We start from the raw sequence: 72089 nt of genomic DNA, 5'->3' as shown, positions 1-72089 counted from the left end.
TTTGACTTATGGGATCAAGCATTAAGAGCTTAATGAAGGTTTTGGCTCAATGGAGGAGTACCCTAGGCATAGAAGCCATACAGATTGTACGCGCAACGTACAACTGAGTACGCCCCGCGTACTCAGTCAGGAGAAGTTTTGCCTATTAGGCTTTGGTGTGGGCCATCTATTGGGTTTAATTATCTTGGGCCTTCTTGGGCTATCAAGTTTTGGTCTGATAGTGATTTTAGAAAGGCCCATGAAGGGGGTTTGGGCCCAATTTGGAAAATTGGGCCATGGTTTGGGCCACGAGTAGTTTTTTGGTGTTTTGCGCTTAAGTGTGTAAGTGTTAATGGGCCATCGAAATGCAAAGGGTTTTGTGCTAGATAGAATGGTTGGACCTTAAGGTAAGGCCCATGTAAGGGCTTTGGGCGTAATTTGGAAAATTAGGCCATTGGTTGATTAATTGGCCTTTAGGCCTTTCGGATTGTAGTTTGGGCCATAGATTTCGACAAGGCTAGGTTAGGGGTAAAATGGTCTTTTTACCCCAAGTGTGGATTTGTGATTAGGGTTTGGAACCTAGTTGTTAATTGGGTATTGTTTTGTTATTGGTAGTTTGAGGATCTGTTAGCCAGCAGCCAAGGGTTTTCTATATGATTCAACAGTGCGAGGTGATTCTTCTCACTATATCCATGGGTCGAAGGCACCAATGCCGGCCCATTACGTGTTATGTGGTATGCTAGTTGTCTCTGTGATACTTGCATGGAAGACGTCGGGGGGAGCCCGTGGCAATTGGATGTCAGGCCATGGGGGGAAGCCCATGGCAATCCAGGTAAAGACCATGGGAGGAGCCCATGGCATATTAGATAATGACCACGGGGGAGCCCATGGAAACTATATGTATGTTACATGATAATCTGTGTTTGTATGTTTTATGATATTTTGGGGAACTCACTAAGCTTTGTGCTTATGGTTTTCAGTTTATGTTTCAGGTACTTCAGTTTTCAATTGGAAGAGCTCTCGATGATTACAGAGCACACACCACATGTTTTCGTATTTTACGAACTACACTGATTTGATGATGTTATGTTAAAGTTTTGTTACCTTGGTTTTTGGGAAGAACATGTATTAACTATTGATAAATCTAAAAACAAAATATTTTATGGCAAGAATTTTAGTTCGTTACAAGTTGGTATCAGATCCTTGGTTTGAGGGATTTGAACATACTCTCGAGTGTGTCTAAACTCCAACTGAGGATTGGTAATGTTTTTAAAAAGAAAAGTATTCTCAAGAAAAGAGTTTTCTAAGACAAGAGAAGGGTGTGGTACATGCAATTAGCTAAGGTCAAGTAAGTTTTCCCAAAATACCCATACATGTTATCTGTTATGATCTGATTTATGAATTTATGAATTGCATGCTAGTTAGGACTAAGGATTTGCTCACTTCTTGCATGATAGAATGCTAGGAGCGATGCCTTTGTATGTATATTGTATGAGTTGGTAGGCTTGCGTGCTGACGCCGATTAGTTAGTGGTAGTTTGGACTATTATGTGATACCTTGTTGCATTGGATGAATTGGATGTTATGCTGAGATGGGAATATCTATTGGAATCAGTAATTGCTAAGTGTATGCTTTAAAAATTGTATACGGTTAGGATCTTATAGCCTTAGAATAATTGATTGGCCTTATTTCCTGTTCCTTGTCTGGTTGTGGTTATAGGGTCAAGTCTGTTATTCAACAGTCTATTTGATCTTGTTCTGTGTATAATTTGCATGCATACGACAACCAACAGTAAGGGTGAAATTTCTAGCATAAGTGGTGGTGTGTGGGTTGAATGTTATATGATAGTTCTATGGATTGGAGTGTTACTACATGAATGCTGCTTACTTTGTGCTTTGTGGAACTCTTAGGTGATGGGAGTCACCTACTAAATGAATATGATGGTATTCATGAGGTGGATGACTGGCATTATGGGAGTTCCTCAGCAGATGGTGGCAGGGTGAGATCGGGAACCTAATAGAGCCTAAGGATTGCTTAAGTAGATTTTGTTGCGCTGTTTAGTGAGTTTTTGGGGGCATATGATTGAGAAGGTGACTTAGAGAATTCGGGATGATTCTTGAGGATAGTATGGACAGGTGTGGAAGGTAGTATTGGGCCTGTACTACTGAAAGCATAGGATCCAAACTCGAATCTAGGAGATTCTTCGAGAATCTAAGAAGCTTGTGGGAAGTGTATTCTTGAGTATGTTATGATCTTTTGCATGCTGAATACCAGTTTGGTGATAAGTCCCTAGAAAGGAGGTTCATGTTCTGGTTCCGGCTCAGGAGAAGGTACTGAGTCGATTAGGGAGTAGATGTGGGAATTCATCTCGTCAGAGATTACCCACGGTATTTGGAGCAGACTTCTGTGATCTTTGGTTTAGTTAAGGAAGGTATTATGGAGATCTTGGATGAGCGCTTGGGCGCGATCCACGCTAAGGTTTTGGCTATCGTCAGAGCTTGCAGTTTATCTTTTGTGAGCGGGAGATTCATTTGGAACACCTGGGAAGAGGGGATCAGATCAGGTGCAGGCATGGGAGGGTCCCGGGAAGAGACCAAAGACTCCGGATCAACGACTAAGGGGCTGACAAGGCCGGGGTCAGTGCAGCACGTGTGGGAAACTGCACAATGGAGTTTGTTGTTATAGGGTTATGGTTTGCTACAAGTGTACCAAGATTGATCATGCCAGCAGGGATTGTCCTTAGGGGAAAGCATGTTATGTTTTCTCTGTGACCAAGTGGGCCATAAGAGGGTTGTATGTCCGAGGAGAAGGGGGAGGAGTAGTGAGTGCACCTACTCCGACTATTTTGCAGATCTATGATAGTCGTGACGGTAGGGGAAAAGCCCCAGCAGAGAGGAGCCGGTCATTGCAGTGTCAAACAGGTGAGTTCCATGCTCCGTCAGGTGATCTTGCAGGCATGTTATTTTTTGCTTTCTTTCTGTTGTTATCAATATTCATGTTGCTTGGGATTTGATGTTGATTTGGGTAAGAGTTATCTTAGGTTTATTGGTCTGTTATCGTTGGGATATATTTTCGAGAATTGATTTATATCTTTTGCATGCCATGAATTATCAGTGGGTTATTGATGGGTTGTATCTTGTGTAGCGGGTTCCAATGTGTTCGGTTGATATTTTCGGTTTGGTCGAGATTGGTTCAAGGGAATTATGTGGAAGGTAAATGGTTAGGATTCAAAGAGTTATTTCTTTAGTAATTTTCAGGGTTCAGTGGTTACAGTATTCGTTTTGGTAGGAGCGGAGTTGCTTATGGAAGAACTTTTGGGTTCAAGCATTGTTGTTGCTAAGAGGGGAGTGGTGGCAGGAAGATGTTAGTGTCAGCTGCATGGGTTGTTTGGTCATTGGAAGTGGCAGAGGAACTTTATATTCGCATGTAATTCTTTGAAATTGGAAGTGGGATATAGATCGGTCGATTTAGGGCAAGGGTATCCATCAGGGTTTCAGGAATTAGGTGATCAATGAGTTTGGTAGCAATGGAACGCTAGTATTGTTCAGCGCAGGGTATGGGTGGTTCATGCTATTTAAGAGAGATAGATCGGGAATCATAAGGATTAAAGGTGAGAGACCTTCTTCGAATCCAATTAGGGGAGAGTTAAGTGGTTGTTCAGATTGAGGCTGTGTTGGTGGGGGTTCAGGAAACTCTTGAGTGCAGGTCGAAATCTCCATTGTTATTCATAGTAGGCCATAGGATTTGAATGCATGACCCAAACTCCTGATTGGTTGCAAGATTCGGATCATGATGCATGGTATTGTGTTGTTTGAGTATGGTAAGGCCATAGGTGGTAACCATGGTTGGTTGAAGGTGTTGTAAGACTGCGATGCGATCGTAGCAATCACTACTTCGAGGTAAACTATTATTAGAAATGGTCGAGTGTGATGGGGAATTAGTTTATACCTTGGGCACATCGATCATGGTTGTTGAGGAGTATTCTCTGTTTTGGGTTGAGGACTGCTGCGGCCCTGGTCGGAGTCGCGCCAGTATACCGTTAGATGAGTAGGGGATGTGCGATTATGGTAGATTGGTCAGGTCCTGGTAGAGAGCGTTGGGTCATAGTATTGGATCTTGCTGTTTGGACTCTTGGGAATCTGGTGGTTTGACCAGGTGCGAGACTGGTAGTCTCATAGATGTTTTGGGAGTAAATATTTATCGGTCAGGGAGGGGTCGATGGGAATCGAAAGGTTGTGGTGTGAAATGCATGTGCAGATTCGTGAATCTTGGGTTGTGAGTGGAGTATTGAATGGGTTTTGGGTATGATATCGAGTCGGGTATCATGTATGTTTTGTGCAGGATTTTGTTTCAGTGGAATAAGAATTAGGGTATCTATATGCCAAGGGCATCAATCGCAAGGTTCAAGGGTAATGAATGGGCTTAGTTTTTATAGAAATCGAGCCGTTGTGTTGTGTCTTGGGTTGGTTCTGTCTGCGAGAGGGCCACTTCGTGTTTGGAATCAGGAGAAGGTAGGTCGTTGGAGACCGGGTATGATATGAGATTGCAGTTGGTCTCGTGGAATTTGTTTAGTAGTAGGTTTGGTGTCGAGGTGGTTTGGGGTATTATTGCCATATAAGGTTGCTCTTGGAAGTCGCGTGGGGCTACTGGGTGTTTGTGTGACTTTTGGCTCAGCAATCGGGTAGGAGTCTGGTGATTCAGATAGTTGGCAGACAAGTTGGGATCGGGGAGGTCTCGGTTGCCTTTGGGAAACAACTAGGTGGCAAGAAGACGAATCAGACTGGTTTCAGTGATTTGAGCTTCATGTGAGGAGTTGCTTGTATTTTGGGGTATATGTAAAGTCGCTTGTAGCAGGATTACATAATCTCAGAGTTGCTGATTGGACCCTGTTGCGCAGCTCTCGTATGAGTCTAACCGTTGCAGGGAGGAATCTTCTACTCGAAGGATTATCTGAGCCTTCTATCAAGTGTAAGTATTCTGCAAATGTATATGATCAATGGTTTTGTTCCAATAGAAGCATCATGATAATCAGGGTTGGAAGTATTTTGTTTAGTCTGGTATTCATGAGGAAATGGTTTGATAGTGGTTCTGTGTGGGCGGTTTGTCGGGAAGTCAGATCAATTTGATGTTTCGGGTTTCAGGTAAGATAGAGGTGGTTTTCTGCAAGGGGTTTAAGGTTCGTTCTTTTTCACGTTTGGTAAGTTCTACTAGGGTTGGTTTCGGTTGTCTTGCGAAGGTTGTAGTATTCTCGGGTTGTGGTTGTACTGTTTAGATTGTATGACGTGTTGGGACAGGTAAGGATGGATTTCGAGGACGAAATCTAGTTTAAGTGAGGGAGAGTTGTAATGCCTTGTTTCGAATTGTTCCCATGTTGGGAATGGTGATTAGGGATTGGGTATTATCAGGCTTCAGACCCTTGGGTAATTGATATTTGGACTCAGTTGGGGTTGGATAAGGTTTTTCGGATGGTTCGGGTATTCGGTTAGTGTTTTGGAATCAAAGGGCATTTTGGTAATTTGTCAGCTCGGGCTTTTATGGAAAGTTGATTCTCATTTGGGATATCTTATGGTGAATATGAATTGATAATAGTGTTGAGCGTCTTGATACCTTTTCATGGATATAAAGACGGTCGGATGCAGAATTGTATTGAGAAAGTTATTGTCTTCGCATGAATTAGGGTTTGTGGGAAAAACCTAGTATGCGGGGAGTACCAAGGTGGTACGTAGGGCGTACCGAGGCAAATGGAGTTATGCGAGGCGTAGCTGGAGGAACATGCAGCATAGGTGCGAGGTTGGGTTGGGGTGCGAGACCTCGTATGCTGGGCGTACGAGGTGGTACGTTGGGCGTACGTGGGAAAAGTTGAAAACCCAAATCTTAGGGTAGTACCCTATATAAGCATAATGTTAGCCTCTTTCTTCATTTTCTAAGTCGGCCCCCACCCTCTAAAACCCTATAAATCGTCCTTAAGCCTTCATGGTGGCTTTTTAAGCTTACGATATCCATTTTTGCGTGTTTGGTCCATTTCTAAAAAGATGGAGTTTAGAGCAAGGACGAGAATCAAGGAAGAGCTTATGGATCTTGCTTAAGTGTCTCATTTCTAGCACGTAGGAGCTAAAAAGCTTTGAACTTGATCATTGATGTCTTAGATCTATCGTTTATGAATTTTGGTTCATTTTGGTCGCAAGAATGAGATCTAGTGGTCTTGATTCCACATCAGGAGCTTTGAGTTGCCCCTCTTAGTGTTTCTAAGGTTCAAGGTCCATAAAGTTGGCACCTTTAGAGTTTAAAACCATGCATGTTTGGTTTTAGGTCCTTTTCATTAAAGTAGGATGCTACTCTTTGAGATTGGGTCTTTTTAGGGCATGCAAAGTCACCAAGTCAGTGACTTTATGGTTCTAGACGTTTTTTTAGAAGTGGATTTGTGGTTTGGACTTATGGGATCAAGCATTAAGAGCTTAATGAAGGTTTTGGCTCAATGGAGGAGTACGCTAGGTGTACAAGTCTGTACGCCCAGCTTACAAGCCAAACAGTCTGTATAATTAGTGTACAGCTAAGTACGTCCTGCGTATTCAGTTAGGAGAACTTTTGCCTATTAGGCTTCGGTGTGCGCCATCTGATGGGATTAATTGTCTTGGTCCCTTTCGGGCCATCAGGTTTTGTTTTGATAGTAATTTTGGAAAGGCCCACGAAGGGGGTTTGGGCCCAATTAGGAAAATTAGGTCATGGTTTGGGCCACAAGTAGTTTTTGGTGTTTTGGGCTTAAGTGCTTAAGTGTTAATGGGCCATCATAATGCAAAGTGTTTTGGACTAGAAATAATGGTTGGACCTTAAGGTAAGGCCCATGTAAGGGGTTTGGGCCCAATTTGGAAAACTGAGCCCTTGGTTGATTAATTGGCCTTTGGTCCTTTCAGATTGTAGTTTGGGCCATAGATTTGGACAAGTCTAGGGTAGGGGTAAAATGGTATTTTTACCCCAGGTATGGATTTGTGATTAGGGTTTGGAACACAATTGTTAATTGGGTATTATTTTGTTATTAGTAGTTTGAGGATATGTCAGCTAGTAGCCAAGGGTTTTCTGTATGATTCAGCAGTATGTGGTATGCTAGTTATCTCTATTATACTTGCATGGAAGACCTTGGGGGGAGCCCGTGGCAATTGGATGTCAGACCATGGGGGAAGCCCATGGTATTCCAAGTAAAGACCATGGGAGGAGCCCATGTCATATTAGATAAAGACCAAGGGGGAGCCCATGGCAAATATATGTGTGTTGCATGATAATCGATGTTTGTATGTTGTATGGTATTTTGGGGAACTCACTAAGCTTTGGGCTTACGGTTTTCAGTTTACGTTTCAAGTACTTCGGTTTTCAATTGGAAGAGCTCTGGATGATTGCAGAGCACACACCACATGCTTTTATATTTTGCGAGCTATTTTGATTTGATGATGTTATGTTAAATTTTTGTTACCTTGGTTTTTGGGAAGAACCTCAATTAACGATTTATAAATCTAAAAACAAAAATTTTTATGGCGTGTTTTTTGGGTCGTTACAGCTTGGGTACTAGTAGAAAGGCTTTTAACAATGTCTTTTAGAGACATACTGGATCTGCTAGCTTGTTGATGAAAATTGGGCTGATGTTGATTTTGCTGAAAGCCGGGTGGGTGTTGGTACTGATTTCTCTGCTGAAAGTTTTGTTGTGGTCTTGGATGGAAATTGTTCTGGAATCCTCCACAAGCTTGATTATTACGCAGTTGGTCAAACTGTTTCTGTTGTTCTTCATAACCTCCCATGACCTTGACAGCTTCTATGTCTTCCAATAATATTGGGCACATGTCTGTTGGGTGCCCAGTCTTCACGCATATCCCACAAGATCTGACCTTTGGTTCAACACAATTTTCTTTTGTCAGTAAGAGAACAACCTTTGTCAATTCTGAAATATGAGACTCAAGGTGGGCATTACTGATTTCTTTTACTCCTCGCGACTGATCTAGATACCATTCTCCTTCATTTGCTGAGTGTTTTGATTCGATTGATACCTTCTCTATTAATGCCCAGGTCTCAGTTGGCATCATATCTACAAGCTAACCACCACTCAAAGCGTTGATCGGTCACCTTTCCATTGGGGCTAGGCTTTCACAGAAACATTAATATAGTTGATAGTCACTGATCCCATGTTGTGGGCACCGAACCAGCAAGTTCTTGAAATGCTCCCAATAAGTGTGAAGGGCCTCTCCTTTTCCTTGCTTTATGACAAGGATTTCCCTACGGAGGTTGGACACTTTCGCTTATGGAAAGTATTTTTCAAGAAAAAGCTTAGCTAAGTCATTCCATGTAGTGATTGATCCAGAAGGGAGATCATATAACCACTCTTTTGCTGCATCTTAGATAGAAAATGGGAATTCCCTTAACTTGACCTGCTTTTCTATGAAAGATTGTGGCTTCGTCCCAGAGCATACTACGAGAATCTCATTGAGAAATTTGTGTGGATCTTCATTCTCAAGGCCTCAGAATGTCAGGAGCAGATGAATCAAACCAGACTTCAGCTCAAAGTTATGAGCTTCAAGGAAAGTGATACATAAGAGCTTTTTTGTAACATATTGTGTCGTCCACTCTCGGAGAGTCTTCTCAGGATCGTATCTGTGTTCGCTCATGGCTAGTTCTATTTTGTTATCTGAATCAGAGTGTTCAGGTGTTTCAGATTTGATGGAAGATATTGGTAGGTATTTTTTGAATGGGCTATGAATAGGAGAGGATGGGCTGCCTTTGGAAAAGATGAAAAGGTTATTTTTGGCTCGTTCCACAATGAAGTGCCTTGTGGATTTGTTTCTTTTGAAGCTAGAGAAGATGTTGATGCGAAAAAACCCTGTAACTTTTTCTGTTGAAGTGCTTCTTTTCTGAGTTTTCTTGACGTCTTCTCTATTTCCGGATCAAACTGTAGTGGCAGATATGCTCATAAAGGGATTACCTCCCTAGGTCTTTCATGAACATACTACACATTTTGGTGTGATATTTGGTTTTAGTGGGAGTTTTATGGTGCTTTATGTTTTGTTTAAGAACAATTATGTTTTTCTATACAACATTAAGAATTCGGTAACTTAATAATTATTTGCACTTATTTGAAGTTTGATATCACTTCAATCTAAAGAGGAACTTATTAGAAATCTATTTTTTATTTTGAAAACACACAATCATGTTTAATCTATGTCGTTTAGTTATATATGTATATGTGACCATTGATAGATTTAGTTACGTAAATTATAACAAATACCGCTTTGATCCTATACTATTATAATTAATGGACGGGATTGTTTAAGGGTACCGATATTATGTTATCATATATTAAAGCACTTATACGGTTGTATGCACATTTATATATCCATGGTACAGTGGGAGATTGTTAGAAAACTATGGGACCATTCTATAAACACACACACACACATACACACACACACATATATATATATATATATATATATATATATTTGTAACATCCCAAAATCCAAGACCAAAAATTTCATTTTTAGTTTAATAATTCATAAAACAGATTACTGAAAACATCATTAAGTTATCTCATATCATGAAAACCCATAAGTTATATGTCTCAAAACAAGCCATAATAATGTGAGAGTATAATCCCAAGAACATCATGGTGCGGAAAATAGTGGTGTGATGCACTGCAGTCATGTCGGCTCCTTTCCCTTCGAGGAAGATGTACCTGAAACCAAAACTGAAAACCGTAAGCACAAAGCTTAGTGAGTTCCCCCATCATACCACATATCATACAATAAACATATTTCCAGGCATATCTGGGTGCCCGACATACCCTGCTGAGCATATCTGGGTGCTCAACCTACCCTCGTCAGATATACCGGGGTGCCCGACCTACCCCTGGCAAGCATATCTGAGTGTTCGACCTACCCTACCAAGCATATCTACGTGCCCGACCTACCCTCCGGTTTATTTTAACCGGTTACGGGGACTATTTCACTCCTACCACTACCACATAATAACATAACATAGCATACTGTCAGAAAAAATCTGGGTGTCCGACCTACCCTCCAGTTTATCTCAACCGGCTACGGGATCTAGCCTACCCCTCCTACCACTATCACATAATATCATAGCATTACACATAAAGCATAACAGATAGTGGCATATCAAAAAATTATCAATAAGACAATCATCTCAACTATAATCAACTACTAGTGGGTCGGTATTGGTTCCTTCGACCCACTACTACGGGAAGGTAACACACCTCAAATGTTGTGAAGTAGCTGAACTGTCATTGGCTCTGAAATCTGCCCCACTCAAACTCCTACACATAATGATTTCCTTTAGTTACCCCTTTTCATGCTCATAAGCCCTTAAGGGTCAACTTTGGTCAAAGTCAAGGTCATTGTCAACACCCTGATCAAAGTCAACATCTGGTCAAAGTCAACGTTCTGAGTTGACTTAACTCGCCGAGTTGACCAATCAACTCGTCGAGTTCCATAAATCCAAAAACTCTGAACTCACAATCCAAATCATCGAGTTCTTTCACAACTCATCGAGTTCCTCCTGTCCATGGTATCAGGACTTTCCCATTCTACTCGTCGAGTCATCCTTGAACTCGTTGAGTTTTCCCTTTTACAGAATCGAGACATTTCAACCCAACTCGTCGATTTCCTCTATGGACTCGATGGGTTCTTCAGTCTGTTGAGCCATCTTAATAGATTAAGCTCCTATTCGTCAGATCTGGACTCCACACTTCTTCTGCACACTGAAAATGTCCTTTTAAGGGTAAAGTTTCCAACTTTACTTGTTAATAGCTTCCTTTAATGGTTTTAGCTCAAACCCTAATTCGTCAAGATCTAGATCTTGATCCAAAAACCATATATACTTTGAACTAAGGCATACAAACTGAGATCTAGACCCTAGACATCATTTTAACACGTAAAGTTTCTGCCTTTATCTCCATGTATGTCCTTTTGGGGCTTAAAAGGCCAAAATGACATCTTAGAGCTTGCATGGAGGTTCCAATAGCCATAAAGTTTGCACCTTTATGCCAAAATAGGCCTTCAAGGTCCTAAATCTGGAAGTACGCATACTTGGGACTTCCATTTCCCAAAAGCTAACATTCATGGACCAAAACCCCCCCATAAAAGTGAAATGAAGAGATCTAAGAAATCATTGAGCAAGTTTGAGACTTGCTTACCTGAAAATGCTGCAAATGGAGTGAAGTTTCTGGATCTACTCTCTTCTTCTTGAGTCCTCTGGCTTCCTCTTCTTCCACAAGCTTCAAAAGCACAAATTTTCTCTCAAAAAGGTCTCATAAGCTCACACAAGGCTCTAGGGTTTTGGGACTTGAAAGCTGTAAATGAGGCCAACCTTTAGGGTTAATGTGTTTAAATAGGGTGCAAAACCCCGAAATTAGGGTTTCACTATGCCAGCCCTACTCGTCAAGTTGGGGATCCCAACTTGTCGAGTAGGTTTCTTAACCCACGTCCCAAAAATAATTCCTACTCGACGAGTTTGGGGCCTCCAACTCGTTGAGTTCTCATATAAAAGTGAATAAATTTTATTTAAAATACATACTAGGAACCAGGCGTTATAATATTGTTATCATTTAAGTTCAGAAGTATTATGGTAAGTGTATAAGATTGTTGATTGAGCGATATTCACTTTCCATTTGTGGCTTGAGTTCTCGGTTTGACTCAAGATGCTCAAGATCCCTTCCATCTCTCACTTTAGGTTTTATCTCCATCTATAAATACATGTGATGAGGAGAAAATCAAGATACATGAAATTACTTCACAAATTCATTTTCTGACCTGTACGTGTAGATCTTGGCATAAAACGATTAGTGTTTGTCGTGTCCCCGACAACGGTGCCAATTTGTTAAAAGCTTGTTGCCACGCCTAAACAAATAATAATATAAATAAAAATTCTGCTAAAATGCACTAGGGGGTAGTTTAGGAAAGCAATGTCGAATCTACAGGTACACATCCTAAGGTCTATCCTCTCTTGCGTAAGGCATCCCCTAATTTAATGGAAATTAAAATGGGGGATTTTTTTTATTATTAAAACTAAAATGTACTAAAATTTATAAAAGACAAATGCAACTTAAATACTAGGGTAAAATTCTGAAAGTAAAAGAAATTTCAGTTTCGCGGTTACTCTCGTAATCATACAAATAACATTCAACACAATAATTGAGTTGTGTACTGTTTAAACTGGCACTGAAAATCATTAATAAGCTCTAACAATTTTATTTTACTAAGATGTTTAATCAAAACAAGCACTTTGAATTAAACCTTACCTTTTACTGAATTAATCAAATAAGCTCTTAATTAATTTAGAAAAGTAGCATTAGACACAATGTAAAATCCTAGTAAGGTTTAATACTTCTCACAAGCTCGGAAGCATAAAGACTTGTTTGATCTGTTTATATTAGAGTTAATCCTAATACAGAACCAATCTAATATTCGTTACTTTTACTAATTAATAAAGACAATTACGGATCTAAACAAATCAGATAACTGGAATGATTCATTAACAATTAAAGTGGCCAACATAAACTGAACTAAAATCAAACGTTCAATGAAACATAAAACTGATCAAACTAAACAGTAAACACAATAAAAAAATCATGTCTAATGATTACTTGCACGAAAAGTCGAGTCGTTTTCGAAACTAAAATCTAGAGTTTTTTAGCCTGACATGACTAAAAACGAATTACAAGTAGTAGAAACAAAATCTAATTGACAAATCTTACTAAATGAAAATAAAAATCGAATCGTGTTCTTCAGATTTGTGTTTGGCACTCGAAAACCTTTGAAAAATCGCCTCTCAGTCGACTGGAATCATGAAATTTTGTCACTGCGGTGTTTTTAGAAGTCAAAAAACGAGGATTTCTACGATCGCATATATGACAAATGCGATCGTATTTTTTTTGAAAACATGTACCGTAGTGACTTAATGAAATATGATGCCGTTTTGGAACTTTTCAAGAGTTCAAAGCAAATCTACGATTGCATATAAGGATCTACGATCGCATAAATGGTCTTTTTTCTCAGATTGAATTTTAGGCACATAGAATCCTCGAAGTAAGTATGCGAACATTTTATGCGGTCGCATAAATAGAAATTGTGATCACATTTCTTTATTGCTACCTCGTTTTGGTCATAATTCTTCCTTTCAAACAATTCTAGATCACTCCTCGGCCTTGTTCCTTAGTTCCATCTTCAATCAAGCTCCAATGCTTCCTAGAACGCATCCTGAGATGTCGTATGTATCAATGTACTCCAATTTTCCCTGAAAATCATAACAATGGTAAGTAGTATGGGCACTCTACAAATATAAGGAGAAACATGTAATTTATAATAACATTAGGGACATAGTTAGCTTTTCATAGAAAAATGCAGAGAAAAACGTGGTAAAAGATGCATATAAAATGCATCTAACATATATACAAAGTGAGATCACATAGACTGTCGAATAAATGATTCTACCTTAAGCCCACAACCAAAGAAGGAACAGAAAATAAGGCCAAACCAGTCATTCTAGGGTTATATGATCCTAATCGTATATAAATTTTAAAGCGTACATTTAGCAATTAACCAAGCCTATATAAATCCCAAGTAATACATAACATTCAATCTCCCTAGGTTATAAGATATCACAAAAATCAGGCAATTCTATAATTCTTGAAGGTATCCTTAGCCCTACTCTAGTATGAGATCCATACAATCATATAAAACATAACATCACATATAGTATTTTGGGAAAACTTACTTGAGCTCGGCTAATTACACGCATCACGCCCATTTTTCTTTATAAAAACCTTTTTAGAAAATCATTTTCTTTTGAAAAGATTATCAATTCCTCGATTTGAGTCTCGACACACCCGAAAGTGTGCCTGAATCCCTCAAATCAAGTCCCTGACTCCAACTTGTAACATCCCCAAAATACTAAGTAAATTAGTAAATTCAAAACATTCATTCATTCATTCATTCCAAAAACCTAATCAAAGTATAAATTGTATCGAATAACCATCAGAGTATAAAAAAATCGTAGAATGTGGAAAACTGGTGGACGTTGTGCGATCATGTCTGGCCCTTCCCTTTCGAACCAGAAGTACCTGAAAACATTAAACCACAAAAGTATAAGCACAAAGCTTTGTGATTTCCCTAAAATACCACATACAACATACATATAAGCGGGCCCCACCTAAACTATATAACGGGCCCTGACCATTGCATAACAGGCCCCACCCAAATAATCAAGCCCCACCCATATAATATACATATTTGGCCCTGCCCATGTAATCGGGCCCTGCCCATTAATCGGGCCCTACCCATATAAAACATATAAACACATACAAGAGTCACAAAGACAGCTAGCATCCTACAAACATAATCCAGTGGGCTGACATTGGTCCCTTCAACCCACGAGTATAGTGAAGAGACTCACCTCAATCGGTCAATGAATAGATCTCACACACAAGCCGCTGGTGCTGAAGTCTCTCCCACTAACATATCCAAACCAAACCCTAATTAGCAATTATGGTAAATCCCCAGCCTAGCAAATCCAAATACCAAAAATAAATCCTTATTTGGGCAAAAGGCCACTTTTCCCCTCTAAGTCCTCAACCCTCATAGTTGACCAAAGGTCAATTAGTCAACAATTCAACGGTCAACCCATCCTTTAGCTGACCCTCACGTCATGACCAGCTTACGGTCACATTGTGAAAACTGATTCCCCTCGGACTCTAACTCAGTCATGAGTCAAATTAGCTCGGATTCAACCCTATACGATTCAAACCCCTACCATGTCATGAGGATCAACTCCTCACATTGTTACAACGTTAGGACAAAATAATTGAGAACTTCCTTCCTCATGTCGTGACCTCTAAATGGTCACATTGTGAGTTAAGTAAAGTGGACATCTTAATGCATTCAACCGTAATCCTTTTGCTCATGTATTCCAACTTTCTAGAAGGCCATATAACTCCAAAATCAACTTAAAAATTGGTACTTAATGGACATGTATGTCTAATACATGTCTAGATCCCATATTGGGTCAAAATGTAGAAAATATCACTAAAGTTTTCATTCAAGGATTCAAAACTCAACCATTTACTAGATCTGAACTTTATATTACACTAGTGACCTATAGAACCATAAATTTGCCAACTTTATGGTTTCCTTTCATCCAAGCTTGCTCAAACATAGAGAAAATGGGACAAAACCTAGATATAGCAATATACAACAATAAAGGTTAAAGTTTTGACACTTACAAGGGTTCAAAATAAGCACAATATGATGACGACGACGTTCCCTTGTTGGATGTACAATAAGGGTGTTCATGGATGGTTAACCGAACCGAAAACATATTTAAGAAGGTTAACTGAGACTATTGGTCCGTTCATTTCGTGAACCTAAACCTAAACTGAAAAATCAGGTTAACTGGTATTCGTTTAACCGAATATCTCGGTTCGGTTATCCGGTTAACCAGTTAACCATTACTGATTAATAAAAATATGTTAATGTTACCGAACCTCATAAGAAATTTTCTAAGAAAGAATGAATTGCAATGAATAATGCATATAATTTGTTTAATTCTATTGTTGCTTCTATCAATAATGAAATTTGGATAAATTATCAAATATCCATGAAATATGAAAAGTAATATCGACTAATACAAAAATGTATTTTTTTTAAATTTATAGATAAAAGATAGTTAAATATTTAGTTATTTGTGTGAAATAATGATGAAATGAAAATGACAATTTTAATATATATCAACCTATGTATATTTATAACAAATGTTAATGTTGACATTATTGGTTTAAAATGGAAAATGTAAATAATATAACAACTATTGTAATTGGAAATTTCTAACAATAATTTTCTATGAACTTAAATGTCTAAATATAAATAATATTTTATAAAATAGAAAATAAATTTTCAGTTTTTCGGTTAACTGTCCGTAGCAAAAAAGCATGAACTGTAACTGAACCGAAAAACCGAAGATTTTACTGGTTTGGTCCAAACCGAAAAAGTCAAAAATATCGCTTCGGTTAACCTGAAAATCAGTACATTTTTACGTTTTTAGGTTCGGTGTTTCGGTTTTAGGATATTTTGAACATTCCTATGTATAACTAGAATACCTTCTTCTTCTCTTTAAACTACCAAAAACACCAAAGTGAGCTCTAAAATAGAGTAGAGGAATTAGGGTTTCTCTTTTTTCGGTTTAGAGGTGATGGGGGGTGAGGGTGAAGGAAATACTAGCTCCTCACTTCCCTTATATATGTCTAAAGCCCGAAATTAGGGTTTCATTAAATCAGGTCTCACATTGTGACACCTATAGTGTCACATCGTGACACCTTATAGATACAACCCGCGCATTATGGCCATACCACGACGTGAGGGTGCTACCTTCACGTCGTGACTAGTCTTAAATCCGAAAATTCAATGTTTTAAAACCCGGGTCGACCCGGCCAGTTCAACCGGTTGGACTGTGACCCGGGGTAGAAGACGGGTCAATTGAGAATGATTTTTTTGTAAAAATATGGATCGGATCGAACCGGCCGGGTTTCCCCTAAACCGCGATTCGACCGCTTATGTTGAACCGATTAAAACCGGATTGCCCATTTTAATAGGGTTTGGATAGTTTGATACAAGTAGCGAACGTCAAAACAACGAGACGTTTGTGGTTTCTTCAATGTTTAAAGTTTGTGGACATCAAATTATTGGTTTTATATGTTTATGCATTATGCAGAAAAATAAAAATATATAAAAATAGAAAAAAAAATCATAAACTGGTTTACGGGTCAACCGGTTCAACCGGTTGAACCGTTTGACCCGTGAACCAGTCATCACACCGGGTCAACTAAAAACTTGGGTTTTAAAACATTACAAAAATTGCATAATTTTTCATACCTCAAGGATCTGGATGTTACGATATACTTCCTCCGTCCCAATATTATTGTCCACAGACAAAAAACACACAAATTAAGAAAAGTATTAATTACCACTAACTTTATACAAGAAAATGACAGTTTTGTCCTTACTTTGCATTTAATGTTTCATTAAATGCTTAGTTGGTTAAGTAATAATGAGGGGGTATTTTGGTAAAAATGTTATTTATTTTTAGAAGTGGACGATTATTTTGGGACAAACCAAAAAGAAAAGATGGACTATAATTTTGGGACGGAGGGAGTATATATATATATATATATATATATATATATATATATATATATATATATATATATATATATATATATATATATATATATATATATATATATATAGACACACACGTACACACACGAACACACAGAAAAACTGATAGTTAGGGTCTCAATGGTTTTGTATTCTACAATAATATCATGTTCAAGATTGTGAATAAAAATACTCCGTCATACCCATGGATTTAGGTCACATTAACCGAACCACGTAAAAACTATGTTTTTGCAATGTGTATGATTATTCTTGTTATGGATTGGGAACCACGTAAATACTATGTATTCTTGGTAGAAATTATGCATGTTATAGATTGGGAATTACAATGATTTTGCATCTATAACGATATATTATTATGATGACAAGAAAGTTACATTGTTGTCTAGAAGAATTCTTAATCAAGGCAGTAACAAAATCATGATGCACAGAGTGATGCCTAATTGAAAGATTTCTAACGCAAATATGCTTAAAGATAACGCTATAAATGTTAATGAAAATCAGCTAAAGTTGGATGAAAAGATGGTATTTTTTTGCAATGGAAGATCTACATGTCACTCAAGATTCATCGTGTGTTATTCTTAGAAATGTAAGAGACACTCTCGATATCACAAATCTTTAGAAATTTCTTAAGGTAGAGAGATTCATTGAACTGGATATTAAGTATATTGTTAGGGCTTAGGTGTGGCTAAAATTTCAAACAAGTGAAGTGTGTATTAAATTTATACATCATGTCGGTATCAAACTGACGTTTAAAGTGTTGATGCATTTAACAAAGAAGTTTAGGATGAAAGGGAGAATGGTTTGGAGAGAGATGGGTTGTAGATATATATGTGTAATGATAAGGTCCTTAAAAGATTGTCACTATAGAGTAGCTTATGTTTGTAATGATGATCATTAGGAGAATGTGGGATGCGGTAGGGTTTTATTTAGTACCTTGTTGTAGTCACCAATATCAAAAAGGTGTCTATGGTTATAGAAGGTTTTAATTATAATGTTTTTGTTCATGAATTCTTCGGATGGATCCTGAATTATCAAAGAAATCGACATTTTAGAAAATTTTTCTAATTAAATGAAGAAGGATATGATGAATCAGAGGAAGAATTGGATGATAGTTAAGCACCTAGAGATGAAGATAATTTCTAGAATGGTGTCCTGTGTACATATGAAGAGGACAACATTGATGATTCATAAGATTGAAACATGTTGATGGTGAAGTCGGTAATGAAATAAAACACATTCCAACCGTAATAATGAATAGTAATAATGAAAGGTATAAACAATTGTATGGGGTAAACATTGATGGTAAAGTGGAAGAGATTTCTAGCGAGGAAGATTATAGGAAGAAAGGTGAGTTGAGGAAGATTGCACGAGGGCTGTTTTGGCGTCACCAAAAAAATTAACAAATTCCTAATGTTATGGTTGATGTTTGGTACTTGGTGGAAGGTACAAAGTCCAAAAAAACATATTTTTGAGAAGTGCTCAATATATTTTCAAACTTTCGATGTTTGACGACCTTAAATTTCACTCACTACAAGTCTCAGGTAATGGTGGATGTGAGCCCTCTATTATTTCACCTCGAATATCTTTAGGGCTAAGGAGGGTTGAGGAAGAAAGGAACAATCAAAGTGGACACCAAAATGTTTCAAGTAATTTGATGTTATCTAAAAGAGGTAACACAAAAGCAGGTAAAAGGAAATATGAGTAAAAATGATGGTTCTTTAATGATTGAGATGCTTTGGTATATTAAGAATGGAAAAGTGTTGGTTTACGAAAAAGAAGGGTGTAAGTAGGACTTATACAAGTTAATAAATCTAATTGGTGTTCAATAAGGTTTAAAAGAATACAATGTCTCTAGATATGTGTGTGTTGTGTCGATGAAAATACATACTTACAAGTATATAAGGTCGTACAAGTAATACGGTCGTAGGACCAGATATCGTATCCACATCGACTGCTTTATCTTAAAGGAAGATTTATCAATTAATTGTTGGTAAAAGTGAACTGGTTTGATTAAACTAAAGAAACTAAATTTTAACACGAATATAAAATAAACTTAGCAAAGAAACTATTTTTTTTAAAACAAACTCAAAGAAAATTTAATAAGACAATACTAAAACCAAAGTGAATTAAGAAGCAAACAACACAATTTGTGATTTAGCATATAAGAGAAAAATAAGATTTAGTTGACTTTCGAGGTTAAGTAATTCATCTTATGTAATTGATCAATTAACACAGATATGGTGGTTAACACCAACTAAATTACCAATTACCCAATATGATTATGTTTAAAATCAATCAACCTTATCTCTATGCAGTGCATAGAATTAAGAATAATTTTGAATGAAATAGCGAACCCATTCATGTTTGTCATCCAAAACTTCTCTACAAGAAATTTTAATAAACCTTAAATGGCGGTTGTTAGCAGAAAAACAAGCATTCACTTAATTTAACAAATTTCATCAAGTGATATTAAAATAAGTTGCAACTAAACATCATACCATACCATCCATTGCGTCGATCAATTTTACAAGCATTAAAATTATAATTTAACCTACGTCATAACCTCTATAGAAATTAATCCATGATAACTAATTGAACAAAAATAATCCTAATATAATCGATGGTTAACATATTTTATTCAAACGATAGGAATAATTCAAGTGAACTAAAAAAAACAAAAACATTAGGGATGATTTTTTAGCGTTTATTGGTCAAAACCATACCATAAATTCAATTATTAAATTTTAGAAAATCAAATAGTGCTGTTAATTTATGGTTATACGGTTTGGTTTCATGGAGTTGCGATTTTTATCCATGTGGGTTTGGTGGAGTTTTTTTGTGTGTTTTTAACCATGTGGATCTGATATTTTCTTACGGTTATATAAACTAGGTATGTGAAACCCGTGTATTACACGGCTTGATTAAAAAAAATATATCAAAGTTTAAATATTAAGAATTTTTTTAAAAAAAATTCAAAATAAATAGACATTCTAATGAATAAATAGAATCACTATTAAAAAGATCATCTATAATATCAATGATTATTTTATCATATTCATTAAATTTATTATCATATTCAATGTATTTTAATATATATATATATATATATATATATATATATATATATATATATATATATATATTTTAAAATTCTTTGCATTTATTATCACATTAAATATATTTAATACTTTACGTATATAAATTTAGTATTATGTGTCATATTAATTGATTTAATTCAAAAAAACCACAAAATGACATGTGGATTTAAATTTAATCAAAAAATTTACAAAATTACATATGATAAATTTAATGAGAAGATGACATTTGGCAAAATGATCTTCATTTATTAGGATAGATTCAAAGAATATTAGTTGTAACAATATAAAAACCAATAAGATATAGACAAAAACTTAAAACATTAACAAACTAATAAATTAAGCACTAAACAATTGACATCTTAAAAGCGTCAAATTTCATCAAATCATATTTTTTAAGAGTTCAAGATAATTTAAAACACCATTAGACCAATAACTTAAATAATAAATATTATATATAAATATTTAATATATTAGATTTATTGCGGTAAAGTTATTTGCAATTATTGGAATATCAAAAACGACACCATACAAAAAATTCATGAACTTAGAAAATTAAAAACCCTTCAGTGTTCTTCTCGGTTTCAATTTATACTATTTTATGATTATTTTTAGATGCGGTACGTGCAAAAATACTTCCATGTTGCCTACATGGGCTATGTACTTGTGTAGGCGTGTACCCCATAAAAGAAAAGCAGCCCACACTCTTCTTGGACTGTTGCTTTCAACGTTTATATCTCTGCCCCCAACAAAACAGAAATCGAGTAATCGTCCCCTTTTCTTGTTTTAAAATTCGATCGAAACCAAATATCTCAACTCCCCCCTCTCAATTTTACGCAACCACATGTCAGAATCGAAGAGCATAACCTGTTGAAATCCTAAGTCGAGTAGGAATTGGAGTCCAAGTAAACTTGGGCCTTAAACAAGTTGGTCTAAATTTCTTAATCTTATTCTACAAGTTGGTAGTCTCTCTCTCTCTCTCTCTCTCTCTCTATATATATATATATATATATATATATATATATATATATATATATATATATATATAGAGAGAGAGAGAGAGAGAGAGAGAGAGAGACCGAGACATGGACTATGGAAAAATGTTATCGAGTTTTTGAGTTATATTTTCTCAATAAAATTTTAGAGTTATCCACTTAGTTTTGTGTTTTTTGATTAGAATTGGTATCACAGCTAAGGAATCGGAGGTTGTGAGATCAATTTTCTTACCTGTTGACAAGCTAGGTCAACATGGCGAATGCAGGGGGGACGAATGAGCTGCTCCGGTGACTGTGAAAGAAACTGGATTGACCTCAGTTCAATGTACCATGCTCAATTCCACAAATTACACGGTTTGGTCCCTGTGTATCAAGGTTGTCTTAAGAATTCATAAGGCATGGAGTGTAATTGATACATGAACAGAAAAGAATGAAGAGAAAGATTACCTTGCAATAGGATTGTTGTATCAGGCAATCCGTAAGAATCTAATCATGCAAATTGGAGATGTGGAATCTGCCAAGGCATTCTGGGAAGCAATTAAGGCAAGATACATAGGCACTGATCGTGTCAAAGAAGCAAGATTACAAACCTTGATATAGGAATTCGATCGTTTGAGGATGATGGAGTTGGAGACAATCGATGCCTTCGCGGGAAAATTTCTGGGATCGCTGCTAAATTGTTGGCTTTAGGAGAATTGACTGAGGAATCGAAATTGGTGAAGCAATTCCTCAAATCATTACCTAGAAACTTCATACACATCGTCATATCTCTTGAACAGGTATTGGATTTGAAATGGGTAGGGTTTAAAGAAGTTGTGGGTCGACTGAAGACATATGAAAAAAGAATTAGGGAAGTCGATGCTGGAGAAGGACAATCAAGGGCTCTATTCGCCGTAAAATCGATCGGAGATGGAAATGGGTCGTCGACAGGTGGTGGTGACGCATCGAGGTTTCACGGAGGGACGAAGGGCAAATGGAAAGGGGCTAGTGGATCGGGTGGGTATAATCAAAACAACGGATCCGGATCTGGGTCAGCTGGATCAAATGGTTCAAATAGGCCCAAACCCAATCGCGACCCACACATAAATACATCATATAATTCAACACAAGCCCAAGGTGGGAAGCCCAATTCCAATTCTGATTCGAACCGCAAACCGGAAAAAGACCGGTCTGAAATTATTTGATACCGGTGCGATAAATTGGGCCACTTCGCGTCTCAATGTCTGGACCAAATTAAAAAATTACAAGAAAGTAATTTTGTCAAATATGACGATACCGATGAGACCGTATTTTTACACGAGACCGTATTTTTAAACGAAGAAAAGGCAATATCGTCTCGATACATGTCACAAGATAATGATGTGCAGTATTTGGATAACAGGGAAAGCAATCACATGACTGATCGGTCTATATTTATAGCACAATAAATTGTACTAAATATGTTGAATTGATGTATAATTGTCCAAGAATGACACTACTTTGATGAAATGTTGAACATAATGTGTAGGAAACTACTTAGTGATAAAGTGGGTGGAACCTACAATAAAAACGAACAAAATGAAGCTAACAAGTATGTGAGATGAATTGCAAAAAGAATGAAGAAAAATGGTGCCGAGAAATTTGACCACTCATCAATGTTTTGATCATATCTCAAGATCTATAGCTCCAATTGACATGAGTGAAGAAGTTCTAAAAACTACACAAAATTTCCTACGACTTTCATGTTTTGCATTTTTACTGATTCTACCGTTTTCATCACCAAAAAGGGGCAACAAAGATGAGGGACGTCCTAGAACGCGTCTAAGACGCCTCCTAGGACGCCTACCCATTTTAGGCCATTTTCAAGTGCAAATCAAGGACAACAGAAAGCCTTAAAATGCCATGAAGGACACTTAGACGTCCTATATGGTGTCTAAGACTCCCGCTATGATGTCGATGCGGAAAACAGCTCCAAAAGTCAGTTTTTAAGCACCTATTTAAAGGAGATTTAACCCTAATCGAAATTAGACTTCTCCCCTGTAATTTTCCCCAGTTTTGGAGGGTTCCGAACATGTTCAAAGCTTCTCCAAACACGTTTTTAATCATTAATTTTCAAAATCAAGACTACAAATCACCAAGTTCATCATCATTCAACAATTGAAGTCGTTGAACTGATGGATCGTCATCAAGTTCCACATTTGGTTACTTCTTCCGCAAGGTTTCATCGTTTCATATTTGGTTGATCATTAGACTACATTTGTTTGATGATTCTAATTTTGTTTATGGGTTTTATAAAACATCTCATTTATTTCTTTCAAGTAATTTGTTTTATGAACTCAATGGAAGGTTAAATCATTAGGGTTACTTTTCGGGATGTTTATGAATTTTGGATGAACACACTTGATTATTACTTGATTCTAGTTAATTTCAATTGTTATTTTAAGTTTCATTTGATAATCTTTTGGTAATAATGAATGAAATTGGATTGTATGAATTTGTTTGATGTCATAATTAAGATAGTCTATTGTCAATTCATCATTTGTTCCAAGTTCAACTAGTTTAGGAACAAAGGCAAGTGATTGAATCAACATATATTATTCCAACTTATGATATTGAATCTTAATGCGGTAATTGTTCCTAATCCATTTAGACATAAAGGAGTAAGACAAATAGTTAAATGAACATCTAGTGTGCCCAAAACTATGTGTTACAAGTTAATAAACCCCAATTGCATCTAAGTACCTGAATTATGATTCTAGGGAAGAAAGTGTGTGAATCTAAACTGTCCATAACTGAACCGGGAGTACTCTATTTTTCTCATTGAGATTTTCGTTTTAATTAATAAATTTCTAATCTTTTTTTTTTATCTTTGTTTAAATCTTTTTTGTGACCATTACTAGGAATACATTTTTTTGTTGATTATTTTGACACAGAGTTTAACCACGAAGTCCTCGTGGATTCGACCCGACTTACCCTATCCAATTAGGTTAGTTGGTTTATTTTTTACCGACATAACGACCTTGATCAAAATTTGGCGCCGTTGTCGGGGAGATTGTGCGCTTGAACTATTGTGTTTAAGTAGTCATAGTCTTTTATTTTCAGTTTTAGTTCCTGTTTGCAGTTCACTTTTGTTTTATTTGTGTTGTGCAAGTACATCGGTGCATGCATACAATACATAGCGGACGCTCTTCACCGCTTGAATTTGATCCGAAAATCGAACGAACAGATCGCTCAAATCGGGTCGCCAGAAGGAACATCAACACTATGAGTGTAGATAATGTTGTCGTGGAAGATGTGGTCGAGGGGCATGAGGATGAAGTCAACAATCCTCCACCACTAATTCCACCGCCAGCTCCTCAATTCCCAAACAACATCAATGGAAACAATGGGGATATCAATAATTTCGGGGCACCAATCATCCAACCAGTACAACCACATCCGAATAGAAACCACCGTGGCCAAAACGGTGGAAACAGAGGAAATTAGGCATAAAATATGGGAGGCAATGTAGGAAACCACAACGGTGGTAATGTTAGAAATCATAACCAAAATCCTAGAAATGCGGGTCCTCAATTCAGTAATGGTGGTAATGCCAGTAACGAAGATGATTGGAATTTTGATGATGGAAGTGACAATGGAATTGGTTGGAATCAAAACCACAACGGTGGTAATAGGCGGAATCAAGGCATTCAGGGTGGAAACGAAAATTACAACAACTGGAACAACCAGAATTTCCACAATTGTGGAAATAATGACTACAATGATGGGTTCGGAAATCAAGGCTTTGGGAATCAATACCGAAGGAATCCAAATGGTGGATTCAACAATGCGAATGGAGGATACTACAACGAAGGTAATCAATTCCCTCATCTTTACTTTCCGCAACCTAATAGACAATCCGTGGCGTCTCATTTTCATCTAGGAGAGTATGATGATGCTTCACCTATACTCTTCATGGAAGGAAATGAGCACCATGTGGAAGTAAGGCCACAACTAATTAGTGTCTTATTAGAGGCCATAAAACTGATGATCCATACAATCACCTCTATGAGTTCCTTGTAACAGCTAACACGAATACTCCGCGAGGAACTAATAGAGATTCCTTTAGACTTAACTTATTTCCGTTCACTATAAAAGAAAAAGCTAAGTATTGGTTTACTTCTCTTGCCCCCATAATATTACTACTTGGGAGCAATTAAAAACTATTTTTTTGCAAGAGTTTTACCCTGCTAGTACAACAACGAAAATAAGGAAAGCAGTACAATATTTTGCACAAAAACCCAATGAAGAATTTCATGATGCATTTGAACGCCTCAAGGAATTGTTGCGTTCATGTCCCCATCATGAATTTCCTCGTTGGCAACTTGTATGTTTCTTTTATGATGGAGTCGACACTGCCAACCAAACTATAATTAATGCCTCGTCTGGCGGCACTATCATGATGCAAGATAGTGAAGATGCTTAGGGATTCTTGGAGCAGTTGAATCATGGTTCAAAAACCAATTACTCAACTAAAAACGGGACACCCTAGTTTCATCTGCTGCTTCAATTGGACTAGAAAAAACTGGAAAAATGAAGTCAAATATGATATTAATTCTTTAAATAAAAAATTTGACTTACTACTCTCTAGTCTAGGCAAAGAGAAATGTGTGTTTTTTTTTGCAGGGACAGAAGATATGTGTAAGCTATGGAAATTCAGGACACATTGCAGATGAGTGCATGAGAAGTCAAGAGGAAATCAATCAAGTGCACGACTATGGTCAATTCCAAAATAGTCCACAATCATTCAATCGGAACTACAACCAAGGCGCGGGAACAACAACAACAACAATGGGAATTTCAACAACAGCCGTCAAGGGAATTACCAAAACCAAAATAAGCCAAAACAGTTCCAGCAGTCCAACATTAACCAAGGTGGAACATCAAAGAAGGAGGAAACTGATAGCAACAAGTTAGACAAAATCATGGAGCTCATTACTCAAACATACCAAAACGCCGACACTAACTCCAAGTCCATAGCTGCTATCGAGAAGCAAATTGTTCAACTTACGGAAAAAATTTGGAAAAGAGAAAATGGCAAGTTTCCAAGCACCACAATAGTCAACCCATCTCACTCCCAAAGACCTGGAAAAGAGCATCAAGTGTACGAGGTAATCACCTTGCATAGTGGAAAAAAAAAGTTAACAAGGTAAGTGCTCCTATTTTAGATAATGATAATGACACGACAGTCGTTTTTGATGAAAAAGAAGAGTTTGAGAAAGGTTTCAAATCTGAAAAACAAAAAGTAGGTAAGGGTAAAGATAACCCTAAAGTTGGGGAGCATGTTGTGGAGGTTAATATCGCACCATACCCTTCGGCTTTAGAGAAACCGGCATCCTTCCCTTTTGGGAAGCGAGGGTAAAAAATGGAAGACATGTGGGATCTATTTAGTCAAGTTAAAATAAATATCCCATTAGTCAAACTTATTAAAGAGGTGCCTTCTTATGCTAAATTTTTGAAGGATTTGTGCATTAAAAAAACGTAAACTCCAAGCACACCTCCCTAAAAAGATTGATTTAACCGAGCATGCGAGTTCCATAATATCAAATAAACTTCCACCCAAGCTTAAGGATCCTGGAGCACCTTTAATTTCTGTTACCCTAGGTAACATTAATATCAAAAAGGCGCTCCTTGATCTTGGAGCCAGTGTTAATATAATTCCGAGAAATCTTTTTGATCAACATGATTTAGGCACTTTGGAGCAAGTTGATATTATTTTACGATTGGCCAATAAGTCAACAAAAATTCCCTCAGGTATATTATCTGATGTCATCATTAAGGTGGATGATTTCTATTACCCAATTGATTTTCTTGTGCTTGACACCGAGAGCACCTATAAAGAAAATCAACCTTCTATTATTTTGGGTCGCCCGTTTTTGGAAACAATAAATGCACAAATTAATTGTAGAACGGGTGCCATGTATATCTCTTTTGGAAAAAGAAAACTTAGAATTAATGTGTTTAATATGTTTTCTAACTCACCATCGGATTATGAATGTTATCGGGTGGATGTGGTTGATGACTTAGTGCACCAATTCACTCCCAAAATCTTACACCTCGATCCGTTGGAGCTTTTTCTTTCTAATGACAGGGACAGAATGTTAGACTTGGAAGACATCAAGATGGTTGAGGAAGCATTTAAAAATGCTATTAAGCAAGGAAGGACACCATGGAGTCAACAAGTTGAAAAATTGCCAACAAGTTTTTCGGACCCACTTAAGCCATCTTTGGAGGAGCCACCCACTCTTGAACTTAAAACTCTTCCTTCACACCTTAAATACTCTTTTTTATGATCCAACGAGAACTTACCAATTATCATATCTTCTGATTTGACAGGTCCACGGGAGGAAGCATTACTGAAGGTGCTTTCCAAGTACAAGGGAGCAATTGGATGGACCGTAGCAAACTTGAAAAGGATTCGTCCAACCACATGTATGCATCGAATCATCACTGAAGCCAGAGCAAAATCAACCCAAGATGCACAACAAAGGCTCAATCCGAATCTGCGAGAAGTTGTTAAAAAGGAAGTGTTGAAATGGCTTGATGCGAGTATTATCTACCTGATATCTAATAGTGATTGGGTGAGCCCGACACAGACAGTGCCAAAGAAGTCAGACATTATAGTGGTAGATATGGAAGATGGTGAGAAGATCTCAACAAGACCGGTCACCGGATGGAGAGTTTGCATAGATTATCGCAAACTCAATGCTGCAACATCAAAGGATCATTTTCCTCCCCACTTTATTGATCAGATTATTGAAAAATTATCCGGGAAAATTTTTTATTGCTTTTTTGGATGGATACTCAGGGTATAATCAAATTGCCATCCACCCCGATGATCAATCCAAAACCACATTCACGTGTCCCTATGGCGCCTTTGCTTTCCGAAGGATGCCATTCGGCTTGTGTAATGCCCCTTCCACATTCCAAAGATGTATGATGGCTATTTTTTCAGACCTGGTGGGGGACTCGTTAGAAATTTTCATGGATGATTTTTCTATTTTTGGATCATCTTTTGATACATGCTTAAACCAATTAGAAAAAGTTTTGAAACGTTTTATTGAGTCTAATTTGGTTTTAAGTTGGGAGAAGAGTCATTTCATGGTAAAAGAGAGAATTGTACTTGGCCATGTTGTCTCTGAGCATGGTTTTGAAGTCGACCAGGCCAAAGTACAAATTATTTATACTCTTCCTCCACCCACTTTGGTAAAAGGCGTCCGTTCTTTTCTTGGGCATGCCGGCTTTTATCGAAGATTTATCAAGGATTTTAGTGCAATCTTAAAACCTCTTTGTAATCTAATTTTAAAAGATGCACCATTTCCCTTTGATAAAGAATGTCTTGAAGCCTTTACCACATAAAAATTAAACTTGTTCAAGCCCCTATCTTGCAATCACCCGATTGGACTTTACCTTTCGAAATTGTGTGATGCAAGTGATTATGCGGTAGGAACAGTTTTTGAGACAACGAGTGAATAAAAAACCCGTTGTAATTTGCTATGCGAGCAAAACTTTTTCGGATGCAGAATTGAATTACACCACTACCGAAAAAGAGTTTCTTGCGGTCATGTTTGCACTCGACAAATTTAGATCCTACATTTGGAGGTCTAAAGTTGTAATTTTCACCAACCATAGTGCGATTCGCCACCTCTTGTAAAAGAAGGATGCCAAACCACGTCTCATTAGATGGATCCTTCTTCTTCAAGAATTTTATCTTGAAATTCGGGACAAAAAGGGTTCCAAAAATGTTGTGGCAGATCATTTATCTAGAATAATTAATAATGACAACTCAACGGAAGTTATTCAAGAAAACTTGTCGGATTAGCATATTCTTGCTGTCAAAACTATACATGGTTTGCTAATTTAGTGAATTACTTTGTGACAGGGGAAACTCCATCATATTGGACTTCTCAACAAAGGAGGTTCTTCCACTCTCAAACAAAATACTACATATAGGAGGACCTAGATCTTTTCAAAATTGGAGCGGATCAAGTGATTAGGAGATTTTACCACATACGAAACAAGAAGACGTTCTTTGAAATTGCCATTCATATCCATGTGGAGGGCATTTTAGTTCCCAAAAGATAGGGCACCGGGTTCTACAAAGCAGTTTTTTATGGCCCTTTATTTTTAAAGATGCACATACATTCGTTAAAGCTTGTATTCGTTGCCAACAAGTTGGGGGGATCTCACGACTGGACATAATGCCAATGACCCCACTTTTAGTAGTTGAAAATTTTGATGTATGGGACATTGATTTCATGGGTCCATTCCCCACATCTTTTGGTAATCTATATGTTCTTGTAGCCGTCGATCATGTATCAAAATGGGTTGAAGCCAAGGCTACACGTACGAATGACCATAGTGTTGTTTGTAAATTTGTTAAAAATAACATCTTTTCTAGACACGGAATCCCTCGAACTATTATTAGTGACGGGGGTTTCCATTTTAAAAATTGGCATTTTGCAAAGTTACTAAAACACTATGGTGTCACACATAGGATTGCTACTCCATATCACCCACAAACAAGTAGACAAGTAGAGGTGTCAAATAGGGAAATTAAACACATCTTGGAAAAGACTGTTCATCCTGACCGAAAAGATTGGTCCCTAAGATTAGATGATGCATTATGGGCATATCGTACAACCTATAAGACGCCCATTGAACTGTCCCCGTACCGGCTTGTTTATGGAAAGCCATGCCATCTCTCGGTGGAGTTGGAACACCGTGCTATGTGGGCCATTAAAAAGGCTAAATTTGAATTAAGTGATGCAAGTATGGAAAGAAAACTCCAACTTATTAAATTAGAAGAGATTCGAAGGGAATCTTATGAAAGCTCAAGGATCTATAAAGAAAAGACGAAGGCATTTCATGACCGACATATTGTCCGAAAAAAATTCGTTGAAAGACAATTGGTGTGGCTATTTAACTCTAGTCTTAAACTCTTCCACGGAAAGCTTCGGAGTAAATGGAGTGGACCTTTTGTGGTGACAAATGTGGCGGATCATGGAGCCATTGAAATCAAGGACACGAAAGGCAGTGAACCATTCAAGGTAAACATACAAAGACTCAAACCATAAATTCGAATGGTAGATGGTGAAACGACACTCGTTGGGAAAACAACGCTCGAGGTACCACAATATTCAGAAACAACTTAGTCGAGGTAAGCCGTCCGACTGTAGATGTAAAACTTAGCGCTTTTCGGGAGGCAATCCGTGGTTTAGCATGTTTTTACTTTTATTTTTAGTTTTTTTTTTTTTTTTTTTTTTTTTTTTTTTTTTTTTGGTATCGAGGATGATCCAAGGTTTAAAGTTGGGGAAGGGTATTTAATTTTTGTTTAAACTTATTTTTTGCTTAAGATTTAAAAGAAAAAAAAAAGAATAGCATCAGGCGTCCTAGGAGACGTCTAAGACGCCGACGGGCTGTCAAGCTTTTTCCCCTCGATGAAATCCCTGCTAAAATTACGAAAACACCCTTGTTTTAGGTGACGTCCTAGGACGCGTCTAAGACGCCATCGCGTCTTTCAACTTATTTTGAGCATTTTAGAACACGTTTTCTGCACAATTGTTAGTCTCCTTCTTCTCTAAACTGCCATGGCCGAAAACCCACTTGTTCTTGCCTATTTTTTTTATTTCTCCCTCAAAACTCAACCAAAACTATTGATTTTTGTTGCAATCTTCAAGAAATCAAGTGAGAAACATCACATTGCAAGATTTTCACATTCAAATCACTTCTTTTGGCCGATTTTTAAAACCCTCAAAAACTAGGGATTTGAATTTTTGACTTATTTTCGAGTTTTTGCTTCAAGTTAGTGCTTCTTCTTCACTAGAAACATCATCTCAACAAGGTATGTGCTTCAAAACTCTATCTTTTAGACTAATTTCGAAATTTCTCTTGTATGTTCATACATGGTAGAAATTTTGAAATTTTCTTGGAAATATGACATACAATTGTATAAAATCTATAAATTGGTGTTTTTAGTTGTTAGTAGTATGTTCCAAACAAGTTGCATGTGTTGATTTGAGAATTTTATGAAAATTGAATTTTTGTTATTAATTGTTAAAAATAAAAATGCACATATAGTGTTGGAAAATCATTGTTATGTTTACACTTGTGCTTAGATTAAAATTCAAGTTTTTAGAAATTTTTAGAATGACATTGAATTTTGACATTGCATTGTTAGTTTGAATATTTACCTGTTACAGTTCTGTTATGGTTTTAGTTAGAACTTGTCAGTTGTAGTTAACCTTTGGTTTAGCTGTGTTTTTACTGATTAAATAAATTTTTGAAAAATATCTAGTTATCGAAAACATAACAAGACTTAAAACAATTATTTATTTAGATTGAATTTAATTTAACTTTGTTTGGAACAGCTTGCCAGCTGAATTATTGTTTTATTTTTGTGACATTTGATATGTTTAATGGTAAGTTTTCTTTCGTGGTTTTGTGTGTGATTGATTTTGCAGATGCCAGCAAAGAGATCAAGGGTAGCATCATCAAGTAGTGCAGCCAGGCAACCCGTGAGACAACCAGTTAGACAGTCGGAACCAAATGTACTTGTGGCTTTTAACCCATAGTATCATACATTGCACGAGCATCCATATGACATTCGCCGGACAGTTTATGAGGCGACTCATCCGATTACTAGTTATTTTGTGGAGTACATGGTGAAGCGACCGAGCTTCATTGGGTACAATATTGTGGAGAAGTTTGATCGCTATGGATGGTGTGGAGCGTTAGACTTCAATCCTACGAAGATTTGTGTTGATATAGTGCGGGAATGGATGACGACACTTCGACGTGTCGAGGTGCCTGGTAGGCCGTAGGAGTTGCAGCTGATTGGTACGGTTCGTACTCATGATATAGTGATGACTATGTAAGGTATTCGAGATATGTTTCATGTAGATATTGGATATCATCTGCATGATCTTGAGAATCAGCGACTGAGTATAGATGTATTGACACGAGGGGGGGTAACCCTGAGGTTAGCATGGCAGAAGTATACCGCACAATATATCGTAAAGGGATGAGGGTATATGACAGGTTCCGTGAATTGGTGCCTTTAGCAAAGGCATTGCATAACATTATCACGGAAAATGTGAACCCGGTGAATAGTGATCCCAGGGCGATGAGGGCACAAGACTTATATGTATTGTGTGGACTGATGACAGGATCCATCTTTATCTCTTAATCATATAATGCTATGTGCAACATATGGTCCTGTTTTGATATCCATAACAGAGTCACCACCCCCCCCCCCCCCCATGTCGCTTTGATATCGGCATATGTGACTAGGGAGCTGGGGAATAGGATCGAGGTCCCACGAGCTACATCATACCAACGTATTCTTCTCCCCACTTCTACTTCTTTTAGATACATCTCATTTCATGTTGAAAATGGGAGGCATATTCTAAGGGATTCTGCCACGAATCTGACATACAGGACACCACTCGCAGTGGGGGAGGAGGAGCCATTCGTGGGTGATTTTTAGGGTGATCAGCAGCAGCAACAGGGACAACCAGCAGGTCAGGGATGGAACATGCGGGCAACATGGGAGGAATTTGTAGGGAAGCAAACAATGCATAATCAGGAGGTACATAATTGGATAGGGAGGAAAAATCTTTGGATGGAGGGTGTCGACACGACACTAGCTAATTTTACTGAGCAGATGCGACAAGTTAGCATTACAGCTGGCAACACTTATAGTGTTTCCACTCGTCAGCTGTACCAGCAGGAGTACTGTGTAGATGCCGCCTACAGACACAGTCGTGTCCAGTATGAACTGATGGACATTGATCAGCCACAGTATCGATATCGAGCTCCAGCTCCGGTTTTCTACCACTCCAGGGATCCGAGCAACTATCCACCGCCATCCGAATATGAGCATTATCAACCACCACCAGTTATAGAAGACACTACTCGCTTTGATGATTTAGCTGGCTCGGTCTTCGGGTATCCTCCACCATACCCGCGATATCCTCCATAGCCGCCCCCACAATGAACTTTGGTGAGATCCTCTTTTGATTTTTATTTTTACGGTTGTGTGATGAAGACTTTTTCTTTTTCTTTTTATGAAGAAGCGATGAAAGAACCAGAGTGGATCAAATCCATGGATGCGGAAATTAATTTGATAAATAAGAATAATACTTGGACTCTCATGAACAAGCCTATGGGGTTTAAGCCAATTGGACTCAAGTGGGTGTTCAAATTGAAGAAAAATGCAGACGACACCATTATAAGGCAAGGTTGGTTGCTGAAGATTACGTCCAAAAACCCGATATTGATTTTCAAGAAGTATTTGCTCCGGTAGCTCGAATCGAAACAATCCAGTTTCTTATAGCCTTAGCTGCTACAAATGGGTGGGAGCTACACCACTTAGATGTTAAAACAACTTTCCTACATGGAGAATTGAATGAAATTGTTTACGTATCGTAACCGAAAGTCTATATAAAGATAGGCAACGAGCATAAAGTATATCGCCTTACAAAAGCACTATATGGTCTTAGACAAGCACCTTGAACATGGAACACGAAACTTGACGGGATTTTGAAGAGAGTGAAATTTCAAAAGTTCATGAAAGAACCATTGGTGTACCGAAAAAATGAAGGATCTAACTTGTTGATTTTGGCTATTTATGTTGATGATTTATTTGTCACATGTACAAATTTTAGTATGATCAAGAGGTTCATATTAAAGATGTCCAAGAACTTTGAGATGTCAGATCTTGAAAGCTTGACTTATTACCTTGGCATTAAAGTTAAGCAAGAGGAATCGGGGATTACTATAAACCAAGAAGCATATGTTCAACGCATTCTAAAAGAATCCGGTTTACATGATTGCAATTCGACCCACATTCCAATGGAACCGGGAAATAAATTGTCAAAGGTCAAAGATGAACCCGAAATCGACCCGTCACAATATCGAAAGGTGGTAGGATGCCTTAGATATCTCTTACAAACAAGACCTGATATGGCATATGTGGCTAGAGTTGTTAGCCGATACATGCAAAGTCCAAGAGAATCACATGGTGTTGTTGATGGGTTTTGAGTATTCTAACACTCCTATGGTGTACATGCAACCCTAGAAACCTTGGATCTATGTTTTCTCTAATATTCATGGAAATTTGATTTTTCCAAGGTTCTCATCCTAACTAGCATGGCATGAGATACTTGTAATATAAAAACTAGTAGAATGACATACCTTTCTTGTAGCTTGGATTCCTTAAGACCTTGTGAGATTAGCACCCCAAATGTGATGCCTCAAATGTTTCACACAACACCACAACTCTTGGAATAACTTGAGAGAAGAACACTTGATCACAAATCGGCTAGTCCTCACCCTTTTAGTCTTAGTGCCGATTTTACTCCATATGTGGTTCCTTATATAGTGTGACACATGTAGGGTTACACCATGTAAACCATAATGTGCATGGCTTTTCATTTCCCCCATGATCCATGGAGCACCCAATGGGTCCTAGCCCAATCTAGTGAATCATGAACCATAAGCCTACTATACAAGAATAAATGATTTATAAATCAATCTCCATATATTTAATTAGTCTCCTTTTGATCACAAAATTAATTCCAAATTAATTCTTAATCAATACTAATTAAATAATATGATTTCATATTAATATATTAGAACTTATAATATATTAACAAACCATAAGTGTCCTTTTCTCATTTTGTCTATCCAATTTTCATGATGCCATGCAACCCAAATGGACCATGCCAAATCGGTTCAAGTACATACTAAATATAGTTATGGACTTAGACACCTTATCCAACAGTTGCAATCAAGCATATCTTAAGGTACTTACGAGGAATAAAGGGATACGGAATCAAGTACGAGGGGATGGGACAAAGCCGACTCATTGGTTATAGTGATAGTAGTCATAATGTTGACCCGGATGACGAAAAAAGCACAATCGGTCACATTTTCTACTACGGGTCATCTCTAATTACACAGTGTTCACAAAAGCAAGATACCACTACTTTATCATCTTGCGAGGCGGAGTTCATGGCAGCCACGACGACCGCATGTCAAGTAATATTGCTTCAAGATTTGCTCGGAGAAATCATGAATAATTCACAAGAGAAAGTGGTTCTTAGAGTTGATAACAAGTCGGCTATCGAACTAATGAAGAATCTCGTTTTTCATGGAAGGAGTAAACAAATTCACACGGGGTTTCACTTTATTCGTCATTCTGTTGAAAACAAACAAGTGGAGGTTGAGTTCATTCATGGTGAAGAACAAAAGGCGAACATTCTTACGAAACCGGTACCTCGAACCAAGTTGAAGGAAATACGAAGCTCGATTGGGATCGAAGAAGTCTCTAAAAGGACTTAGAGATTCGGGGGTGATTGTTGGAATCCTAAGTCGAGTAGGACTTGGAGTCCAAGTAAACTTGGGGCTTAAACAAGTTGGTTTAAGTTTCCTAATCTTATTCTACAAGTTGGTAGTCTAGGAATATATATATATATATATATATATATATATATATATATATATATATATATATATATATATATATATATATATATATATATATAAGGCTAGGTTAATGTGTTTCTTACATTTATTGTGTGCTAGAATGTACCAATAGGAATTTAGTAAAATTAAATAATTATTTAATTAACTAAAAATAAATATTAAATTATTTCCATAATTGTATGTATATCAAATGATATCCATAATTACAATTCTCTTTCTATGGAAACTAATTAAATTCGTCATTAATGTTAGTAATAACATTCTTTCAGAATGAATTCGCATCTAGGTTTTTATGTATGATTTCGTTTTTTGTTTCAGGATTCATTCGCTTAAAATACAATAAAGTTGCATGAAATATGAAGGACGAGAGTGTATTCTACTAGAATACACTTTCATTCTGCTAGAATAGACTCTCATTCTTCTAGATACAAATTTATTCTGAAAGAATATTATTATTGACATTAATGAAAAATTTAATTAGATTCCATAAAAAAGAATTATAAGTATGGATATCATTTAATATACATATAATTTTTATTAAATTCTTATTGGTGTATTCTAGCACATAATAGATGTGAGAAACATTTGAACCTATCTCTTTTTTTCTCTCTCTCTCTCTCTCTCTCTATATATATATATATATATATATATATATATATATATACACACACACACACTCACCGAGACATAGACTATGCATAAAAACATTGTTGAGTTATTGAGTTATATTTTCTCAATAAAATTGGAGAGTTATTCCACTTTGTTTTGTGTTATTTGATTAGATAACCGACTTCGGCGATGATGGTGTTATGACCTGGGAGATTGATGATGTTGGGGTGAAGAGGATGGTGGGTGATTTCTATTAAGGTTTTAGTAGTGTAGAGATGGAGAAAGGGTGGTGTTAAGGTGTTGGTTCGGTGGTTCTGATTGGATGTGGTGTTTGTGGACTTGTGATGATTGTAGTGGAGGAATAAGGGTGGTCTTCGTCTCTTTGTTTGTGTTGGTAGTTATGGTGGCTGGTGTATCGCAATGTGAGGTGGTGAAGGGCTGGTAATGATGTGTGACGTTTTCCTTTCTATTTTTGACTTCGTGATTCTCCACAGCAAAAGGGATAAAATGGGACGTTTTCCTTTTGATTTTTGATTTGTGTAAGGCCTTTGACTTGTGAAGTGTGCCTGTGTGAATAATCTTTCGTTGTATCTTTTTTATCCAGTTATTGAGTGATAGTAGCCCGTTGAGTGGGTTAGGCTCCAAGAAGATACAAAGAAGAAGAAATAGGAACACAGGAAGTTTGGAACAATTTTATGCTTTATTTCTTAATCATGCAACGTTACAATTTAAAATGAAGGACTAGAGCTAACTGCTTGCTAAATTAAAGGAATGCATGCATTAAGGAAAACGTGGACTCTACTACGTGGAGCACTGGCTCACATTATTTAACCATGAGGAAGTCTTCCTCCTAAAACCATGCAATGCAGGACTCTGTCAACAGCTTTCAATCAAGGAATTGGGCGGGTACTTTCTTGGATCTCTTGGGTCGCTCCTGTGGTGGCTGACTTGGGCTCGTGGTTGCTGGATCGTGTAATGGGCATGTATCATTGAGTATATAGAAACCAAGGAAAAAGCATGATAATTAAAATTGGAATGGTCCACAAAGTTAAGAATCGGGCTAATAAAATTGGAAGTTTGTAATTGACGGGCCTTTAAAACTTCCAACTTGATGGGCTCTCAAGGTATGTATTGGAATGATTATAATTTTTTGATTGTATCTTCAACTAAACATGAATATTTTGAAAATTAAATACATCATCGACAGAGAAGGGTTTAACATAATAACTGAAAAATCGGACCTTAATCGTTATAACCGTTATAACCAAGCCATTAAAACCACACCATTAATGAAAACGACAGTGCAGTTTATGATTTTCATTAACCGAATGTTAGTGGTTCGGTTTTGGTTTTTCTGTGAAACCGAACCATATATATCTGAACCGAACCAATTACCATATAGAAATTTTAATGTATTTTATATATGTTATATAATTGGTAACTAGATTATGACCCGCGTTAAACGCGGAGAACATATAAAAAAATTTATATAAAGTTATAAAAAGTCGACACAATAAAAAAATAATATAAAGTAACATAAAAAATTGATATCATTAAACAAAATAAAACATGAGTTGACGATTAAAATATATTTCTACTTGGCATAGTCACTATCTCAAAATCTGAACAAAATGAAAATACTTCATGAGAACAATGTGCCGGAACGACATACTCAATCGTATTTTCTTTAAAAAAAATTAAGGAGATTGTTTCGATAATCCCACCATTCATGTGCATCGGCTTTGTAATTACTAACATCTATTTTAACCTACTGATTCTGAATGAAAACTCAAATACTCCACAAACGATCTCCACCTATAGAAAAATATCTCAATTTTCCATCAAACTTGATAAGCATCGATGCACATGAGTTGAAATCATTAATAATAGAAGGTGCATATATCACTAAATATTATTCTGAATATACATCGAATCACAAAATGTCATTGTTAGACAATAAGATGTAAACCACATACGATGAATGGGTGATCTTGAACATCATTACTTTTATTGTCCGAAGTGTACTCCATTATTGATTTGATGAATTGAAGTGATCTGATAAGTCGAATTGACAATTAATAAGCAAAACATGAGGTAATAGTCGTCTTTCAATGTGTGTCAAGTAAAAAAAGATATTGTATACGTAAAAATAATGAAATCACTAACCTCGTGTATTTGTCGGTATCCTGATTCCGATTTCGAGAGCTTTGATGTTCACAGTGAATAAAAGTAATCGTTAAGGAAGTCACATACTATATATATATATATATATATATATATATATATATATATATATATATACACACACACACACACAAAAGAAATTTAAGAACAATTTTCAAAATTATTACCCATAAAATTTAATTGTCAACAACCCACAACCAAATAGCATTGGCCAAACGAAGTTGGATGACGTATTGTGAAGGAAGAGGAGATATAATTCAAAAAAAAAACCCAAAAAAAAGGAAAAAAGCAAACACTTTGCAAATTCAGTAATAAACTAATTTGCAATCAAACGAAACTTTGTAAAATAGCATCACGTAAAACACACACACATACATACATGTAATTGAACAGATTAACAGACAACAAAAGAAAGTCAATAAGCGAAATTAGTTTGCTAACATTGTGTAGATGTTGGTGTTGTCGATGATGATTATGTAGAGGAAAGGATTTTAAAAACAACCAAAGTAATTCGGTAATTGATATGAATAATGAAATAAATAGGAAATTATATATATATATATATATATATATATATATATATATATATATATATATATATATATATATATATATATATTGAAATTTGAATATGGAAATGATTACAATGATTTAAGATTTAATGATAAGAGATTAAATCATATGCAAATCATATAAAAGGTGCAGAAGATACGAATTAGTAGATGGTAGGTTATGAAGTTAAGTTAATTACATATTATTAGCTGAAAAAAAGGTTATTTACTTATCGAAATTTAAATTACCTTGTTTAACATAAATCTTGTTTAAAATTTCACAAACCCAACGACTTTACAGATGCATGATTTTAAATTAAATTCAAATAATTGTCAAAAATAGATGTATTAGATGTATATTTATTGAGATTTGATTAAATGATGGTTTTAAACTTTATAAGGGTCAATGATTTTGAAAGGATTTAAAGATATTAGTTCCTTAATTAACATTTTAATCATAATTGTCGGATTAGAATATTTTAATTCATTTTGGTCAAGATAATAGCATCAAATTGATCCGAGGGTGGAAACCTATAAAGTAAACACAATCAATAACCCTAATTGTTTAAGACGATGTCATAAGGTTTCTGATTTAAGAAAAATAAACGGAAACTTTCATAAAAATCTCCTTAAATGTAGGAACTGAAAGTTGGATGGAATTGTATAGTCTTAAATCCTCAATTTTATTTTTAGTGACACATCATAATTTAACTAATCAAATCCATTCTTAAAATAAATTAGATTAAATGTCATGCATTGAGTAGCTACTTATATGTAATATCCTTCGTTTCTAGCTATACCAAATTTAGTGATTTTCCTAACAGCTCCTTCATCGAACAGGGCTTGAAATGCATTGATGATATTTTTTTATTGTTGTATGTATTTTAGTGTCTTGTATGTGATAACCAATGTTGTTTTATTGAAAAAAAATAAAATATAATTTTATTTTAATTTAGTAAAATCGCACATGTTGATCCATTAAAATCATGTCCACGCTTTTCACCATGTTTGGGTTGTTTTTGTAAGTCTGCTTTCAAACCATGACTACTTGAAAACGAATATCCTATGATTACTTCGAGGCATCTATGTAGCAAGACTATCAAAGACGACTTCATTGCCACTGCTATGTGACATTTCACCTTTTGTAAAGAGAAACACAAAACTATTAGAGATAATTATTAGACTAAGAAAAAATAGATATTATTTAAATAAAATCTTAGTTAAGTTGTTTGAATTTGCATGATGCGGATTAGCTATTTTTGCTTAATTTATATCAGGTTTGAATGATCAGAAAATTCATAGATGGATCTCACAACATAACCCATGATTATACGAATTCTAAATGTTTATAGAAATCTGAATATATTCATGTACCTATGATTTTCTATATTTCACTTATATTGGGTCTAACCCTATCTATAAGAGTCAATATAAATATGTGCAGATGTAGAAATTCGACACTTTGCTTTATATAAAGAAGATGACGTTGTTAATATTTGTATGAACTTGTAAATATTTTATGCAGGTTTCTTTGAGAACAGTTACAAATAATTAGTTAACACATATAAGAGGTACCAACAAAGGGAAACACAACACACACACATGTTAAAAAAGCACACGCAGAGAATGACATACCTTGAAGATTCGTAATAAAACTGATGTAAAGGTTGACGTATTGTTTTTTTTTCAATTTATGCAGTGCACTGATATAAGAACATACATGTGAATAAGCAAATGAGAAATGTGAGAATTATTTATAATTTTCAAAACGTGGACAATGAGAAACAAAATCGTTTAAAATCTACTTTAAATTGGAGACAATATGTTTATCTATTATTTAGTATTTTAAAGACTGGAATTAAATGATACTGGTGAAGATAATAAGGAATGAGAGCTAATTAACGATTTTCAAGAGATAATTGGAAAACAGGAGGCGTGATTTTGTATTAAATTCAAATAATTATCAAAAATAGATGAATTAGATGCATGTTTAATTGGATTTGATTAAATGATGGTTTTGTACTTTATAAGGTTCAACGATTTTGAATGATTTAAGATATTATTTCCTTAATTAACATTTTAATCATAAATGTCGGAATTCAAAAGAATAATTATTTCCTTAATCAGCATTCTGAAAGGATTTAAAAAAATTGTATTAACATTATGAAGATGACATCATCAAATTGATCCAATGGTGGAAAAACTATAAAGGAAAGTCAATCAATGGACCTGATTGTTAAAGATGATGTAATCAGATTTCTCTTTTAATATATATATAAAGAAAGATGAGAGCTGATTAACGATTTTCAAGAGATAATTGAAAAACAGGAGGTGTGATTTTATATTAAATTCAAATAGTTGTCAAAAATAGATGAATTTGATGCATATTTAATTGGATTTCAGTAAATGATGGTTTTGTGCTTTATAAGGTTCAACGATTTTGAATGATTTAAAGATATTATTTCCTTAATTAACATTTTAATCATAAATATCGGAATCCGAAAAAAAATAATTATTTCCTTAATCAACATTCTGAAAGGATTTAAAAAAATCCTATTAACATTATGAGGATGACATCATCAAATTGATCCAATGGTGGAAAATTATAAAGGAAAGCCAATCAATGGACCTGATTGTTGAAGATGATGTAATCAGGTTTCTCTTTTAATATATATAAAGATTCAAATAATTGTCAAAAATAGATGAATTAGATGCATGTTTAATTGGATTTGATTAAATGATGGTTTTGTACTTTATAAGGTTCAACGATTTTGAATGATTTAAGATATTATTTCCTTAATTAACATTTTAATCATAAATGTCGGAATTCAAAAGAATAATTATTTCCTTAATCAGCATTCTGAAAGGATTTAAAAAAATTCTATTAACATTATGAGGATGACATCATCAAATTGATCAAATGGTGGAAAAACTATAAAGGAAAGTCAATCAATGGACCTGATTGTTAAAATGATGTAATCAGATTTCTCTTTTAATATATATAAAGAAAGATGAGAGCTGATTAACGATTTTCAAGAGATAATTGAAAAACAGGAGATGTGATTTTATATTAAATTCAAATAGTTGTCAAAAATAGATGAATTTGATGCATATTTAATTGGATTTCAGTAAATGATGGTTTTGTGCTTTATAAGGTTCAACGATTTTGAATGATTTAAAGATATTATTTCCTTAATTAACATTTTAATCATAAATATCGGAATCCGAAAAAAATAATTATTTCCTTAATCAACATTCTGAAAGGATTTAAAAAAATCCTATTAACATTATGAGGATGACATCATCAAATTGATCAAATGGTGGAAAATTATAAAGGAAAGTCAATCAATGGACCTGATTGTTGAAGATGATGTAATCAGGTTTCTCTTTTAATATATATAAAGATTATGGTAATTATATAAGAAAATGAGACAATTGATGAAAATTCTTGATACTTTAATGAGATACCCATGTAATAGTGATCTCCGTTATGTTGTATTTTTATGTCTTTTAATGTATATTTTTATTTTGGCTTTGTTCTTCATTTATTTGCTCTAGATATTGATCTCATCATATATGTTCTACGTTTGTTTTTCTTTTTTGTATCAAGGCTATATAATTTAATCAAGTAGACATCTCTATTGTATGCGACGTATTCCATACGTGAAGGATGCAAAAAGAAGTTTAAGGAATGGGGTTTCATTAATTAATCATACTGGAGTTTTTTTTTTGAATTGTTTTTAGAATGGAACTTGTAAGTTTTTTAAATACTTAACAATTATAAAATTTTTATGGCAACGTATTTTTTACTTTTGCTTTTTATAGCAACGAATAATTTTACATTTATTTTTTATATTAATGTACTTTCTTTTTCACTTTCTATGTCAATGGCCTTTCAGCTTTTATGTAATTTATTATTATTATTATTTTGGTAAACCAATATTAACCATTAACCAAAACTATTCATTATTTAAAACTATTAACCACAATCGATAATAACCAATAACCAATGGCTACATAAATGCATTACCAATTGTAATGATATGGGTCGGTTTTCGCCAATAACCGAACCAAACCGCTCCATACACACCTCTACACAAATCTTGTCCACACGGGTTTATATATATATATATATATATATATATATATATATATATATATATATATATATATATATATATATATATATATATATATATATATATATATAGGAGGGTTCAATTGAGAAAAAAAAGGTTGATAATGGGGGAATCATTCTCAGCCAATCATTTATTTTTGCTGCAAAAGCTTTCAAATACCAACGGAAATGAGAAAAAAATACACATGTGTTTTCCAACAAAACATGTTTCCTTAAACTATGCTAAACATTACCTTAATATATATACAAAAACGTAGTTTTTTCGTTTTTTTTATTTTAATTTTTAAGAAGCTATTTTTATCGAAAAATGATTTTAAATATACCAAAATTTATGATTTTTTATTTTCTACAAATAGACATCCATATTGATATAGTTCTAAGATAAAATAAAAAATTTATTTTTTTTATATTTTCAGCTATCGTTATTCATAAGTGAATAAAAATGAATCAGGTTTTTACTACAGTACATTCGTTATTCACTTATGAATAAAAACTAAGATTAATTTTTTTTTACAATTTAAGTATCATTCATATATGAATATAACATATACTAAACATAATATATTCATATTTAAATATTAGACAATGCATTCACTTGTGAATATTACATAGTATAATCACTTGTGAATGTTAGATGATATATTCACTTAGATGATATTTTCATATGTGAATATTATATAGTATTACATGGTATATCACATGAGAATAGTACATAGTATATTCACTTGTGAATATTAGATTGTATATTCACTTATGAATAATAGTTAGTATATTCATATGTGAATATTGCACAGTATATTCATATATGAATATTACAAGGTGTTTTTAGAAACATATAAAATTATTATATGTTATTCACATATGAATAACATACAGACTTGCATATTTGTTTTGTGTTTTAATAATCACATATTGATTCGGGTGAGAAAACATATTCATATATGAATATAACGTGGTAATTTAGTTTATGCATTTCATCAAACAGTTAGAGTGCATACAAGTTAACTTTTTTAAAAATGTGATAAATATGATACTTTGACTATTTAAATCTTACAAAATAGTAGATTGGTAGAGAAATATATGAAATTTTTCAAACAAAAAATGATTTGATCTTTTTCTAACCTTAATTTCGATGTTTTATTTGATGATCGATGTTGAATGAATGATACGAATTGAATTTTTTGTTGATTATCAATGATGTTGATCTAATGATGTTGGAAGTATAATTAATCATAGATGTTGAAGATATGCTCGTATTCAAGCAGAATTGAAGGTTGGATTGAAAGAGCAAAAAACGAATTTTTGTTGTCAACTGTTGAATGGTGTTGATAAACGTGTTATTGACGAAGATCGATGATTGATTAACACAGGATGACGTTCATCGATGATTTAATTGAAGAAATCTGGATGATTGTTGAAGGTTGGAGGAGAAATTTGGATGATAACGATCGATTAGAATGAATTTCAACTGTTATCTAATTCTCTACACTTACGTATTTGTGATTGAAGGCTATTATATCATATTTACAAGTTTGCCACCGTGTCTTTTTATGCTTAGATTAAATGAGTGGCTGAGAATGATTCCCCCATTCTCAACCTTTTTTATTTTCTCAATTGAACCTACACACTCTCTCTCTCTCTCTCTCTATATATATATATATATATATATATATATATATATATATATATATATATATATATACACACACACTAGATGTGTGCTCGCGCAAAGTGGCGGTGATAAATAATTTTTTTAGCGAATAATTTTTTATGAGAAAATAAGTATTAGATTTTATTATTAGTTATTATGTAAAAAAAATTAGCACTTTAAATAAAATATTTTTCTTTAGATCTTATGTTTACATTACATGTTTATACAGTTAATGTAAATTAATTAATATTGGTGTCTAGTTTAAGAAATTTAAATTTATTTATCTACATTAATTTAATATTTTAAAATTATCATTTTACTTCAAATTTATTTTCTTAATAACCTTCGTTAATTCTAATCTTCAAACTTTTGGCAAGTATTAATGATAATTATGCATAATCAATTTGTACAAAAAGCTTTGTAACTTATACCTCTTAAAATTCAAGATATGACTAATATGCTTTATAATATAGTATAAGATATGTCGATTCCATGCTAAAATTATTTGGACTTCATGAAATGAAGACCAATAATACCCAACCAATCAAAGGGAGTGCGATCCTAAGAAGCTTAGCCAACTTGTATACACAGGTTAACAATAGCCAATTTCTTTAAAAACTTTGGATTTTATAAAATGAAGTCTGACGTCCACTAAAACCCGTATAATAGGCAGTTGGGAACCTTTAAAAAATAAGTTACATTTGCAATCACAAGTGAAATAAAATCTGTCAATTCATTTGTAAAGCACAAAATGTTATGTTTTGACTTTTGTAAAAAGAAACCATCGTCCGCCAAACCCATTAAATAAACAGAGGGGAAACTAAAGTACTCGAGTGACAATTGTGACTACAAGTGATGATGAAAACCATCAATTTAGAATATGTAACTTGTAACAAGCTACAACTAAATTTCGTGAGATGAAAACCAACGCCCAACAGTACTCGTTGAATAAGTCAGTATGAACTTATGAAATTTAGGTAAACATGTAAGAACAAGTTAACGAGTCATCAAATTCTTTATGATTTCATAAAAAGAAGCCCAACGTCCATCGTCATTTTGAATAAGAGATGAGGAACCCACGTAAACCAAGTCAAACCCAACTAAATGGGAACAAAAATATTGTAACACTCCAAAAATAGAAGATGTGAGGTGGAATAAAATACATAAATATTGTACTATATTTTTATTCGGGTTAATCGGGTTAACCCGAAACCCGACTTTTATGAAAAAAATCAACCCTAAACCCGACCCTAACTATAGTTCGGGTTTGTCGGGTTAACCCGAATAACCCGATTAAGAATTTTGACCCTATAAAACCCGACCCTAAATGCCATAATCGGGTTAGGGTCGGGTCGGGTTAATCAGGTTCGAGTTTTTTTGACACCCCTAGATGCGCTTGATGGCTTTCGTAACCTTGTGAGGATTACACATCCGAATGATATTGAGACTTGGCTCAAAATGCTAAGATTAAATGGGATATCGAATGGATAAAAACTCAAAATTTTATAGGGATATGATAAATAGAATGATAAGGCATATGATGATTAGAGGTACGAATGGATAAAAACTCAAAATTTTATAGGGATATGATAAATAGAATGATAAGGCATATGATGATTAGAGGTACATTGTAGAAGATAGAACAAATTATTGAAATCATCTCGGTTTGTCAAAATTTCGTGTCTGGTCCTTAACATTTTTTTTTTCATTTGGACCGTCTCTATGGTTTCGTTTTGTTGCATGGTTCGTCTTTGACATATCTGAAATAACTATACTACCCTTATAAGATTTTATATATTAATTAAAAAAAGTTAAATAATAGTATGGGACCCACTGACAAATCGTACACCTCTTGGGCTCTTTACTTCCGTTCATTTCAATGAAATATTTGAAGAAATAGTCAAATATTCAACCTCAATACCATGCCCATCCCAGATGGGCGATAGGGGTAACAGTCCAGGACTCATCTTTTAAAGGGGCCTAAAATTTTTACAGACTTTATTAATCTAATGTTAGACATGATCGATTTTGAATATATTATTAGTGATTTTGCATCTCAAAAAGCTAGTTGAAGTATTTTTCTTTAAATTTATGGGTTTTTATAATCGAAAATGTTATATTTAAAAGTTAGTATAAGTAATTTTTTTTAATTATTAAGTTAATATAAAAACAGTTGATGAAATTTGTGTATTTTAAGGACATTTTTTCCTCTTTCGTCCTCGACCCAAAATATAATATGTTTGAGACCACCCTGCTTAATACACCATCACCAGACCGCTGCCACATTGAAGCCACTACCGTCGCCTCCCCTGAAACTATCATTCTTCCTCAATCGCCTACACATCGCCATTGCTTTCCACCCACGAATACGACCGCAGTGCCCTAAATCCAACCATCACCACCGTGAAGCCACCACCGTCGCACCCCCTGAAACTACCACTCTTCCTCCATCACCTGCATACTGCTACTGAAACTCATCGGTTTGACAAGAATCGTTACCTTCCTACATTTCTAGTGACAATGTCCTCACGTTCAGCAACCGAAGACCCTCCTGTGAAACCCACGTCTTCTCTGCCTCATAACCCTAACTCTATAGATCGATGACTATTTATCAGACCAACGTTCCCACCTCTCTTTCACATACAACCCTCTAATTTTGGGTTTTAATTTCTTTGTGGAGATTTGGCTTCTGATAAATCCCAGATAGGATGTGTTTTGTGAATGCTTTTGTGTGTAAAACCTTAGTTCTACATATCGATGCTCATATATGATTTGGGTTTCATATTTTTGGTTAATTTTGACTTTTAACTTTTCATGTTTGATTTTTATGTTCTAAAATTCTCAAAAAGGACAGAGGTTCGACCATTTGAAATTCCAAAAAAAGAATATAGGTTGTGATTTGTTTGGATTTATTTTGATTTGGTATTTGGTTTATTTTTTAGCATGATTTTTCTGGGATCAGGTGTTTATTTGTTTCCGTCAAGAGGTGTAGATGGTGGTCGATGGCAGAGAGTGGGTTAGGTTTAAAGAGTGAGGGGGATAAAGGTGGGTCTCATTGATGGTGCAGGCTATAGATTTATTTTTCGGTTTCAGGTGGCGGTTGGCGTTTGGCGATAGTTGATGGTGACCGGTGATCGATGTTGGCCTGGTGGTAGGAGTAATCGGAGTGCCAGCCGGACTGGGATCATGAGTCGGAGTGCAAGTGGGTCCCACTTGCCAATTAGTTTATTTTCTTTAATTAAAAATATATTATAAATAATTAAAAAACTGAAAAAGAAAACATTAAGGGCTTTATAGTAATTTCAAGGATGTCACGGACGTAGGGGTGTCAAAAAACTCGAACCCGATTAACCCGACCCGACCCTAACCCGATTATGGCATTTAGGGTCGGGTTTTATAGGGTCAAAATTCTTAATCGGGTTATTCGGGTTAACCCGACAAACCCGAACTATAGTTAGGGTCGGGTTTAGGGTTGATTTTTTTCATAAAAGTCGGGTTTCGGGTTAACCCGATTAACCCGAATAAAAATATAGTACAATATTTATGTATTTTATTCCACCTCACATCTTCTATTTTTGTACATTATGTGGCCTAAAAAAGAGGAAAATAAGATGCAACACAACTGTAGAACAAAATATTGATTTGTACAAATGGAAATTAATATGTAGCATAGTAAAATAATATGCAATGGTAGTTTATCGTGGCCTAAAATAAAAAATACACAGTCACAAATCAAATGAATAATGCTTTTTACTTGTATAGTATAAACAAGAAAAATAAACCATATGCACTCAAAGTCATTTGGATTTAACACATCATAATTTAACCTTCTAAAAATAAACATTATCATAAATATGACACAATATTTTTGTCTTACATTGTAACCCGATTAACCCGAAACCCGAATAACCCGAACCCGGATAACCCATACCTTAATAGGGTCGGGTTCCGGGTGAAATTATTTTTATAAAAAACACGACTAACCCGACCCGTTTAACCCGATCGGGTTGACCCGATTAACAGCCCTACACGGACGAACCATGCAACAAAACGAAACCATAGTGACGGTCTGAAAGCAAAAAAAGAAAAAAAAAATGAGGGACTAAACACAAAATTTTGGCAAACCGCATGGACGATTTCAGTAATTTGTTCTAAAAGATACTTGGATATCAAAATCAAATCTTAGTCTAAGTGGAAAATATGTTTTTTCTTATAAGGAAAATGACACATTCAACCTATGACTTTCTAGGGTTTACCATTTTAGTCACATAACCTTTTTAGTGGCTTAATGAGGGAACGAATTGTGTTGCAACCTAGCAATTTAGTCCCTTTTACTTATTATACCCGGTAACCATGCCACATCGGCACATCATCGATGACATGGCGAAATTGTATTTACGTCTTGGACCCAAACGACGTTGTTTTAGAATGTGAAACATAGAGGCCACGTTCACACTGCTCACCCCACCTCCGTATAAAATGTGAAACTTGTGCCCTAAAATGGCACAATTCATAACCTGGTTACCCCAAATTCACCCTAAACTTCAATACCAATCGCATAAACGATGTCTTCACAATCATCTCCAAATCACAGTTGGTCATCCAACTATTGTCGACACATAGCTGAAAATGTCTCGAATGGAGTCACAAATGAAGACATGGCGATTAATTCTGTTGCAGACACAGTTGAAGGTGTTGCTTGTAAGGGAAGAGATTTTTCGTGAACTACGATAACATGCTGATAATAGGTTTCTTCCTAGCATCCAAAATTACACTATTAAAGCTCTCTGAAAAGCCATTCTCCACAGATTCACATGATGAATTGTGAACTCTAAAAAAAGCTAGAGACCAAGTCTTTGGATCTCTATCCATAAGATGTTTAACGGATTTAGGATTCAACTTTTCAATATCTATCATGACTGTGTTAAAATGTGCTTCAGTTTTTTCCTTGCTTGCTCTCCAAAACAAATTTTCAAACTTGGCTCCACTAAACTTCTTTCTAAAATTAGCATGTATATGCCTATCACACTGCCTATGTTCTGCTGCTGGGAATACTTCTTTGACTGCCTCAACCAAACCCTACATATGTACCAGTAATAGGTGAAGCTAGAAATGTAAATATTTATTATACTATTTTTAATATTTTACAAACATACCTTGTGTTGATTAGAAACTAAAACCAAACCACTTCCTTCATTCCAACATTGCAAATCTTCTGCAAGATTTTCAATGAGCCATTTCCAATTCTCCTTGTTTTCCACATATACAACTGCCCAAGCAATTGAGAATATTCCATTGTTAGCAACCCTACCAACAACAACTCACATTGGCAAAAACTTTTTAGGAAACAACCATCCAAGTTAATGATCCTTGTACACCCTCCACGCCAACTCTCTTTGACTGCAACAAAGCATATGTAAATCTTGTTGAAGTAATTCTTACCATCAGGCATTGTATCCACATAAATTTTAACAGTGGATCCAAGATTTGATCTTTTAATCTCCTTACCGTAAGACCATATTCTAGCATAATTTTCTGCAACCGTGCCTTCAGCTAGACTCAATGCATATTTCTTGGCTCTCCTACGCTGACTCATACTTACAACAATGCCAAAAGTAGTTTTCACATCCTCTCTAAGTAATCTCACACTCATCTTCTGATTGTTGAAAAATTGTTGGGTAAAGTGGGTACCTATCCATCTATATGTAACAATTGATCCGAATATCAAATTCGTTGAACATTTATGGTCACTAATAAGATACTTGAATTGGAAAGACTTATCATCACTCATCCATGAACCCCAAACCATAAATGTACATTTTACATCATAACATTTGGCTAGCAATAGTCTACTATCATTTTCACAAAACATAATTGATAAGCATTTGCAACAAAATAGTTACAGAGCATGTGTTTCAATTGTTTAGGAATCTCAAACCTCATACCTAACACAGGTTCTTGCTCCTTCCAGTGCAACTTTTCATTGAAAATATTTGGCAACTGAGGATAAACATCTTCATCGTCATACATGGCTTCTTCCAAAGGGTCACCCAAAGCAGCATTTTCACCCACGTCGACATTAGGGCCATTATCCTTTTTGAAAAAAATAAGGGATGCTATGGTTATCCTCATCTTCATCAGCATCCAAATCATCAGCCCCATGGTCATCCTCATCCTCATCCTCATCCTCATCTTCCTCTAAATGGCCTGTCTCAATTTCTTTAATTAGTCCTGCACCATCAATAACTTCTTCCACTATGTTATCAACAACCTCTTCTTTGTGTTCTTCCAACCATTCCTGAATGTTACTAGTACCAAAATGGTCTACATACATAGGGAGTATAACACCACATTCATATGCTATTGCTATAAAATATGCATAATCCATCTCATTCAAAATTAACGTCAAACCTTTAGGAAAATGAATATTTGGTTGGTAGTAATTGAGCTTCTCACTCTTTTCTCCAGTGAACCTTTCGATAAACTCATAACACCCGTTTTTGTCCATGCTTGCGAAGATTCCTTGGAAATGCACATTGACTTGGATGAGTATGGGATCCATGTTTGAGGTTTGAGGATACGAAAGAAAGTAAGGGTTTATCGAAAGAGATGGAAGTGGTGAATAGTAGACAAGAAAAGATCTCATTTAAGTAAAGGTATTAATAAATGACATGACATACACAATCAGCAAGCCAAAGAGGTTTAAGTAACATATGTGGCATAAATATGACCGACTGACCCTTCACAATTGACATAATGACGTAATTGATCCGACAAAATAAAGTCTGTTCCGTCATAAAGCCACTAAAAAAGTTAAGTGACTAAAAAGATAAACTCTAGAAGTTCATAGGTTGTATGTGTCATTTTCCCTTTCTTATATTTTAAATAGAAAAATCAAAATTTTTGGGGTGTTCAATTTTTGCAAAGAAGTCCTAGATTCAAAAATATAGAATCGGCTCAAAACTCTTCCATAAAAATCAAATTGCATAAATTTGGTTGATCAAGATTACCTACATTACGATCCACAATCATTAATGAGCATAAATGAAATATGACACATGCATAATGGATCATCTGGTAATTCAATGATCATATATTATACAAAATAGATAAAATAAAGGAATTAACAAAACAAAAGCATATGCGATCTTTATATTGGGGCCAACCCACAACATATATGATATATCCCATTTTGTTTGGTAGACGCTATCATAACATGGATAAAAATTAATTGATCCGACGACATAAGGTAATCCCATCACCAACAGGAAGCATGCATATCTCAATCCTTGGATCAACAGCTAAGGCTTTGTTGAGTTCCAACACAAAATCTCTGTAATACCTTACGTACTTTCTCATTGGTGCATCTGGTGGGGCAACAACTGAGCCATTCCATAGGGTGTTATCGTAACCAATCAAACCACCGACTTTTACTAAATCAATCAGCCTTTTATGGTAGTTGATGTAGTTGTCTTTGTCAGCATCAACAAATACGAAGTCAAATGTCCCATGATATTTTCCCTGAATATTCATCAACCAAAAGTCAAATACTAATGAATGTTAGTGTGTACTAAATCTAAACTTGCGTATATATAGTAAACTTATGAGTTCACATATATTTTACAATTATAAAATTTCTAGAATATAAAAACAAAAATTAATATAACGATTTAATTATTGTACTTACATCTGCAATCATTTCATCGAGGACCGGTAAGGCAGGGCCTTCTCTAAAGTCGATTTTGTGGGCGACTCCAGCCTTCTCTATGATAGGGCGTCCCAACTCATAGTTATCTCTGTTTATATCCATTGCTAAAATCTGTAACAATAACAGATCAAAAGTTTATATCATAAATTCTAAATAAATAAATAAATAGCTCTGGTTTAAAACAAATTAAGTAATATCTTGTAATTATTGGTAATTATATATAAAACAAAGTAGTTCCTGTACCTTGCCATCATCAGGAAGAGCAAGGGCCGTAGCAAGAAGGGAGTAACCGGTGAAGACACCAATCTCCATGGTGTTCTTAGCATTCACTAGTTTCAATAGCATGTTTATAAACTGTCCTTCATCTGCTGATGTTGTCATCAGATTCCTGAATGTATTTAATATAAGTAAAAAAAAATTAATAACTATTAATTCTAAATAATCGATTAATTAAGGAATGGTTTGTAGTCTAATAATATAGTTTTAGGGCTGGTCCTGTAAAATTAAATATTTTTAAAGTCAAGTTAAGTCAGAAAAAACGATGCTTATTGTTATTATAAATTTTTATATTTAAATAAAAAATATATAATATATAAAAAAAATCAGACTATATGTAACGCTTTTCAATTTATATTCCAAGTAAAATTTCTATATTTTGGGACAAATTTACAAAAATAAGCTATATTTATGACAAAAAGATAATCATTTTACTTAGAAAAACCAAAACGTCGCAATAAACTAAAATAGAGAGACTAAAATCACAAGAAAAAACTTTTTAGAGCAAAAAAATAGTGATTCTCAAAAACCAAAAATGTAATTTGCTCTAACTTCTATTGTATTTAATTTGCAGTTGTTTTGAAATCATCCAATCATGGATGCACACGAGACTTACCATGGATGTTTTGCCGTGACCTCTCTAAGCTCCTTCAAGGGTTCCGGTTCGCGTGGATACACACTCGTTTCAAGAATATACTGTAAAACCATGCAAACAGAAACTTGAATCGATTATTTTTATTTCCATAATCATCATCTTTACAGTAATTAAACAAACTACAACGTACCTGATAAAGAGCATCGCTCTGCAAAAGACTCTTGTGGCCAACCTCTTGGTGCTTGCTCACTTGCTTTTCGTTACCTGACTCAGTTTTAGTCTCTCCATCTAGTGCCATTTTTGCTCGTTTCTTCCTTCAAGACTTCTTTTTCTTGAAGAGAAAATGAAAAGTATTCTTTTTCTTGGATAGGTGGGAAAGATGTTGAACCACTAACCTGAGTTTCCAAAGCATCATAAGGAGTATATATATGGTTGTAGAAGTCCGGTTCAAACAAAGAAATTAAATTTAAATATTCATATGAATATTTCAAGAAAAATGAATAACTGCTTTAAAGGGTATTAATACATACTATGACTACAAATACAATGTCAATCGGCACCTAATAAATAATAACGTACTTACTGATAATTATGTTTTTAATAAATAAAATATTTATATTAATAATTAATAAAGAAAAATATGGTAATCTTATCTTATAAAATTATAAAAAAGTTCTCTAAAGCATCGTTCAAGACAAGTTTCCCACGATAATGAATTGATGGGGCACCACACAGTAGGGTCCAATGGTACTCACCAACCCCCGACCGGGTTAGTAGCCGGTTCACGAACAAGTTCATTATTTCCCTCATAAAATTTATTATTTGAGTTGTAACAAATCCCTATAATATTATAAAAACTTTAGCGAACGTATTTTTCAATATAATGATAACTAGGTATGAGACCTATGTATTACATGAACTTATTTAAAAGAAAAAATTAAATATAAAATTCTAAATATTTGAGAATTTTGAATTTATAAGAAAAAATAAAAAAAATATTGAATTATAAAAATTAAAGTGTTCTTTTTTCCTCTATATTTAAACAAATAATTTAGATAAATAAATAAAGAAAATTAATGAAGCTTTAATTTAGTAATTTTTAAATTAAAAGGAAAGTTCATTAAAGAAACTAATATGCATTTATTATTGCATTTAAATACTATATGAAATTTAATAAAATAGAAAAAACCATAAAATGATATGTGGAAAAAAAATAATTCAAAACAACTACAAAATGACATTTGACAAATTAAATTAGAGTATGACAAATGGCAAAAAAAAACCCTTCATTTATTAGAGATGACTAGTTTATAACTCGTGAGAACCACAATTATAAAATTAATTAAAATTTTATATTAAAAAATCAAAATTATTATTTAAATAAATTAAATAAATACGTTTATTTAAAATTTTAATGAATTTTTTTAGGTATATAAAGTTATAATTGTTTATTTAAATAAATACATGAAGTTATATCACCTTATAATTTGTATTAAATTTATTTTGTTTTTTAATATAACACAAGGTTGTAAAAATCGTTTGACGGTAGCTCGACGGTCGACTGGTGTTAACGGATTTATTAGTCTTGGCGGGGATTAATCGAGGATTAATCGGAAACCATATATTATTAATAAAATATAAAATTAATTAAATATTAATATATCTTAAGAAAAACAAGTACTTCAAAATTAGAAAATAAGAAAAATTGTAATTTGGAAATACGAAAATATGAACATTTTGGTATAATATTTGAAATTTTGAAAATTTAAAAATTTTGGAGTAAAAAACAAGTTGGCTTTTTGAATTTTTTTTAAAATTTTTAATTTTTTTTTGACTTTTTTCGACCTTTTTGACTTTTGTTGACCGATTAATTCCGCCAAGACCGATTAATCCCGCCAAACCTCATTAATCCTAAATTTCCGATTAATGTCCTAATCCTCGACGGTTAGAGAACGCCAAACGATTAATCGCCGATGAATCCCGATTTCTGCAACCATGATATAATGTTATTAATTTTATATAATTGGAGTGAAAAAATTTAAAATTTAAAATGGAGAATCAATTATTAATTTAATATAATTAGAGTGAAAATTTTAAATTTTGAAATTTAAAATTGATAATTAATAGGTTGATGGCTTGATCTATGATATATAATATCAATAAGAAACTCTAATAGTTTAACACTTGTCAATCCTCCTTAATAAATGAAGGTTTATTTTGTCACATGTCAATCTCTTATGAGTTTTGATACTTGTCATTTTGTGATATTTTTGAATAAATGTTTTTTCCATTTGTCATTTTCTCATTTTTTTTTATCTTTCTTAATTAACACATTATATTTACACCTTAATTAATAATTGTCTTAATCCTCCTTAATAAATGAAAGTTTTTTTTGCCACATGTCAATCTCTTATGAGTTTTGACACTTATCATTTTGTGATATTTTTGAATAAATGTTTTTTTCTTTTGTTATTTTCTCATTTTTTTTATCTTTCTTAATTAACACATCATATTTACACATTAATTAATAATTGTCTTAATTGAAAATAACCAATAAATTACAATATTACAACTCATATAATATTTAATATGTTTCCTTTTAAATTCAAATTTTAAATTTCAAATTTAAATAATTTTTTTTTAAAACCTTCATATTTAATTTCTTTTTATTTTATCCAACCTGTATAACATACGAGTCTCACAACTAGTAGGAGAATAAACCTATTCATTTATTAGAATAGAAATTAGTTACCTAATTATAGTTTTTTTTTGTATAATTTTATTTAGAATTTGGTGAATATGTGGTTGTTATATACCTAATATTATGTATAAAACCATCAAAAACTACATAATTATAACAAAATTCAATCAAATTTGTCTAACATCTTTTCGTATCTTCTATTAGAGCTTATGTTAGACTTTGTACACATTTTTTTTTTATAAAGTTTTAAAACTTTAGTTTTGCACCACAAACCATGTATAAGAATATTTTACCAATTACCCGTAGATCTCCAACTTAAATTTTAGTAAAGAAAACTATAATGAAAGGTTGAAAATGTTCATTAAAAAAACTCAATAAACCTCTTCCTATAGTCCATCAAAAAGAACCATGCAACTATACATAGGATATGTGCCGAAGGAAGTTATGAAGCCTACTAGAGGTCTACACAAAACAACACATTCGAAATACATACATGTTGGGGATAAATCAAGAACTCATAAATAATATGAGTTCAAAAGCAATAGAAAGAAGCTAACTATGTGTAACGCCCGATTTTCAGATATGAATTTCAATTGTTTAATTTTGAGAAATTTGGGTGGCCACGACATGGTGAAGGGATCACCACAACGTGGTAATCCAACATGAAGTGTGTGTTTCATTTGGACACCACGACCTGGTCATGCGATGGTCATGACGTGGTGGCGACAGATGTGCAGACACTAATTTTCAGGCTCAACGCCATATTTAGAGGAAGTGATGGCTAGGTTTCCTCCACCCTCAGCCGCCATCACCTCCAAAAGTGTTCTTGATAAAACCCTAGCCACTTTACAAGCTTTGAGCTCATTTTGGTGTTTTTGGTGTACTTTCAAAGAAGAAGAAGATTTTAGTGCAAGGATCAAACAAGCAACTCCTTTCCATCTTTGGGGTCCCACTCTAGACCATTTATAAGACTTTAAGACTTAATCTTTTTGGTTCCTTATGTTGGATTAGGTGTCTAAGCCAATAACGGAATTAGTATATACTTGAATTAGTAGCAAAGTCCTTTTGGGTTGCCTTCAAATCTAATAACTGAATAGGATGACTTTTAGAAAGAAATGTTGATTTATTGATTTATTATATGATTAATAAATAGCAATAAATGAATTTATTAATATGTTATGGATATAATATATCAATTAGAAATAGTATTTTCTTTAATTAATAATAAATCAGAAATTAATTTTGATATTAACTGATTGACTAAAAGTGCAAGGGCTGAAGTGTAATTGTTCAATAGTTGAACAAATTAGGGTTCCAGAACCTTCCTTGGAAGGGTGGACGAAATTAGGGATATTGCATGGTTTTTGGAATATTCCCTACAGATAAATAGGAAGTTTGATAATTACCAATTTGAATTAATATTATTTTATTTAAATTAGGGTTATCTAGGGTTTCCTAAATCCACTATATAAAGACCCATCAGCCTATGATTTTGTAACATCCCAAATACAGTGACAAAAAATTTCATTTTAAAATCATTAGTTCCTACACCGAATTAATCCAGAACATTTACAAAGTACTACATCAAAATCATCAGAGTAATAATATCCAAAAGTGCGGAAATCATGAGGGGAGAATGTTGTGCCATCACGTCGGGCCCTTCCCCTTAGTACCAAAATTACCTGAAACTATAAATATAAACTGTAAGCAAAAAGGTTAGTGAGTTCCCCAAAGTACCACATACCAAACATATAATTGAGCCTCGTCCTTGGGTATATTTCAACCCAGTAAACAAATATGGGACCCACCCTGGAGTGTATCTCCACATGAACATGCCATAATGAGCCCTGTCATGGAGTGTATCTCAGCCCGACATACAATAGTGGGCCCCGCCCTAGGGTGTATTTCAACCCGATCATACAAACACACATATATCACATAACATCTTGCATACTTCATAACGGAAATAATAGGGCGACATTGGTGCCTTTGACCCGTGGATACAATGCGAAGACTCACCCTGACAAACAGAAGAAAAAGCAGAAACAACGTGTTGCTTCGAAGATCACTTTATCGGCCACCTTTACAGATAACAGTGACCAAAACTCAGACTACAGCTAAAAATAACAAAAATACCCTTAGTTCAAACTTGTCAAAGGTCAAAAAATCAAAAAGTCAAAAAGCCAACCCAGCTAAGAACACATGATGTTCTCGGACGCATGGCGTTCTCTAGGGAACACATAACGTTCTCTAGCCGATCCCTTTTTCCTCCATTAAGAGCTTAATCCTTAAGCTCTTTTGCTCAAATTCCAGATCTAGCCCTAAACTAACATCCTTAACCATAAAGTTACCAACTTTATGGTCTTGCATGGCTAAAAAGTGCTTAATACCAAAAACCCTCACTTCTTAACCCAAAAAAGTTATGGGTTTTATGCAAAACAAACAAAACTTAAACTCTTAAAAGTGCATGCAACCCTAATAAAGATTTATGTTTTCTTTATTGAATCTATAACTATGAACATCAAAAGGAAACCCTACGAACACTAGGCTATTTTTGAAAAATAACAAATTAGGATTAAGGATTACATACCTTGATTGTTATTGTAGCAAATAACAATGAACACCTTCTTGTTGATCACTTGGAAGCAAGCACCACAATTGTCGTGCCTCTAATGGAATCACACCTAATGCTAGCAAGAGGATGAGTATAGAGAGAGGAGAGGGATAGCCAAAATCATCCAAGCTTTGTATAATTAAGGGATGGACGAAATATGGGGCTAAGGAGGCCTTTATATAGCTGAGGTAGCTTGGTGCCAAAGCTAGGGTTTAAGGAGGAAACCCTAAATTCCCATGCTTGGTGACCAAGCAACCTATTCCCCTTATCTAAGGGGCTTGGAAAAAAGCCCTTGGGCTTGACCAAGTGATTTTCATCCACCTCATCCAGTGAGGTCCTTGGGCCTTCTTTCTTTAAGTTTCAATAAATAACCAAACAGTCCGTGCAATTTTAATTAATCCAATTAATCCCAAAATAAATTATAGTTAATTTCTGATTAATTATTAACTAAACAATATGATTTCTAATTAATGTATTATTTTCATAATACATTAATAAATCATGTATTTCAATTTATTACTCAAATAATAAATCAACCTCTCTTCCTCTCTCCAAAATCATGATGTCCGGTTGCTAGGTTTAAGGGCAACTCAAAATGACTATGCTACTATCAATTCAAGTATATACCAATTATAGTTATGGGTTTAGACACCTAATCCAATAATCCTCTACTTGGATAAGTTTGTAACTATAATTTCCAGTATAACTTCCAAATTGATCACGAAATTTTAGCTTCCAAAAGTTGTTGTCGAACTTTGGCCCAGTCAGTTACGTGTCCTAAGATAAGAGATCAAATATCACTCCGTTTTATAAGATATTGTACGGAAATGAGACATGGATTATAATCAATCTCATTGTCTAAGATTTTGTTTCTAGATTTCTGATTTGTGATGATGACATAAGACTTCTAATCGAACACATCAACTTAGTCTTGGTTAGGCCTAACACTTATAAGTCAACACCAAATCACCGATTGGCCCAAAGATATCGCTTTTCCCGTTAGCGCAAAAGGAACGAATAAAATTTGACTTGTATGCTTGCACTATTTACTCATGAAATCATGCACAACAACATGTTTTATAACATCGAGTTACTGATGCATTTACGTATCATCAATGCACAATTGACTTGTAAAGCACAACTCATATATCTCCGTTTTAAGAATATAAGATATTATAGTCTCACAATTACTCGTGATAAAATCCATGAAGTAATTCTCTGAGCGTGGGTTTATCGAATACTCAAAATCCCCATTTTCTAAGTACTCATGAACATTGTAGCAACCATTACAATATCTAATCTCCATAGACAATCTACAATTCAATTCATGATAGCCTTAATTCACTACTTACTTCCAAAAGTATGAGCGACTGTGGAATTTCGAATAATCAAGTTTTCAGGATGTTAAACATGCAAAGTGAAACACAATAATAACCTAATTAACTATGGTCTCAAAACTATTAAATATAAATAAAACTCTTATTATTTAATCACCGTAATAATTAAGACTTCGTTCATTGTATAATGTTTCAAGTAATCAACTCAACACTTGAATTAAAACATCAGTCATGCCATGTTATAAACATGAATACTATGTTTCTCCATGGTCCTTCCTTTGTAAACATATCGACTGAACACTATTCCAATGATGCTCATTTCACAATTCCAAATTCTTGTCACTACTTAAAATGTGTTATAATTCCAATCTTACATGCATTGTCCTTTTGTGATGTTGAGGCTTCAAAGTCACAGAGACTTAGCCAACGATATTACAAAATGTTCCATTGGAACTTTGTTACCAAAAAGAATTTGATGGTAATTAAGTCTCAAATTCAAGGTACACTTCTTGAACATCTATCTTGCATTAAAGTTTCTAACTCAAATGTAGATTTTAATAATTAACTCCCACTATGGAAACATTTCCATATTCCTACATGACCATCAATTCTGATCAAGAATAATCTCAATCCAGAATCATGTCAATATGGTCAGTCCAAATTAATACCATACTTCCAACTGTCCACAAGCAACCCATCTTTATTAAACCTCAGAATGTTCTTGATAGTTGTTTAACAACTCAAGTCACAAAAAATTCTAGTCCTTCTTCCCTCTCAATGTGCAAGACATTTGGAAAAATCAGAACAAGTGAATATTATAGCATATGTAATCGATCATATATCTGAAGCATATGAGACTCGATTCATTATGTATTACATAAGGACCTAGTATTTCTTGCCATAATATTTCCACATATTGAATTTCCTATGTTGAATCATTTCAACATTATATATATATATATATATATATATATATATATATATATATATATATATGTGTGTGTGTGTGTGTGTGTATGTGTCCAAGACTAAGTTCAATTAAACCCTTCAATTTAAACTTTTAGATTTGAAACGAAGTATGAAGGCCCTCTCCCTTAAGTCTATCATAGAGAAACAATTCCCAAACATTGAAATTTGAAAATTGAAAAACCTTTTCCCTACGAATAGTATTGCCAACACACACAATACTAGCATAAAAATTATGCTCCCACTAGCTTAACAAATACTCAGAAATCAATTGGACTTCTAGAAATCAATACCTTTGACTTTCTTAGTAAAGTGTAGATTTATGATATGTGATCTTTCGATAAGTCTCCAACTAGATTTTTTAAGCTTATACACCTTCATTGGATAGCTTACATGTGTGTTTAAACCCTTTCAAAACTTATAGATATATGTATTGAAAGTTCAAACAACCTCTTGCCATTTCTCACAATTTAAAATACGAAGAGGGATGTCGTAAACATGTTATGAATTTGAGAATGTAATTAACATAACCATTAACCATGTTGATCTTTATCAGATCTTTAAAATCCACTAGGGAAAGTGTTTTCTTATAATTATTCTCATAATTTAGAGCAAAACCTTTTGTCACCTAGATTGTATGGTGTATACGTTCCCATCCATGTGAATCTATCACTTCCAACCTACAATCATAAGATAAGGTTAGGGACAAAACCAAATTCAAATTTAGCTTTCCTTCATGGACTAAACTTTGTAATTCTAAATTTCTTGCCTCGTGGTAGCACAAGGGCCTACTAGTGCTTCTGTGCTATTAAGCAACTCACCTGTATTGATCAATGTACTCTCACTGACCAACATGCTTTGATTTTTGTAGTCAAATGAGAAACATAGAACTCATAAGCATTGCCACCTCAACTGGAAGGTGCACAGAAAAAAGAATGTTTCAACTTAACACGATAGGTTGTCAACCTTAGGTCGTGTGCTAGTGATAACTAAAAGGTTTATTGTCGACTGACTTTTAAAACTCTCAAGATTAATAAGATTCCCACTGACATCTTCACATATAAGTTTCTCTCTCAAGGAATATTCCTTGATGAGCTAAAACAAATACTCAAAAAAATACATGTGGATTCCCAACAAGAAAACACTTCATAGAATTGGTCTTAGTTTATCCATTGTTTTATCCAAAACATCACAACTTCCAATTCCAAATATGTTAGAGTAATAAAACATTTTGACTCCACATTTCATGAGGTGTTATAAACCTACTTAGTATGAAATAATTTTTCAAGATACGATATATTGTAAATAGAGCATGGCTCTAAAACTTGATTGGAAACATAGTATGACTCATCTCTCAGTTGAATCATTTCAACAATATCTGATTCCTCTTCTTAGTCATACAATTGCACTAAGACGTACTTCGAGGATCAATTGTGATATAGTTCCATAACCATTAAGATGATCATAAAATATGATGCCAAAGTACTCTCTTTTCCTTTCAGATTGGAGAAACTCTTATCTTTCTGTCTAATAGACTCTTCTTATTCATTCTACTACTATTTGAATATTTTCAAAGTGTCAGAATTATGCTTAATCTTATAAACACAATCATATTTACTGAAACATCAGTAAATCATGACAAATAGATTTTTCATCGTTTGTGGTGGATCTAAATAGTCCATATCAATATGTACTTGATCAATTAGTCCTCCATTCAACTCACATAAATATGTGATCAATGAATTAGTCATAATCTTCCAAAGATCAAGATTCTCATACATCATGCAATTTAAATTACATGACTCCAAGTTTTTATCCAATTAAAACTTGGGCGATGAAAATTCTTTTCTGCTTAGTTAATTATGACACTACCACAAGCGATATAATAAGAATCAAATCTGTAATTAATATTGATAATAATAGAAATGTAACCAACACTTTCATTGATTCCATTGTATGGAAATATAAAGTAAGCCAACTAGATAAATCAAAATATTACTTTTAATGATAATAAACGAAAATTTAGAACTTGTCCTTACAATGCATAAAAGGAAAACTATGTTTCTACACATCTCCTAAGCAATCTATTAAATTATCCTAACTCCCAAGCAGTAGCTCTAAATTCTGATCATCGAACAATGCGACTGAAGTCCATATCTCACAATCAGATTTAGCTCACTCTTCTTAAGATTTTTTCTTTCTCTTAGATACTACAATAACATCAAATCACATCATGTATTAAGAGTTTATGAAAAGGAATTTATTAAGATAATGGAGTTAGATAATGGATGTACCTAGGGGTGAGCAAAAACCATACCACAACTAAAATTAACCGCAAAAACCGCATAAACCGCAACCGCCATAAAAACCGATGGTGAGGTTTTTTATTTTTTAAAAACCGCAAATTTGCGGTGCGGTGCGGTTATTAGTTTTCAAAAACCGCAAAAAAACCGCACCGCACCGCATATATTATATACAACTTTTTTTATTAATTATTAATATATTAAATATTAAAAATAAGACAAGTTGCATGAATGAATGATGAATAAAATACTAGAAGACAAAAGTATGCTTTTTTGTTATGTTTATCATTGAAAAATGGTGAAATTAGACGGTTTTAAGAAATTTATTGTCAATTACTATTGATTTGATGTTTTTAAGATATTAATTGTTTGTGATTTAAGCTAATTGTCTTATACATTATGATTTTTTTTATTATTACAAATAATATATTTGAACTCTTAAAACCATTTGAACTCTACACTGTGGTTAAAACCACACAAAATAACCGTATCAAATCCATGCGGTTAATAACCGCAACACAGAAAAAACAAAACCGCACCGCAAAAATAACCGCTTAACCGCACCACAAAAATAACCGCACCAAGCGGTTTTAAAAATGGATTAATCGCATTTGTGGTTAGTGGTGAGGTTTTGGCTAATAACCGCACCGAACCGCACCGCGTTCACCCCTAGATGTACCTGAAGTAGAGTCACACAACTTGGCTTCATTATCTTTGATACCTTTCAGGTACTTTGGTTAGTTTCGCAAACAATGTCCCTTCAATTGGCAATAGAAACATATGGACTCTTTAGGGTTAACACATGGAACTATCTCAGAACTAGTCTTTCTCTTTACCATACAATCAAACAGTTTGAACTTGGCCGATCCCTTTCCATTGGGAAGAGAAATCTGTTTTGAACCACCATTATCACATTGTCAATGTCCATGGAGACTTTGGAATTAGACCCTGCATGGCACTTCTGCTTCGCTTATGCTCTTAAGCATTTCTGCTTCAGCAACAATCAAAATTTGGGTCAGTCACTTAGGGTCATGTCGATATTCCTCATATGAAAATTCTTAATAAACTATATGTCTTGGGAAGTGAAAGAAGGAACAAATCAATAGCTTGCTCCCTTGGGAAAACGACACCCATTCTATCCAACTTGTCAATGTATGATTTCATTTTTAGAACATGAGCACACACAAAATTTCCATCTTGATGTCTACATGCCAATATGGCTTGAGTAGTTTCGTATCTTTCAATTCGAGGAAAACGAGACAGGGGGAGAGTTACTAGAGGATGAGGAAGAAGAGTTGGAGAAGCATGACGTCCAGTTCCACCATTTCTGGAAGAAGAGAAAACATTTTCACCTTGATTAGAAAGTGGAAGATCATCTTTAGAAGAAAGAGAAAACCATTTCCAAAAGAATAAAGAAGACCATTCTTGTCTTGACTTGACATCTATAATGGTAGAAAATAGAATTCAAGTTAGTTGATTTAATCATTAATTATTAACCCATAAATTTTATTAAGGCCAGGATCCATATTTTCGATTCGAACTTTGAAGAGGGAGGTCGTAATCAAATTTGAATCTATTTTAGGTAGGTAAGGATTTTACCAATTTCAATCTTATAAACCTCCTAGATCTTTTGATATTCATTGAATCTAATCAATGTTATGTTTAATCTCGAATTATGCTCTCACTTTTTTGACTGGGATGCCGAGGATCACAAACGATCTGTGAATAACCATGCAAACTCGCTTGACAACCTCGATGTCATTTATAAGCTCACATTGATGTGTCGGTTAACCACACAAGTGATGGGTTTTGGTCCTAAGAACATCCTATGTGCTCATACAAACCCTAATGCTTGGATCTAGGTTTCTCTATTGTACATGCAAGTTATCCAAGACTATAAACCCTAATTCTAGCATTCAAGTAATCATATTAACATAAGAATAGGTTTAAGATGTTACCTTGATTGTTATGTAGCAATAACAATCCCAAATCTCCTTGTATTGACTTTAGAAAGCTTAGAGTCACAATTGTCACTCCTCTAATGGTTCACAAACACCATAAGCAAGAGGATGAAGAGGAGAGAGAATGGAGGCTGCCCAAAACCGTCTACAAACCCTAGAGAAGTCTTAGCCATGTTTTTGGTCCTTAAGGGGTCTATATATATAGTGAGGCTATTAGGGTTATCTAACAAGGAAACCCTAATTTGGATGCTTAAGCCCTAAGCAACCCATAGACTCCTTTAATTAAGGCCTAGGACGATTTCCTTATGGGCTCCCCCATAGAATTCGTCCACCCCTTAATACAAGGCAATCCATGGCCCAAATTGCAATTATCTTATAATTACAATTCCAGTCCCTTAAGTTTAATTAATCTCTTTTAGCCACAAAACTAATTACCAATTAATTCTTGACTAATATTAATTAAACAATATTATTTCTCCTTTAATATATTATTCTCATAATATATTAATAAATCATATTTAATCCTTTCTCTCCATAATTCATCCTATGAAGTTGCTTTGGTGAAGGCAACCCAAAAGGACCATGCACCATCGGGTCAAGTACATACCAAAATAGTTATGGACTTAGACACTAATCCGACAGTCTCCCACTTGGATAAGTCTAATAACTATTATGCGTATGACTTCAGGTCCTGATCTGCAATCGTAGCTTTCCAAAGCTGCTGTCAACTCTGATCCTATCAGATACGCGTGTCCTTTAGATAAGGGATCATATATTCCTCCATTCTAGATATCGTATGAGACACGATTTCCAATCATTCTCTTTGTACTATTTCTCGATTCCCGATTTATGACGACTGACTAATTGAACAAATCAAATTAGCCCTAGCCCGGCCGAGCATTTACGTTTGTCATCACTAAACCATCAAGGGGCCCAAAGATATCACTTTTATCCTACTTTGGATAAAAGGAACGGATAAACTTTTGATACAATGCTTGCTTGCACTCACTCACCGAATCACACACAAGAATATGTTTTATAACACCAAGTTACTAGTGCGTTTACATATTATCAATGTGCAACCGATTTGCAAGATACAACTCACACATCTCTGTTTCAAGAATATAAGATGTTATCGTCTCATCAATCACTCGTGATACAATCCATGGAGTGATCCAAGTGAGCGTGGGTTTAATCCAATGCTCAAATCATATTCATAAGCACTCATGAACGTTGCACCAAACATTTGCTTATGTCTAATGCTCTTTAGACAATCTACAAACCAATTCATGACAATCTTTATTCATACTTACTTCCAACGTATGACTAACTGTGGTCCGTTTGAATAATTCGATTATTCTTAATAAACTCAATTATTCTGGAAGTCAAAACATGCAAAGTGAAACACAAGAATAATACTAATCCCATATGGCCTCAAACCTTTGAGTATAAATAAAACTCCTTTTACTTATCACCATATCGATTACTTATTATTTGTCGTTTCGGGTAATCAACTTCTTACTTGAATTATTACACTTGTCCCATGCTCTTAGCATGCACACAATGTTTACCTATGTTTCTTACTTTGTGAAATAGATCAAATTGAACACATTTCCAATCATTCTCATTTCACAACTCCAAATCCTTTTTCATAAGTGTAAGAATATCAAAATCTTGCCACTTATAGAATATGTTAGATTTAACGTTTTATGAAATGATCCTTTCGTAATGTCATTGCACCAAAGTCACAAAGACTATTGCCAATGATATTACAAAGTTCTCTATCAGACATTGTTACAAGACAATTCCTTAGATATGATGTCTCTCACTCAAAGTACATTCCTTTGAACATCCTTTTGCATAAAGGTTTCTAATCTAGACATAGATTTTCAATATTCAATTCTCAATATGGACACGTTTCCATATTTTCTATATGACAACTCATTCTTAATAGAATCTTATCTATTCATAATGATGTCGATATGGTTCATCCAATATGGAAAAATTTCCATAATTTCCATATGACAACTCATTCTTAATAGAATCGTTTCTATTCATAATAATGTTGATATGGTCCATCCAATACCATGCTTCCAACTACTCACAAGCGACCAATCCTCGTCAAACTTTGGATTGTCCTTTGATAGTTGTTTAATTATTTTAGTCAAAACCAATTCTAGTCCCTTTTCCCTCTAAATGCGCTCGACATTTGGAAAATTTTAGAATGGTCAAACATTAAAGCATTTGCAATCGATCCTATACCCGAAGCGTATGGGACACGACGCATAATGTTTTATTTGCTATGTTCTCAAAATTCGAATTGTGAAGAGGAATGCCGTAATCATAATCGAAATTTTAAGAACACACTATGTACCCCTGACTAAATTTATTAACATTTCTCAAGCTAATCCTTTAGATTTGAAATGAAGCATAATATTCTCTCCCTTAATTATAGCAAAACAACTTTACAACCCTTACGACTTTGCAAGGTATAACTCTTGTTTTCTATAATTAATATTGCCAACTTTCAATACGTGCCTTAATAATCATACAATCATAACTTTTATGCTCCCACTATCATGATGATTATTATAAAACATAACACTTATGCTCCACTAGCTTCGACATGTATTCATAAACATCTTAACTTCCAGAAAGACAATACCTATTGAATTTCTTAAGTCCATGTTTCTAATACTTAATGCTTTGATAATCTTTTATCAAGGCCTCTTAAACTCATACACCTTTGCCTTAGATAGTTCATATGTGTGTCTAAACAATTAAGACTAATTGCCAAACCTCACAATTCAAATCATGGAAAGGGATACCGTAACCATAATCGAATTTGAGAATGCAATTTAACAATCACTATCTTCTTAAGATCTTTCTTAGTGAAAGCATTTCCTCACAATCATTTTCATGAAGGAGGAAATCTTATGACACTTAGATTTAAACGGTGTATGTGTTCTTATCCATGTGAATTTGTCAAAACCAAAGTTTACGACAAATTCAAACTCATATGGATCGAACTTTCTTAATCTCGATTTCTTGCCTTATGGTAGCATAGCTGCCCACCACGTCTTCCAAGTAGTTAAGCAGCTCACCTTTTCTTATCAATGTACTTTTCATTGATCAAGGTCCTTGCCTTTTATGCATTCAAATGAGAACTCATAGGACTCACATGCATAATTAACTTGATTGGATTGCACAAAAACAAAATAATGTCAACACGATAGGTTGTAAACCTCAACTCGTGTGCTAGTGATGATTGATAAGGTTTATTTGATTTGTTCTTGAAACCTTTCAAGACCATTAATACTCCCACTGACTCCTTGACATATAACATTCTCTTGTCAAAACATTCTTGACAAACAAATACTCAAGAGTTAGTGTAGCTTTTATCAAAACTCTTCATAAATTGGTCCTAGTTGGTCTTTGTCTTATCCAAGACATCAAAACTTTCCATATTTGATGAATGTTACAAACCTTCTTAATACTTTTCCACTCAATGTCACAATCTTAACTCTAAGACTTGTTTTGGAACGAAGTATGATTGACTTCTTGATTTAACCATTTCTTCAATTCTTGATTCCTCTTCTTAGACATACAATTGTACTAAGACTCACTTAGAGGATTAATTGAGATATGGTTCTTAATCATTAAGACATATCATAAAGCATAAAAGCTACTCTCCCTTCTTCTTAGAATGGAGAAACTTTTATCTTTCTGCCTACATGATTCTTCTTATTCGTTTTGCCATTGATTTAAACTTTTTCAATCAATTCATAATTACACTTAATCTTGTAAATATAATCACATTTACTAAACCTTTAGTAAATCATGACGAATATCTTTGTTACTCTTATGGTAGACTTGATCAACACATAACTTTGTGTACTCGATCTCCTAGTCCTTCACTTGACACTTTGTCAATGAATTAGTCTAATTATCAAATATGAGATTTCTCATTCATTGTGCAACCAAGTTACGTGATTCCAAATTTTTGTTCAATTGAAACTTTGGGCGATGAGAAACTCTCCCTATTTGGTAGATTCTCGACTTTCCATAAATAACATAATAAGAACCAAATCCATTATTGCTAATATTCAAACATCAATTTTTCATATACGCCATTGCAAGGATAAATAAATATTATAAAATCAAAATTTATTTTATTGCGGAAAAATTTGTCCTTACAATGCAATTTCATTGAAAAACTATGCTAATACATCTTTCTTAGCAATCTAATTCGAACTCTAAGTAGTAGCTCAAGAATCTAATCTTTGAGAAAAGTGATCGAAATCCATTCCTTCACGGTTAGATTCTGCTCACTTCTTCCCTTAAGTTTCCTTTCTTTTCTTCGATCCTACAAAACATCAATTGTAATCTTATCACATTATGTATTAAGAATCTAGAATAAAAGCTTAAAAGAGTTAGTTAATGGATTTTACCTATATTAGAGCCATACGTTTCGACTCTCCCATCTCTTAGGTAAATCGGGCAGCTTCGTCTCCAATGCCCTTTCTCTTGGCAATAAAAGCAAATTGACTCTTTTGGAACATGACATGGAACTACTTCAGACGTTGCCTTTCTCTTATGATCAAAATTTTCGATCATAGCATGCCTTTCGTTGCCATTGTCTATATCCATAGAGGTCTTAAAGGCAGATTCACCAATCAACTTTGATTTTCCATTGCGCCAAACCATTGCTGATTCAGCAGCAATAAGCATATAGGTGAGATCTATAAGGGTCACGTCGCGGTTCATCATATAGTACTCTCTTACGAACTCACTATATGAGTTACGAAGTGACTGAAGAACCCAATCAACAACCATCTCCTTACAGACAACGGATCCCAACATTCTTAACCTATCAATGTGTGACTTCATCCCTAGGACGTATGCACACACCAGCTTTCCTTCTTTATGTTTACTTGCCAAAAGGGCTTTAGTGATCTTGAACTTTTCAAGCCTTAGAACTTGTGGGTTAGGGAGAATAATTGGAGGAGGTGGAGGAAGTGAAGCATGATTTCTTGTTCCTCGATCGAATCGTGGATTACCATCTTCATGTGGAATGCTTGTTCCACGGGATTTGGGAAGACCATAGCTGTCGAACTTTGACATCTACAAAACGAGAGAAAAACAAATTCAATTTAGTTGATTGATTGAGTCCTTAGTAAATCACCCAAATGAAATACTAAGGCTAGGACCCAACACAATATTCTACAACTCGGGAGAGGGATGCCGTAACCCTAATTGCAGAATATTTGAAGGTAAGTGAATGACGATTCACTAATTTCCACCATGAAAAACGAAAAAGAAATTTAAGTTTTAAATCTTTGAAAACTCCTAGATCCTTTGAGATTCATTAAACATTTCAATGGCATGTTTAAATCTCGATATTCCCCTCTTGTTTGTGACTGGGATGTCGAGGATCACAAAGCGGGTGTGAATAACCATGCAAACTTACATGGTGCCCCCACATGTTACAGTCATCTATTCGATGTGCCGGTAAACCACACACGCTCCACCGAACTATGACAAACATTGAGTCACCCTTTTCTACCTTTGCTTAGAACCATTTAGTGTGCCGGTAAACCACACACGCTCCACTAACGTCTTTGCAAGGGCACAAAGTGTAATTTCATGGAATTACATCAATTCACTTTTGCCTAAGTAACTAAGATTGGGAATTTTATGAAAACATTTAGTTACCTTAATAATTCATTATACTTATAATGGAAGGTTTTCGTCATATCCTACCCGTTCGGCTAACGACCCTCCACTAGTCAAGAGTGCGGTGGGTAAGAGTGGATACCCATTCAATCGCCATTTTATAGGCAATTTCCTTAAACACCCCTTATAGACTAGCTTCGTTAATGAGGCCTACTAACGGTAAGACTGACTTTTACTCATACATATATATAATGTTAGACTTTTAATGTTATATATATATAGTATAGGGTGTATTTTACACTTTTAAAATACTAGGTAGTTGAATTTAACAATTATACTTTTAATTCAATTAAATTGTAAACCTAAACTTTTATGGATTTATTAACCTCTTATAATTATACACCCTAATTAATTAATAAAACCATAAGGGTGTGATTTGAACTTTTTCAAAACAATACTAGAGTTTTAGAATTTAACATTCCTAATTAAACTTTTAATCAACTTTTAAATTCCAAAACTTGAGGGCAAGTTTTGAAACATTTCAAAACATTAGGGTTTAGAATTTAAATATACATCAAAATTTAAATTCCAAAACTTGAGGGCAAGTTTTGAAACCTTTTTCAAAACATTAGGGTTTCAACTATTTAAATTTCAAAACAACAAAACTTTTGGGTTCAAATTTAAACTATAAAACCTAAAGGGGAAAATATGAAACTTTTCAAAGCACATGGATCACATAGTTATCCATATTTGATTTATTTAATGATTTCTTGCAAAACAATTTACCAATTTAATCAAAATAATTAATCAATTATCACATAAGGAAATAAATATTTTATTAATTGATAAATATCTTCAATTAGATCAAGAATATAGTCAAATATATCATAAAATCGGATTTATATTAATCTAATATGATAAGGCAACTATCCTTAAGCAAAAATAGCAAGAAATCCCAGTTTTCCCTCTCACTGACCAGCCGACTCATTGAGTCAGGCATGGACTCGTCGAGTTCAG

General features: G+C 34.4%; 2 protein-coding genes and 1 non-coding gene across 3 annotated transcripts; all 3 read right to left on the bottom strand.

The window, feature by feature from the left end:
• Positions 1-25516: 25516 nt before the first annotated feature.
• On the bottom strand, positions 25517-25623 carry LOC111878836 (small nucleolar RNA R71). Its single transcript, XR_002845948.1, has one exon. It is a non-coding gene; the product is annotated as a small nucleolar RNA R71 (small nucleolar RNA).
• A 24037-nt stretch (positions 25624-49660) lies between these two features.
• On the bottom strand, positions 49661-50965 carry LOC128126010 (uncharacterized). Its single transcript, XM_052763675.1, has 4 exons — positions 50874-50965; positions 50314-50787; positions 50092-50242; positions 49661-50014 (listed from the first exon to the last, which is right to left on the bottom strand). The coding sequence occupies exons 1-4, from the start codon at positions 50963-50965 to the stop codon at positions 49661-49663; spliced, it is 1071 nt and encodes a 356-aa protein (XP_052619635.1).
• Positions 50966-51994: 1029 nt separating this feature from the next.
• Positions 51995-53926, bottom strand: LOC111877593 (caffeoyl-CoA O-methyltransferase 5). The gene is made up of 5 exons (XM_023874118.3): positions 53705-53926; positions 53536-53615; positions 52887-53031; positions 52623-52754; positions 51995-52456 (listed from the first exon to the last, which is right to left on the bottom strand). Exons 1-5 carry the CDS (start codon positions 53810-53812, stop codon positions 52163-52165), a joined length of 759 nt encoding a protein of 252 aa, XP_023729886.1. The 5' UTR covers positions 53813-53926; the 3' UTR covers positions 51995-52162.
• Positions 53927-72089: the final 18163 nt, after the last annotated feature.

The sequence above is a fragment of the Lactuca sativa genome, chromosome 5 (assembly GCF_002870075.4).
Source record: "Lactuca sativa cultivar Salinas chromosome 5, Lsat_Salinas_v11, whole genome shotgun sequence".
NCBI lineage: Eukaryota > Viridiplantae > Streptophyta > Magnoliopsida > Asterales > Asteraceae > Lactuca > Lactuca sativa.
Note: the sequence above shows the minus strand (reverse complement) of the source record. Positions and strands in the feature narration are given on the sequence as shown.

Excerpts from the sequence above, each read along its gene's own strand:
- LOC128126010 (XM_052763675.1), bottom strand. The coding sequence starts at position 50,965 with ATGTATGACGATGAAGATGTTTATCCTCAGTTGCCAAATATTTTCAAT. Across the intron at positions 50,788-50,873 it reads GAACCTGTGTTAGGTATGAG|TAGACTATTGCTAGCCAAAT; the intron begins GTTTGAGATTCC and ends TGAAAATGATAG. Across the intron at positions 50,015-50,091 it reads TAGTTTCTAATCAACACAAG|GGTTTGGTTGAGGCAGTCAA; the intron begins GTATGTTTGTAA and ends GTACATATGTAG.
- LOC111877593 (XM_023874118.3), bottom strand. The coding sequence starts at position 53,812 with ATGGCACTAGATGGAGAGACTAAAACTGAGTCAGGTAACGAAAAGCAA. Across the intron at positions 53,616-53,704 it reads AGAGCGATGCTCTTTATCAG|TATATTCTTGAAACGAGTGT; the intron begins GTACGTTGTAGT and ends ATGGTTTTACAG. Across the intron at positions 52,755-52,886 it reads CTCTTCCTGATGATGGCAAG|ATTTTAGCAATGGATATAAA; the intron begins GTACAGGAACTA and ends TTATTGTTACAG.